Source organism: Gracilinanus agilis, chromosome 3 (assembly GCF_016433145.1).
Source record: "Gracilinanus agilis isolate LMUSP501 chromosome 3, AgileGrace, whole genome shotgun sequence".
Taxonomy (NCBI): Eukaryota; Metazoa; Chordata; class Mammalia; order Didelphimorphia; family Didelphidae; genus Gracilinanus; species Gracilinanus agilis.
Genome location: NC_058132.1, coordinates 500,881,989 through 500,952,446, shown reverse-complemented (window position 1 = coordinate 500,952,446; position 70,458 = coordinate 500,881,989). Strand labels below are relative to the sequence as shown.

General features: G+C 35.0%; 1 protein-coding gene across 1 annotated transcript; it reads right to left on the bottom strand.

Annotated features, from left to right (window-relative positions):
- Positions 1-10,419: 10,419 nt before the first annotated feature.
- LOC123239771 (sulfotransferase 1C1-like) lies at positions 10,420-33,502 on the bottom strand. The gene is made up of 7 exons (XM_044667064.1): positions 33,334-33,502; positions 31,325-31,453; positions 29,580-29,677; positions 20,385-20,511; positions 17,792-17,886; positions 11,226-11,406; positions 10,420-10,532 (listed from the first exon to the last, which is right to left on the bottom strand). Exons 1-7 carry the CDS (start codon positions 33,500-33,502, stop codon positions 10,420-10,422), a joined length of 912 nt encoding a protein of 303 aa, XP_044522999.1.
- Between the last annotated feature and the right edge of the window lie 36,956 nt (positions 33,503-70,458).

Here is a 70,458-nt window from a genome sequence, read left to right as displayed (position 1 = left end):
ATTAACATCTTCCTTCCTCCTGAAGTTCTACTTCCTACTGGAATTTCTCTTACATGTTCCCTTGCTATTTAATTTTCTTTTATGTATTATTTTCTGCTTTGGAATGCAAATACATTTAGGGCAGAGGAGGACTCTTCTTCCTAGTTATATTTGTATTACTATTGTTTTGTGCAATGCCTAATAAAGGGTAAACACACATGTATTAAATGGAAGATAATCTGAGAAGTAAGACTTTAATAGCTTCCTGGGTATAATATCTACCTTATCCACTATACTTAAAATATCTTGTGCTTTCCAACTGATCTGTAGCAGAACTGTCTCTTATATGTTTTCTTGCCCCCATCCCCAATCTTTCTACCTCCACTTAGGACATGAGCTTCTAGAGAGCAAGAATTGATGCAGAGTGAAAGGAGCATAACCAGGAGAACATTGTACACAGAGACTGATATGTTATGGCACAATTGAATATAATAGACTTTTCTACCAGCAGCAATGCAATGACACAGGACAATTCTGAGGGACTTATGAGAAAGACCACTATCCTCATCCAGAGAAAGAATTGTGGGAGCAGAAATGCAGAAGAAAATGATCAATCACATGGTTCGATGGGGGTATGATTGGGGTTTTGGCATTCAAAGATCACTATTGCAAATATGAATAATACATAAATAGATTTTAAACAATGATACATGTATAACCTAGTAGAATTGCTTTTCAGCTCTGGGAGGGGGGAGGGAAAAAGAGAGGCAAAAATCATGAATCATGTAACCATGGAAAGATATTCTAAATAAAGAAATAATATATATAAAAACAAACAAACAAAAAACCCTCTTAAATTGTCTCCCCAGGATCTATTTTTAAGGTCAGTTATTTTATCAATGAGGTGTTTCATATTTTCTGTAATTTTTTCATTCTTTTGATTTTGTTTTATAGATTCTTGCTGCCTTATGAATTCTTCAATTCTAGTTTTTAAAGACTGGATTTCATCCCTGACTTTTTGATCCTCCTTTTCCCTTTGATCTGTTTTCCTTTGTAAGTCATTGTTTTTATCTTTTACTTTCTTTGCCTCATTTTTGAGCTAGTCAATTCTGGATTTTAAAATACTATTTTCTTGTTTTAATTCATGTGCCTCTGACTCCAGATGACCTATTTTGCTTTTTAATTTCTTCCCTCAATTTTCTTCAACCTCTTGTATTTGTATTTTGAATTCTTTTCTGAGTTCTTCCAGAGCCCAAGTCCAATTTGCTGGAGTTTCTGAGGTTTTGCTTGTTGTTCCTTGGACCTCTTCTGTTCCATTTGTTCTTTGTTCATTACCTGAATAGAAGCTCTTGATCATAATTTCTTTTTTCTTCTTCTGTTGTTCACTCATATATTTTTTTCTTTCCCCCTCCTCATGGGTTGTATTCTTGTCCTCTGTTTGCTTTATCTATGAATTTGAGCTTTTCTGACCCAAAGGGGCTTCTTCTCTGCTCTGTTGGTAAACTGGATTAGGCCTGTTGAGCTGACCTGTTGTATTAATGTGCCCTAAGGCCAAATATCCCCCAGTTACTGGCAGAGGCTGAAGGTGAAGGTGAAGGAGTGGAGGCTGAAGGTAGTTACAGTTTGGCCTTCCCCTCTGCTTCTCTCTGCCAGCTGCCTCCCTGCCAGTTGCCTGGCCAGAGCCCTGAGCTTCCTGTGGTGGTACCAAGATACTCCATCATGGTTGCAGCTCAGCCCGAGTCCTATCGTGGGTCACAATGTAGTAGATGGAGAAGGGGTATTGGATCTTTCCCTTATATCTAAGAATTCCACTTTATCTGCATACCTTTCAGGGTGAATCAAGTAGGAGAGATCTGTGGTTCTGTCTTGTGTTGAGTTTGGTTTTCTGTCCATTTTGAAGCACTTATTTCTGCTTTTGGTGTGGAAGGAAAGTCACAGAGGATTCAGCTTCTGTTGCTTCTAAGCTGCCATCTTGACTTTTCCCTCTCTAAGGGACTCATTAAGGTCAAAATGTTTGTATTTCTACATGGAAATAGGATATCTGTAATTCTCAAACATTATTCTTAGTAGTAGAGCATATAGAATGAATATACTTAGAAAGAGGTTGGGGAAATAAGCCAATTATGATGGTATGATAAGTTAAAAAATCAAGGAGTGAAAAAGAGTATTATACTGAGAGAAAAGGGAAGAGAGAGATATAATGGGGTAAACTATATAACACAAAGAGATATGAAAAATTATTATGCAGAGGGAAGGATAAGGATGGTGATGGGCAATGCTTAAACTTTACTCTCATCATAACTGGTTCAGAGAGGGAAAAACAAATATCCTCATTGGATTATAGAATTCTATTTTACCCTACAGAGAAGTATAAGAAGAATAAGACAAGGGAAGGGAAAGTAGGGGATGTGATAAAAAGAAAAACACTGGTAGGAGGAATGGAATGAAAGGGAATAGAGCAGGATCGAAACAGGAAAATAAAATGAGAGTGCAAAACACAGTTTTTAATCATAACTCAGAATGTGAATGGGATGAACTCAGCTATAAAATGGAAGTGGATGTCAGAGTGGATTAAAAAACAGAATCCTACCATATGGTGTTTACAAGAAACACATTTGAGGCAAGGTGACACACACACAGATTAAAGGCAAAGGACTGGAGGAGAATTTATTATGTATCATTAAAGTAAAAAAAGTGGGAGTAGCAATTATGATATCAGATAAAGCTAAAGTAAAAATCGATTTGATTAAAAGAGATAAGGAAGCTAAAAGGTACTGTAAACAATGAAGTAATATCAATTCTAAACATTTATGTACCAAATGGCATAGCATCCAGGCTTTTAAATGGAAACTAAAGGAGCTTAAGGAGGAAATAGATAATAAAACCATACTAGTGGGGAACCTCAATTTTCCCATATCAGAACTAGATAAATTGAAACAAAAAATAAATAAGAAAAAAGTAAGAGAAGTGAATGACATGTTAGAAAAATAAGAATTAATAGATATCTGGAGAAAAATGAATAGGGATAAAAAGGAATAGACCTTCTTTTCAGCAGCACATGGTACATATAAAAAAACCAACCATGTACTGGGGCATGCAAACATTGCAAACAAATTCAAAAGAGAAGAAATGAAAAATACAACTTTTTCAGATCATAATATGATAAAAATCATATTTAATAAGGGTTCATGGAAAGGCAAATTTAAAATTATTTGGAAACTAAACAATCTAATTCTTCAAAACTTGTGAGTCAAAAACAAATCCTACTGATTTCATTGAAGAGAATGTCAGTGAGGAAAAAAAGCATCAAAATCTATGGAATACAGTCAAAGCAGTGCTTAGGGGAAAATTTATATCCCTGAGTGCCTATATCAAAAAAATAGAGAGGGAAGAGATCAAAGAATTGAGATTGCACTTAAAAAATTAGAAAGAGAATGAATTAAAAAATCTCCATATAAAAACTAAATTGGAAATCCTAAAAACAAAGGATAAATTGATACAATTGAAATTAAAAGAACTATTGAACTAATAAATAAGACTAGGAGCTGGTTTCTTTGAAAAAAAAAAACCAAATAAAATAGATAATGTAGTAGTTAATCTAATTGAAAAAGAAAGAAGAGAATCAAATTAACAGTATCAAAAATGAAAAGGGTGATATCACCTCTAATGAAGAGGATATTAGGGCCATCATTAAGAGCTATTTTGCCCAATTAGATGACAAAAAATATGACCATCTAGGTGAAATGGGCAAATGTTTACAAAAATATAAATTGCCCAGATTAATAAAAAAGGAAATAGAATACTTAAATAATCTCATCTCTGAAAAAGAAATTGAACAAGCCGTTAAGGAACTCTCTAAGAAAAAATCCTCAGGGCCAGAAGGATTCCCAAGTAAATTTTATCAGACATTATAAGAACAACTAATTCCAATGCTACACAATGTATTTTACAAAATAAGCAAAGAAGGAGTCTTACCAAATTCTTTTTATACACAAATATGGAACTGATTCCTAAGCCAGGAAGACCAAAAACAGAGAAAGAAAACTATAGACCAATCTCCTTAATTAATGTAGATGAAAAATCTTAAATAAAATACTAGCAAAAGCACTCTAGCAAGTTATCACAAGAATTATTTGCTATGACCAGATCCATCATTACATTTTTCTTCATGGGCAGTTTCATAAGAATGGCAAGGATTGCCTATAATGAAGACAAAGAAGTCTTGGAGTGAAATATTTGGGCTAAAGAGTAATTGTGAACTTTTGGAGAGCAGGAATTACTTTTGCCTTGTTGGTATGCCTGGTTTTTAGTACAGCATCTGGCACATAGGAGGTTATTAATAAATGCTTATTGGCTTGACTTTCAGGGAAGTTGAAAGATTTCCAAGCAAAAATATTTAACCATTTCTCATTTGTGTTTATTTAGAAAGAATGGTTATGGAAGATAAGTCATGCTTATGAGATACTTGACATACATGTGAAGCAGTTGTACTGTGGGACAAAATAAGATGCATTTGTGAAAGAAAAGAGTCAGAAACTCCCTTTGCTACAAATTATTCCCTCTGTGTAAGTGAAGCATAATAATGACTAATACAAGGTTACCAGAGATTATACTTCGTCATGTTGATCCTACGGAGAAAAGAATGGTTTATGTCTTTCAGTACCATTCACTTTTTTGAAATAATATCTCTCAATGAAAGCTGAGTTATTTTCTCTGGTATCATAAAGTGTGAATCTTCTGAAGGTGTGATGATTGATACGAAGTTAAAAAACACCTTTCATTTTCATATTATCATTATCTTAAAAAGTTATTTTTACTATCATGCAAAACACATTTCCATATTGGTCATTGTTGTAAGAGCACACCTCATAGAAAATTGAAACCCTCAAATAAAAGCATAAATACACTGATGTGAAAGACAGTATGCTTTGATCCACATCCATTCAACTCCAATAGCTCTTTCTCTGGAGGTGGATAGCATTCCCATCATAAGTTCTTCAGGATGGTCCCAGATCATTGCACTGCTAAGAGTAGCCAAATTTTCACAGTTGATTATCATACAGTATTGTTGATACTGTGTACAATATGCTCCCAGTTCTGCTTATTTTGCTCTATATTGGTTCTTATAGATCTTTACAGCTTTTTCTAAAATTATCATTAATTTTTGACTAATCAGGTTTTTTTCATTTACAGAGGGAACTTCCAATGAGGAAATCTCCATTAAAGAAGATTAACATCTATTCTATCACATCTACTTTTACAGGGTTGTTTAGGTCCTTTAATTAAATGCCTTGGGTGTGGAGGCTGTACATGATAAAAATTTCTTTGCTGTGTGATCAGTCTTTTATACATTTGTTCAACATTTTGGGGTAGTTACTATTCACCAGTGTGATTGTTCCATGAATATTATGTGAAGCCAGTAGTTATCTCTCACCTGACTGCATTACTTTGGAACCTCTCTTACTTCTCTAGCATGATCCAGGAAGCTCATAATTGAGATAACTTTCCTCATCCTCTAATATCCCATCAATTTTGGCTATCCATCTCTTCACTACCCTATGCCACTCTGAGTGGAGAGTGGAACCATCAGGGTTAAACCTGCACTCGAGCGGAGAGCCCAATTTAGACATCCCCTCATCAACCACTTAATTTTGGGACTTCTCTGAATGACTTTTCCACCATATTACTGAATTAGGTATCTTCTCTCTTTCACCCACTCTGCCCCTACTTTCCCTCTTTTGTGTTTTATTTCTCCTCATTGTGTAAATGGAATTAGCTCACCCTCATTCATTCTTTAGACTTCAACCACCAGGAATAATGTCACCCCACCCAACTTAGAATTAAGTGGGGAGGGAGAGGTCTGTGACTCCACATGTGATAGTAAGTGAAAAATCAGAAACAAGTGACTGCCCCCTGGGCAGTCCAAAACAGGGTTGAGGCTGCCATTTGTCCACGTGAAAGTGGAGGTGGATGCAGGAAGTGATGAAAGCTGCTATCTTTTAAATATGATGGTAACTTCCTGTGAAGGGCTTTTGACACTTTGAACTTGGCATTGGAGGAGCTCAGGTTAGACCTCAAACTGCTTCCCTTTTAATTGTCATGTGAGTAAATTAGGCTGACTCTCTTTCTTTTCCCTTGGTGTTTCTGGAGGCTGTAGCCTCCAGGAGGCATCTTTGCTTAGAGGCTAGAAGCCTTGTTTAATTAACCTCTGTGCCCCCTCTGCTGGGGCCTCTGAATCCCTACCTGGTTTGGGCCTCTGGTCCGGGGCAGAGTTTCTCTCTCTCATTTTCCCTACCTTCAACATTCCTAATTGTAAATAAAACCAACATAAAAGTCATCTTGACTTGGGCCTCTTATTTGGAATTGAGTAATCGATTTCTGGTGACCAAACGTTAAATATCAAGTACAACCATAATAATTCCCATTTCCCCTCTTACATTATGTAATAAGGAACTTCTGGGAAAAGTTGGAGGATATTTTGAGTGACAGGAATGTCAGTTGAAGACCTTGGAATGTGCCCAGGGTGGCATGAGCCAGGGTCAGGAGATAGTTGGAACCACCCTATAAATACCCAGGGACAACAGCAAACTGGGTCTCTCATTCTTGAGGATTCTTGGGAGGAGAGTGGATTGGAGGGAGGGTAGGCCTTGACCTACAATCAAGCATCCATATCTGGTTGCCATAGAAAATCAATTACCTACTAATTAATAGAGCTGAGAGAAACATCACCATAATCAACAAGAAGAATATCACTAATCTTCCCTATGGCTTTGTGCCACAGCCAGGTTAAGCCAGGGATTGAGAAAGGGAGAAGAAAGCTCCAGCCTATTACCAAATCTATCATCCATTTCATTCAGTTCAGCTTTGATTATTTAGATTTAGCTTACTACTTCCAAACTCTTTATCCTATTTCCTTGTTCCTAAACCTATAGATAGCAAATATACCCTGTTCAACAAAAGAAGATTGGCGTTCCTTTCCTAATTGGTGAATCATCTATAGCTGATTAGGGAAAGGATTTGTAAACCACAGTCAGAATAGTGTTAATCCAGTGAGCATATCTATACCAGCCCAAACCAATCCTTTACCATCAAAAAAGTCAGGGCTAGAGGGGTTGTTAAACACACTTACAACTCCCATTAGGTTCCTGATTTGGGTGCTGTTTTGGGCTGAGGCTTGGCTAAGCTGATCTCCATAAGCTTGGGGTCACTGACACATTGGGTAACCACCTGGCAAACACTTCACCCAATAGCCCATATTCATCCAGTGCCTACTTGGCAGACTTAGTCAACAGAGCCTGTCAGGTCAAGTGAGACTTAGCAGCCTTCTGATTACCAACCTGCTTCCAGTCATTTCCTGCACAACAGTTATCTATTACTGTTTATAGATTGATTAAACCTTTGAGAAGACCAAAGAAAATCCTGGTCTTTGGTTTGGACTCTCTGTTAAGGCTCAGAGTCCTAACTTGATTCTTGTTGAGACTCAACCAGCTAGCCTTTGTTATTTTTATAACTTAAAGGTGAAGTTAAGACTTATGAGGATAAGAGTGGTAGTTTTATTTAGAATATTATAAATTTGGGTTAGTCAGATCAGGGAGGATTAGTGTAGCCTATGAAACACAGGAGAAGCAGTTCCCTGTGGAACCAGGGAGTTTTATTTGGGTGGAGTTAGAATCCCTTAGAATTAGAAATCCTTTTATCCTTATATATTTTAAATAAATAGTTTATTTGTCTATAACAAGAGTCTCTTTAGTGTTCCTTGTGCCTGGCCCTGAACGGAAGTTCATCTATGAGCTTCACCTTACTTTATCACTGAAGATACTTTCGATTACATTTATCAAAAATATCTGAAAGAGTTTGAACCTATATTTGTTTTTGTTTTTATTGAAACATAGTTTTTGCCCTTTTATTTTATGCTCATAATAATTGTTTTTACACTAGGCATCACATGATGCTCCCAAACCCTTCCTTTCCACCTCTCCCTGCAGAAACTGAATGTTCTTCCAAGAAATCACTAATGTAGGAATTTTGTGAGAAATTTGGTTACATGGTTATACATTGACGTAATGAATTATCACCTATAGAAAACTCTGTTTAGAGCCATTGAGGTCATCTAAATCCATTGTTTCTATCCTGTGAATCATCAACTTCCATTGTGAGTGATCTAATCCCTCTGCTTAATTCAACCCACTATAAGTATCTACCTGAAATCAATAAACTTTGCCACTGATCAGCAAGAGGCCTTTAAGTCTGTCTGTAAGTCTGTCTGTGACAGGAATGATAACCTCATTCCTCTTATCCTGTTCTGTGACCCACAAATAATTTGACTAGTTGGTATAAAAGGGAAATTTAGGGTTTTGGTTGACTAAATATTAAAAGTTTTGGTCACCAAGGAATTGATTCAATACCTAATGAAAAACCTCAAGTCAAAATGACTTTTATGGTAGTTTATTTACAATTGAGAAGAGAGAGTAAAAGTAAGAAAATGAGAGGATAGGGTAAGATAGCTAACCTAACACACTAAGTAATTTGCTCCAGTTCCTGTCTCAACTCAGGCAGGGTTAATTAGTCCTCAGCCAGAGAAGGCGCAGCCTTGAGATGAGGGCTAAGGGCCAAGGGCTGAGGTCCAGGGATGAATGAAGAAAAAGCTTCAGTTACAAAGCCTCTCTTGAAAGGAGAGTTCCTTCAGAGAAATCCATTAGGAGTTGGTATTTACACTCACCACGTGTAGTTCTAAGGGAGAGATTCAAGAACAGTCTCACCAAGGTCTCAGGTCTCAGGTCTAGCAGTGTCTCTACTTGAGCTCCAGCTCCAGGAAATGAACAAGAACTGAACTACAAGAAGTTGTCACTCCCTTTTAAAAGCACTTCTTTTGTGTCACTTCTTGTGTCACCTTCTTAGTTTATGTGTCCAATCACAACAAATGCTTTGCTTAGGACTTCCCAGGGGGCAGTCAGTCAATTCTGATTCATCAACCACTCTTGCACACGTGGGTTACAGACCTCCCCCACTCCAGTGTAAGTGGGGTGTTTACATTTTTGATGATTAAATCTAAAAACGGGCAGGGTAAGTTTAATCTCTTATCACATTCATCTCTACAAATGGCAACCAAGATGTGGTGATTCTCAGTTGGCATCATCCACAGGTGACTGGTAAGAGGAACTCTCTCCTTTCTGTTTGGCAGGAAGCATTTAGTGGCAGGGAAGGCATCTTATAGACAGGAGTAAAAACATGGGACTAACTAGAAAAACTCAATTTTCCAAAGCCAACAAGTCCTGCATTAGTTAAATCAAGCTCTTTCTAAAGCTCAGGTACATAGGATAGATATTTATTTCCCCATTGCCCTTTTGATCTTACCAACAGTTTATACTCCCATTGCAGTAATTTATCAAACGAACAATTTCTCCAGCAACGTGGCATGCGTGGGAATTAGTCAGACAAATATTAGATCAACTTTGTAGTAATAATCAGGAACTTGTATCATTATTAGACAAATCTCCACGAATTTACCCTTATTTTCTCACCCCATTTCTTTTCCCTCTTTTCTCTGCTGCTGTCTCAAAAGCTCCTAAATTTTGCAGAAGAAAAGTATGTATGTTGATTAGGAAGTAAACTTAGGAAGCTTTCAGAGTCTGTTGGAGCATGAAAAGTAATTTAGAACTGGTGGAGTTGGCTTTCATTTTATGTACTATTTGCTTAACATAACTTACTTTCTACACACATAATGCTACATTTAAATGCAAAATTGACCTTATACATTATGATATATAACTTTATTACTAAACTTAATTGTTATTTTTTTATTCTTTACTTAATTATCATAAATTTCTTTATTGAATTTTGGCTGTTTTGCCACACTTTCCTTGATTTCACTTAGAGGCTGTTTCAATAAAAACTTTTCCATGGAAGTTTGTTTCTTCCTCCCTTTCAGAATATTTAGATAATGTGTAAAACAAGTGTCATCACAGAGCTCCAACCCGTGATCTGCTGCAATTTTTTCTGGGTGTGTCTTTTCAATAAACTGTTAATTTTTTTCTAAGTTCTCAACATTTTCTTAATCTCATTTGTACTGATTACTTCCCATGGGTGGAAGTTTGTGATTCAAATACCTACTCATAACTTAAAGTAAAAAATTCCAATTGTGACTGCTCCTATCTCAAATTGCTTGTGACTTAAGGTGCGCTTGTATCAAGGTACTACTGTATACCTAAATGTATCTTCTGGTTGGATTTTAAACTCATTAAAGTGGAAATTGTTTTATTTTTGTCTTTGTATAGCCAGTCTTTAATAAAAGTTTACTGATTCATTAATTAATGCAAGATTTGAGTGCTGGTAGAAAAAAGCAGGACAGGAAAGGACTTTTATATGATTTACATATGGCCATGAGGTTTAATTGGAAAAAAAGCAGGTAAAATTTTAGGTGAGTCTCCATTATTTTCCTGTTCATATCTCTGTACGAAAAATCAAAGTGGTTCCTTCCATCTTCTTCTTGTAGTCTTCATCAAATTTCTCATTCTGGGCAACAGTAAAATGGTTCTTCCAGTCCCCTGTTATTCCTGAAACAGAGCAAAACCACATATTTAATCCAGAAAAGGAGGATTTTAAAAAATGGGCATATATTATTAGAATCATTTAATAAATAGGAGATAGCAGATGTTTTGCTTTTTAAGTAATACATAGGGATGTAACTGACTTGATTTATATGAATTACAATAATAACTTAAACTGGGCCATCTAAGTAGGCCACTCAATCAGTGGATCGAGATTCAGGAGTAGAGATGGGAGGTCCTCGGTCAAAATCTGACCTCAGACACTTTGTAGCTGCATGACTCTGGGCAAGCCACTTAACCCCTATTGCCTAGCCTTTGCCACTCTTCTGCCTGGGTGTCAATATACAATTCTGAATCTAAGATAGAAGGTAAGGCTTTTATTAAAAAAAAAAAGCTTAAACTTGCATAAAATTTTATAGTTCGCAAACTGCATTTAATTTAGCTTATCTTATTTCATCTTTGAAATCTATTATTTAGGCAGGTTTGGAAAAATCATCTCCTTTTAATGGCTTAGCAAGCTGATTCTCAAAGACTTATGAGTCTTATGTCAATTATAGGTAGAATTAGTCTTCAGGTCTATTTCCACTGCTCTTCTATTGCGTTAGGCTTTTATTCCACAATAATCAGTGTTAAGGGAATAATTTTTAGACAAGTTACAACTAAGGGTTTGACTTCTAACAGAACATGAACTTCATGTACCTTTCCTCATGAATGGGGAAATGGAATGATCCATTATACTTGTAGGCAGGGTGGTATAGTTTGCCATGGGATTTTGCTTCATGATGTCAAAAGAGGTGTGATGGATGATCTTATTGAGGATTTCCTCTGATATGTCCTTCTCCATGAATTTCAAAATCTTTAAGATTTCTTTCTTTGGGTTCTATGTGAAGAAAAGCCATTAAAAATATAAAATAAGTAGGGCTTTCTAACAGGCACAGTGTCCTACCATATCTGTAAATATGGCTTGATCATAGATTTAGAGTCAGAAAAGTCCTTATAGGTTATTTTACCAATCCAAGGTCAGTCAATTAACATTAAAAATGGGCTTTTGTTTTTATCAGTCAAAATTCACATTCTCACCTCTTCCTCCCACACTAAACTAAGAAGCCAAACAAAACTCATTGTAAACATGTATAGTCAATCAAAACAAATTTCTACATTGGTCATGTCAAAATTTGTTTCATTCTATATTATAGATTTTTCACCTCTGCATCAGGAAGTGGGTAGTGTGTTCCATTGTTAGTCCTCTGGAATCCTGGCTAGCTATTACACTAAAAGTTCATCACAAGAATATTCTATCCTATTGATAAATTGTTAATATGCTCCTCATTTTAGGGTTAACTTCTTAGATTGCCATTCTCTTTTTGTTCAAAATAGTTATACATATTTTTGTACATTCTTAGAGGCTATTTTGCCAACGACCAATATCTACCTAACTTATCCCTCCTTCTAATTATCTCTTCCTCTTCTCCCCATTTTCTTCTTCCTCCTTTGCCTATTTCACATTGAATGAAATGTATTTCTGTACTAAACTGAGTGTGTTTGTCCTTCCTTCTTCTGACTCATTTCATTCAAAGTGAGGTTCAAATGTTGATTACTCTTCTCTACCTTGTCCTCCTTGTTTATAGATGTCTACTTGAGCACTCTGATTATGTGAGATAATTTTTTCCACAGTCCCCAGTGTAATCTTCTTCCCTTCTCTTTCCATTGTTTTCTTCAGGTCATCAGAGCATAATAGAACCATTGACAGGCCTTGTCTAATTTAACACTTTAAATGAATACTGATGATGAAAGAGTTCAAAGGAAACACATATATTGTTTACCCATATTTGGTTATATGTGGTTTTACCATTTAATCCTTTATGATTGTTCATTTATTTTTACCTTTTTATGTGTATGCCTGGAGACCCTTCTGGGAAAAGAGCTGGCTTTTTTTGTGACAGAGAAATCATAGGGCCAGAGGTCAAAACTTGAGACCTCATTTTGAAAAACACCCATCCTTTTCTAGTTTTCTGTCTCTCCCCATTCTTCCCCTTGCAGGAGATCCTCAATATTTCTGGTGAAGAATTTCCATTGCTCCTTCCACAATTGAGGCATCAGACACAGGATTTCCTGAGCTAGGACTTCTGGACTCTGGAGCCCTTTGGCCTCTTGGATACCTTCTGCTTCCTGTGTGAGCTAGCTTGCTAGCTTGTGTAAGGTACAGTGTTGAATGGATTGACATACTTATGATTAACATAGTAACTCACTTGTGATTAATATGATAACACTTAAAATTCTTATAAAAATGCACAAACTTTAAATTTTAACTCAGTTATTATTATGGGATTGCATTCCTAATCTGGTTATATACACAGATTTTTGCCTGGGACTAAATTCTTACTATAAATTATAAAATGTTACATTTCTAAAAATCACACTCTAAGCATTGATTATGTTATTAATGATTAATTTTCTGGTTACATGTGTTTTTTCATGTTTGTATTTGGATTTTAAATTTCTCTGCAGCTCTGGCATTTTCAACAGGAATGCTTGGAAGAATTTTTCATTAAAGACTCATTTTTTCCCCTTTGTAGCACTATACTCAGAATGAAGAATGGATAGGAAGGGCTTCTTACAGAAGGTGGGATTTTAGCTAAATCTGGAAAGAAGCTCATGAAGCCAGGAGGTACAGATGAGAAAGAAAGACATCCCAGGTGTAGGACATAGCTGAGCTAGACAAATGCCTAGCTGAATCTTTCTGGATTTCTCCATCAGGGTTTATGTCATTCATGTTTTAGAGATGATTGGAGGAGTTTTGTAGAAGCAAAAAGGAAAGGAATAATTATTTATAACATATAGAATGTGCCAGGTACTGTATTAAGTACTTTTTTTTTGTTTAAAGAAATATTATATGTACTCCTTCCTACCACTCTGAAGTAGTAGGCTTTCTGCCACTTTTGTTTCACTTTCCAATCAATACATACTTATTAAATCCTTACCTTGTGTCAAGTACTCTTCTCCAGGGTCCTCTCTAGACTCTTCAGACTTTTCTTCCATGCCATAGAAATCTCCACACATAGATATTTCATGTCACCTCTGGACTTCTCCCAAGGGAAGTATTCTCTAATTTGGGGACCTATTCTTCTGATTGGTTGGGTCTTTCCAGAATCTCCATTTTAAGAAAATGGCCACCAATGTCTTCCTTTCCAGGTTCTACCCTTGAATCTCTTTCTCTATCACTTTATCATGTCTTGAGCTTTTCAGTTTCCTTTTATGGATTGTTTTCCCTCATTAAACTTGAGCCCCTTAAGGACAGGGACCATTTTTTTGCTAATATTATATTCTCAGTATTTAGCATAGTGACTAGCACAGAGTAAATTCTTAATACATGCTTGTTGACTTGCTACGGGTACAAGAAAAGGCAAAAAATGTTTCTTTCCCTCAAAGGATATAAATTCTAATGGAAGAGAAAGAATGGAAATAAGTCTATGTGTCCCATATATATAGAGATAAGATGGAAAGTAATATTAGATAACCTAGCAGACACTAGTTGTAGGGGGGATGGGAAAGATTTATTGCTGATGATTGGATGTGACTCAGTGCTGAGTACATAGAGGAGAATACTTTGTAAGAAGACTGAAAAGGTAAGAAGGGGTAAGATCATAAAGGACTTTAAATGGCAAAGAGATGACAATGTTCAATCCTAGAGGTAATAGTCACTGGAATTTAAAGTATAGGGGCATTACATTGGTATCATCACTCGTTTAGCCGAGTGGAGGATATATTAAAGCTAGTGGGTCAACAAACATTTATTAAGCAACTATTATGTGCCAGGTGAGGTGTTAAAGGATCCTCAAATATCACCACCAAAAGTCAGTTTATAAAGGAAAAAACCTAGGTGATTCAGTAGATTGAGAGCCATGCCTAGAGACAGGAGGTTCTGGTTTCAAATTTGACTTCAGATATGTCTAAGCTTTGTGAACGTGGGCAAATTACTTAACCCTCATTACCCAGCCTGTATCACTCTCCTGCCTTAGAACCAATAAATAGTATTGATTCTAAGATGAAAGGTGAGGAGTTTAAAAGAGAAAGGAAATATGCAGTAAACATATTTGTGCTAATATGTGGTCATGAGTATGTATGCCCAAGATCCCTCTTCAGAAGGTAGTTAACATCCGAATAACTCAATGGATGAATAAACACTTATTGAGCACTTGTCCAGGATGCTTTGGTAGATGTGCATATGAAGATGTATAAGACATTTTACTGGTCTCAAGTCACTTGAAATCAAATTGGGGAAAAAGGATATTTATAGAAAACAAAGAAAATGAGGACACAGCATCTTGAGGCAGAGTGTGATGCTTCAGGGGTTCAGAGGGAGCTAAACAGTGAGCCAGGGTCATCTCAGAATATGGGGCATGAGAGTTTGAGCAGATCTCTGAAGGCAGAGAAAATTGTCAAGAGTAGCAAAGGGAGGGGAGTCAGTAAAGCACAGAAACAGAGAAACAGATGGGTTTTTCAGGGATATTAAGTAGACTAGTTTAGCTAGAGGTATGGATTGGTTCATAGGAAAAATGAGATGTAATATAGGAAATGTAGTTTGGCTCAGAAATGTATGGGGGATCCTGAATGCCAAGGTAAAGGATTAGTTTGTAAAATAGCCTTCTAAATCCTACAGCTGTTCCAGTCACTTAAAATGATATTAATGGAGGCTTAGCCATTTAAAGGCAGCTAGGTGGCTCAGTGGAGAGAGCTCTGGTCTTGGATTTAGGAAGTACTGAGTTCAAATTTAGCTTCAGAAACTTCCTAGCTGTGTGAATATGGACAAGTCACTTAACCTCTGTTTGCCATTGGAGAAGGAAATAGCAAACCATTCCATTATCTCTGGGAAGAAAGCCTGATGGGCAGAAGTCCATTCCACAAAGAGTTGGACACAAATAAAATGACTAAACAACAAAAGCATACTCTGTGTTTTCGTCTCCTTGTCCCTATAGGTTTGAAAATCTGTTTGCTCTTATGATACACATAAAGTAATTTAATACATTATTTCTTGTTAATATTATTTACTTGATGTAATTAAAGGCTTGGTTTGGTGCCTGGTTATTTTGGGAGTGTTGGCTCCTGGCAAATATTTGTATGTCATTGGGCAGCTAGATGACCCAGTGAATAGATGCCAGGCCTGGAGTCAAGGAGACTAATCTTACTCAGATCAAATCTGGCCTCAGATACTTAATAGCTGTGTAAACTGGCCAAATGGCCTAACCCTACTTGTCTCAGTTTCCCTACCTGTAAAATAACCTGGAGAAGGAAACGGCAAACTACTTAAGTATCATTGACAAGAAAACTCCAAAATAGAGTTACAAAAAGTTGGATACAACTGAACAACGACAAAAATATTTGCATCCTTCTAGGAAAACTTCCTACCTAACTCTCCTGAATTTTCTGCTTCTTGATCCATTTCTATGTCTTTGTTTTGTAATTATTAGTGTTCATTTTCTTTATATCATTTAATCTCAGTAAAATGTAAACCCTGTTGGAGGAGGGATTTTTTTTTTTACTTTGAGTTGCTAGAGTCCCACATAATTCCAGCCACTTAATAAACTCTTTAAAAAAACCCTTCTGACCACCCTTACCAATCTTCCACCTATGAGACAATACACCAAAGTACAAGGGTTTAAAAAAAACCCTTCTGAAATGACTTGCCTTCTGTCTTAGAATCAGGATTAAGTATCAGTTCCCAGGAAGAAGAGTGGTATGGACAAGGCAATTGTGTTTAAGTGACATGCTCAGGGTCACAAACCTAAGGTCAGATTTGAACCCAGTACTTCCTGTTTCCAGGCTTAGGTCTCTTCCACTGAGTCACTTTGCTGTAGGTCTTTTTAAAATAGGTTTTTAATAAATGCAAAGACTGAATGATAGAGTGTCATTGTGGTTTTGGAAGACTTGCATGTTTGAAGTATAGACTGTTCTGTCTAGGTAAACAGGTTGGTATATATATATCAGCCCTAATGGAGCTAAAACCACTGGATTTATGGCTGAGATCAAACCCATCCAAGTATACCTAAACAAAGAAGCCTGAATCAGGTGACTGAATTTAATTCAATCCAACAAGCATTTATTGTGCCTGGTTCAGGGACACCAAAGTCAAATAAGAAAATAATCCCTGACTTCAAAGAGCTTCATGGGCATCATCTCTATCTGAAAAACTTCTTCCTTACCACTTATACCACTAGGATTTTTGGCCCTTTCCAACTGTTCTGCAAGTGAATTGTCTTTAACATGTTGTCTTCCCCACTCTTCCTCTCCAATTGGAATGGCAGCTCCCTGAAAGCAAGGCTTTGCTTGCATTTATTTATTTATTTCTGTTTGCATTCCCAGAGCTTAGCATAGTGCCTGGAACTCAGTAAATTCTTAATTATTTTCCTTTCATTCATTCAAAATTTGGAGAGAATTGAATAATACAGGATATAGGACAAGGTGACTATAAGAAACACGAGGTAACTTCGTAACTGAGTAGTAGACCAACAAAAATTTAACAGTGGGAAACATTTGGTTAACTCACAGTTAAAGAAAAAAGGAATTGATAAGAGAATGAGGTAAAAGTGATAGAAAGAAAACATTCAACCTATGAGTATTTGGTGAGAAATCTTAAGTATACCAGTCAGAATCCTAAGAGTGTATTATTGATGGAAGTTTTCTTTTCCAGGAAGACAATGCCATGAAAATAATTGTTTAAATTTAAAAGTAATCAATTTACCTTTAGGAAGAAAAAGAATAGTAATTTTTTGGAAAGGCTTTTGTTGGAAAAAGGATTACACTGATTCTGTTTGGTCTTAGAAGGTAGAAGTTAGATCAGTGGGTAGAAATTGAGGAGATATATAGCCCTGATTTAGGCAAAGTCTTCCAAACAAATGGAGCTGCCTAGGTAGTGGTGAGTTCTTCCTCTTTAGCAGTTTTTAAGAATATGTTAGATGAGGGGGAAGCTGGGTAGCTCAGTGAATTGAGAGCCTCAGACACTTCCCAGATGTGTGACCCTGGGAAAGTCACTTGACCCCCATTGCCTAGCCCTTACTACTCTTATTCCTTGGAGCCAATACTCAGTATTGATTCTAAGAAGGAATTTAAATGTTTAAAAAAGAAAAAAAAAAGAATGTTAGATGAGCACTTGTCAAAGACATTGCAATTGGATCCTTGATCTTTCTGACCTTTGAGGTTCCTTTGAATCCTGTAATTTTCTGATTCTCCCATCAAGGCTGGTTTGGTACATTTAAGCTGTTACCCACCTCTTTCATGTCTTCATAGAACAGGTAAAGAATTCGGTGTTTGTCTTTTGCATCCCACCATCCTTTAACATGATCATACCAGGAACCCCAGAGCACTGGCGGTGAAAGGAAGGAAAATGAAATAGAATAGTTAGCATCAGTTTTGGCAGTTGTGGAATGGTGACTCAAATTCTACAAACTTAAGGAGTAAGTTCTCAATCGTTTTTGTTGACTTTACTGACTACTTATAAAAGGAAATCGTCACCAGGAAAGGCGAGATGAGAACATTCAACAAATTCCACTAGGAAGCTATCACAAAGATCACAGTAGAGATCATTCTTTGTAACAGAAATGACAATACATATGGAAGTAATTGGGTATGTCTATTCTTACATTGTTCAGTTTTTCCATTGTGTTTGATTCTTTTTTACCCTAGTTGGGGTTTTCTTGACAAATATACTAGAATGGTTTGCTTTTTCCTTCCCCACTTCCTTTTACAGAAGAGAAACTGAGGAAAACAAGGTTAAGTCTATTGGCCAGGGTCACATGATAGTAAATGTCTGAGGCCAGAATTAATCAGGTCTTTCTGATTTCAGACCTAGTGCTCTATCCATTGGACCACCTAGTTGTTCCTTATTCATAGATAATATATACATATGTAACATGTGTGTACATACTATATGTTTTTTATCTGTATATATGTACATGTATTTGTGTTCTTTTATACTTAACAAGAGAGGTAACATCACATTATAGATCGAGAGCCATCATCAGAGTCAAAAAACTATTTGAGTCTTGCATCTGACACATGCCTGAGTAAGTTTTGAACTTTGTTGCTCTGGGCAGCTCTCTAAGACAGTAACTGTTATAAAGATGCTTGTCTATATTGGTAGAAGGAATTTCCTTGCAGAAAATTTCCTATATCAGTGAAATCATTGGTCCTATCTGAATATACATGTATACACACATTTTAGTACTTCATCAAAAATTTCAGGAAATCTATACTTTCAAGCACTAACTGTATTAAAGCTCTCTGTTCTCCAGGAAAACTTCATTGGTTCCATCCATCAGCAATATGCACCAATAAATATACACTCCATTCAGTTCAATCCTCAATTTGTGATTTTGTCTGAATTCCTATTTTCTAAGGTAATTATGAATCATAACTAATTTACCATTTGTTCCCATTTTGTGTTCCTTTTGCTTATGTCATCCTGTAAGTCTTCCACATAGGGTTTACCCAGTGCAGTAGGGTTTCTTCTAGATCTCTTGACACATGGGCTGTCCAACAGCTCTCCTTCACCTTTGTTACATGCCTCGAAGGTGAAGTTAGGCTTACAAGGACTATACCAACAGGGTTAAAGCTCTGGCAAGATCTACCATGCTGCAAAGTCTTCAAGTGTGATTCCTGCTTTCAGACAACCAGCAATAGGTTGAGGATTTCCACCCCTCTGCTTCTACACTTCTTTAGGTAAATAACTTTGAGGAGGTTGGATATAATTTTATCTATGAAGATGCAGCATTTTGTGCCATAGCAAGAAGAGAGAAAGAAGGGCACTGAATGGGATTTCATCAGTGTTTTTCTGGTCTTATATCCCTGAAAAAAGTTCTCAACCCCTACCTCCTTAACTCAAATAGTGAAGCAGTACAGTAGTTTACCAAGATAAATACTCTAGAGGTAAGAAGTTAGAATTATAGAACTTAATAAAAGTAAAATAGTACTTAAACTGTACATTCAGCATCAGTACACAATTATTAAGAGTTCACATATTTTACTGGATCTCTAGCATCTTCATGTTTTTATTCCTGGTTTTTTTGGTCAAAAATTGGTTGAGAACTCTTGTTTACATACCAAAATAAAGGTGAAAAGAGTCAATAAAAATACCTTCATTAAAATTATTAAAATATTCAATTCCTTGAATCATCCTGGGAATGGTGGAAAATATTAATTCATCACTAATTACCCATATAGAGAACTCTCTACCTGTCTGTCAGTATTCGTATTCATTCTTACTTTTGTGTACTTGACCATATTATTTCTTCTCATAGAAGTATAAAGACAGATACGGTGATACAATGGAAAGATGGATGAGTGTAGTTTTTACTTTAGGAAGAACTTTCAAAATCATTGAGATAATAAATCCATTGGAGCATGTACTCACAGGGGTTGAGCACAAGCTGTTTACATTATGCCAGACTAATATCTTCTTTGTTATTTTATCCTTCCAACAACTGTGAGTTAGGTATAACAAATATGATCCTAGTTTTATAGATGAAGACATTGAGGTTCAGTGAGGTTAAATGATTTGATTAGGCCATATAGTTGTTACTAGTTTTAGTAGAAGAATTATGAGTTACATAACTATGAAAATACTAGCTTTTTATATTTTAGGCAATGTTCTGTGTACAGTAAGTTCTCAGTCATTGTTCTTGACCAGCAAATTGTTTTGGAAAAGAATTTGTAAGTAATTTTGATTCTACTCTCATAATTTGTAGCGTCAGATTTTTGAAGAAATCTAATTTTATTAATGACAACCGCCCAATTAGAAAATTTGGTTAGTGCTAATGCCAGGTGATCAGTGAATCAAGTGGCCACAGATCTGATTACACTCACCTCTTCCATTCATGAAAGCCTCTATGTACTCCTCAAAGGTACCTGGGTCAGGTACATATTTATTCATTCTTGAGAAATGGTAATAAGATACCAGGCAATCTTTTGCATTTCTTGCCATGTAGATTATCTGCAGTGGATTCAGATGTAGGTAAAACCAATGAAATGCAGTAAAAAAGAAAAAAAGAGAACAATATTTATGCTTTTAATTAGGAATTATTAAAAATACCCATTTTAAAATTCAATTTTATTTTATTTCAGTTCTGAATTCTCTGCCCTCCTCATTGAGAAAATAAGAAAAACAAACCCAATTACAAACACTTAGGGATTAGCAAAATAACATTAACTGTGCCCAAAAAAGTCTCATTTTTTACGCTGAGTTCATGATCTCTCTTATCTGGAGGCAGGTGTCATGTTAAATTATGAATCTTCTGGAATTATGGTCATTTTGCTGATTAGCATTAAATCTTAAAAGTTATTTCATGAATTATTCTTCTAGTTCTGCACACTTCTTTGTATATCTATTCATACAAATCTTCCTTAATTTCTCTGAAATCATTCTCATAATAATTTCTTACAGGGGGCAGCTGGGTGACTCAGTCCAAGAGATGGAAAGACCCAGTTTCAAATCTGGCCTCAGACACTTCCTAGCTGTGTCACTCAGGGCAAGTTACTAAACTCCCATTGCCTGGCCCTTCCCGCTCTTTTGCCTTGGAACCAATACACAGATTTGATTCTAAAATGGAAGATAAGGATTTTAAAAAATAATTTCTTACAGTACGATAGTATTCTGTAACATTCCTATATCTGTTTTACCATATTCCTCCTCCCTTATTTCCTCAGTATTCCTCTTCCACCAATTTCACGGGCTTATGGTTGTAACTCAGTTTTAATTTTCATTTCTCTAAATATTAGTGATTTAGAATTTTTTTGGTGTAGTATTGATAGCTTATATTTCTTTCTCCGAAGAGTTCCTATTCAACTTCCTATTCCTTTGACTATTAATTGGTAAATGACTTTTATTTTTATAAATTTGCCTCAATTTCTTATATGTAGCATATAAATAAGACTTTTATCAGAGAAACTTTCTATTAATATTTCCCTCCAAATTTCCTATTCACTTCAAAATTTGCCTGCATTAGTATTGTTTGTACAACATTAAAAAATATGTAACCAAAATTGTTCATTTTTAATTCCTGTGAACCTTTCTTTTGCTTTTCTGGTCATAAACTCTTTTTGCTAACCAAAGATATGACAGGCATCTGTGCTCCTCTAATTTGCTCATAATGCCAACATTTGTGTCAAAACCGTATACCCATTTGGAGCTTCTATCTTGTTTGGTTTGAGATACTGGTTCATATCTAGTTTCTGATAGATTACTTTCCATTTTTCCTAATAGATTTGTCAAATAGTGAGTTCTTTGATATCTGGGATTTTTATGTTTATCAAACAATCCTATGTTCATTTGTACCTATGTACATACATACATGCACACAAATTTATGTCTCTATATTGATATACATACATATACATAAATATTTATGTCTCTCTATGGATGTACATGCATGTATACATGTATTTACACACACATACTCTTAATATGTTCCACTCTTTAGTCTTACTGTTTCTTGCTTAGTGTCAAATTATCTTAATGATTATTGATTTACAGTATACTTTGAATTTGAGTTCTGGTACCACCAGGTCCCCTTCTTTCCCACATTTTAAAATTAACTGTCTCAATATTCTTGACCTTTTGTATTCCCTCCTGATGAATTTTATTATTGTTTTTTTTCTCTAGTTCTATAAAGTATTTATTTAGTGGTTTTATTAGCATGGTAGTGAATAAGAGCATTAATTTAATTAGTGTTGTTATTGTTATATTGATTTACACTTAGCAATTATTTTTTGGTTATTAGATTTATCTTTATTTTTGTAACAAGTATTTTGTAACTGTGTTCATATACTTTCTATGTGTCTTAGCAGTTAGATTTCTGAGTATTTTACATTATCTGTATTTATTTTAAGTGGATTTTTTCTTCTGTTTTTTTCCTGTTGAGTTTTATTGACAATAAACTGAAATGTTAATGATTTCTGTGGATTTATTTTATACCCTGAAATTATGCTGAATTTGATAGTTGTTTCAATTATTGAATAGTAATGGTGATTTGGAATTGGGAATCGGGAAACTAAGTTGCGAATTATAGCTTACACCTCAATTTTCAGATCTTCCTCCATCTGCTGTTTTTCTTCTTGTCTTTTTTAGTATAGATCTTCCCATAACCCCCTCTCATTTATATAATGTGCATCTGTTTGTCTTTTTTTATACAATGTGGATTAGTGAAAATCACACTAGGTTTTATCTAAGAGTGGCTACTTACTACTTATGATCTCAGTAAGTCACTTCATCTTTCTCTCAGCTTGAGAGAGATCCAAGGATTAAACTAGATGATTTATTAAAGGTACAATATATGATGAGTCAATTTTAATCTTGAAACTATAAACACATATAGTTCTAGCTGTTTACATCATACTCACTGGTAGCTAACAATAATAGCTGATATTTATGGATATTATTTCATTCAATTCTTATAATAACATTATGAATTAAATACATGAAATATTAGCAGTATTATTATCCCCAATTTACTGATGAAAAAGCTGAGAATCACAGAACTTTTGTGCATTTCTTTTGATAATACAGTAAACTAGTATTGTTATTTGTATCCAGGTCTCTTCTGATTCTATGTCCAATATGCTTTCAACTTCTTTAAATTAGAAGGGTAACCACTGTTAAATGGTTAAAGGATATCAAGAAGCAGTTCTCAAGGTAACAATTTGAAACTCCTAAAGGCCATATGTGGAAATATTTTAAATAATGAATACTGAGATGAATGCAAATTGAAGCAATCTGAGATTCCTTTTCATATCCATCAGAATGGTGAGGTTAGCAAAAAAGTGACAATTGTTGGAGGGGTTGTGGGAAGAGACATATTATAATGTACTGTTGAAGGAACTGTGAGTAACTACCTCAATTTTGGAAGAAATTGAAACTATTCCCCAGGGTTACTAACAATGTGTCCCTTGTGATATTGCAGTACCATTACTAGGCTATACTACTTCAAGGAAATTGATATGATGATATAATGAATAAGAAAAAGGTCTCATTTATGAAAAAATATTGATAACAGTTCTTTTTTGGTGAACAGGTACTAGAAACTAACAGCATGTCCATCAGTTGAGGAATGGTTGAACAAAGTAAGTATGAATGCTATTGGATAATAATAATCCTTAAGAAATGATGATATGGATAGTCAAGAAAGATCATGTTTCCAGAGGATCAGTGATGAACATTATTGCCTATTTCCTGTCACATAGTTGATGGCCTAATAATGCAGAATGAGATAAACATTTTTGAATGTAGCCAATATGAGAATTTGTTTTCCTTGACTATACATATTTGTTATAAGGGTTGTATTTTATTTTTTCATTTTCATAAAGAATGAGGACTAGAGGAAGTAGAGAGAAAAAAATCTGCTTGATATTTGAATAAAATTTAAAAAATTAAATTAAACAAACACATCTTAATAATGTAATTTTGAAGAAGTTATTACAATTGTTCACTAAGGCATATTGTTGTATTGAATTTCTGGGACAAGATGGACACCACCTTTGAGTGACAAGACCAGCAGTTGAAGACCTTCGAATGTACCCAGATGTCGTGAGCCAGAACAAAAGTCAGTTGGAGCCAACCCTATAAATACCCACCAGGCACAGCACAAGTTGTCTCAGTCTGGAGCAGAACTTGGGAGTTGGGAGGTTGAGGGAGGGTAGGCCTGTACCTGCAACCCAACTTGCCTCACTGAGAGAGCTAGAGAGCAATTACCATAATTGTCAATAAAGCTGAGAGGGAACAGTGATACTGTCATTCAAAGATCATCAATAGTTTTCTCTAATCTTTGACTTGCTTTCAGCCAAGTCAGGCCAGAGTTAGTGAGAGGTTGAAGAATCTCCAGTCTCAACTTGATCTAGCAATCTCCAGTAGTTTGATTGTTAGCTTAGAACATTAGCAATAAGGTTTCCAAATTCTCTATCCTTCCCCTGGTTCCTAACCCCATTAATTAGAATCAAATATAGTGTTTATTACAAAGTACCTTTCCTGAGTGGCCAATATATCTAAGCCCTTGGGAAGGAGAATCAATCACACAGTCAGATCTTCACTGTTACTCAAACAGTGCGCTAATAGCCCTTATCAATATCTATTCCAACCCCAGGCTGAGGAACTAGAGAGGTTAACTACATATATAACTTCTCAGGGGTTCCCTGTCTGGGCAATTGTTAGAAGGGGATAGCTGATGGGCTCAGTTTAGCAAGCCTGTCAGGAGAGGAAAGGCATAGCCTTTTGCCAGCAGTAGCTGCACAGAAGCCATGGGTGAGAGTGCTCTTTCTCTCCCATCAAATTCAGTCCACAACCTTTCAAACATTATAGCCTTTATCATCCTCCTTTTTATTACAGTTTTTGGTGAAGCCATAAGGGACAAAAATCTAAATGGTGCATAGGAACCATGGGATTTTCCAGGGTTATCATGTCAACCTTATCCCTATTTCTCTACTCTATAACTTAGGGCATATTTAGGCTATGGTTCTATGTTATACCGGAATACTGCATAAAGCTTCTGACCATATATGATGCCTACAAGTATCTGGTATTCATTATGGCTGATTTTGTCTCATACCTGCCAGCAATCTTAGCCATGATCATAACAACTATCCAAGGGATTTGGGGGCTTAAGAAAGCAGTACAGCTATAATTTGGATCTAAGAAACACACAAATGAAGACCTGTTACAAGTAATGAAGGAAAATTTGAGGCTAATGGTTAAGATTAACAAAAAGATATGAGAGGGGCAAACTTTAGATGCTCATACCATACTGCAATTAGAAGTGATAGAAAAGGCATACAAACCAATAACCACTGACACAAACAAACTTATGACAACTGATAGCTCTTCCCAAATGGAAAAAGACAAATAGGCAAACACCCAAACTTAGGCAGGAGCAGTAGGTCCTACCACAGTGTCCCGGTACCCAATCATTGACCAAGCACATTGATGCAGATAGGCAACTGGTAAAGATGAAGATATATAGAACTGTCACTGCACAAGATCTAGAAGAATTGAGAAGGAGATTTCCAAAATATTTCCTCCCCCCATTCAAGTCAGTAAAAGAGCTAAAAAGAACATTCAATTTATTTAATCCCAAGTATATGGAAGTTGAATTTCTTTTGGCTGAATTTTATACTCCCTTAGAAAAGGCTAGATTTTTGGAAGAGACTAGGATGAATGAAGACGTTGCTTCTTGTCTGAGAGACATTGAAGACAATGACCTTACCAATAGTGCTAACATGAGAAAACAACTTAAATTCAGGGCAGACCTCCCTGAAGCAGCAAAAATACATGCTAAGTGACCAAATGCATGGAACAAATTTGAGAAGTTGAGGTTGGCAGAGGATGAACACCCAAGTCTTTTTCTGGACTGTTTGATTGAGGGAGTCGAGAATTTTTTGGGGTACCAAATAGCTGAATCAGTACCCCACATTAGAAGGCAATTTGTAAAGGGGACCATCATACCCATTCAAAATTATTTCAAGCAAAATTGCCCTTAATGGGAATCCCTGACACTGGAAGAGTTGTGACAGCATCTACATACATCCACAAATCTAGAAACAAAGAGCTGAGAGCAAAATTTGAGGCAGTCAGAGAAAGATAGGACAATCACTGAGCTAAAAAGGTAGCTAAAGGAGATGGGAAAAGACAAGGAAAGGGAAGAGATAAAAAAATTTAGCATTACAGGCTACAAGGAATCAAACATATAGGCAAACAGACTCTTATTCAATCCCAAAGAAATCATATAATAAAGTACCAAGATGCTTCCTTTGCCACAAGCAGGGTCACCTGATCTGTCAATGTAGGTTCAAGAAATAAATTGATTTCTCTAATGACAGAGCAAGCAAAGAGTCTAGGAGAACATTTTACAATAGCAAATGGGGGAAACAAATCACAACAAAAACAAGAAGACAATGAACACAAATGTTGTAACCATGAGTGCAAAGCCAACTCAAAAACACCTTCACCTGGGGAGATGGAGAGCTACCTCAAGTTGGAAGCAAGATTCAGACATACATGAAGCCAGGAAACTAATTCATCTAGTTTAAAGATAGTTTGAGAAAAGAGCACAATGAGCTCAATGAGAATAGAGGGAAGATAGAGGATGAGGCTTTAGTCTTGAGGTTAGGCAACACCAATAATGATAATCAATATACATTATTGGAAGATATAAACAGAAAAAGCACTGCTGAGGCACTACAAATGCATGAAGAGATAGCTCAATTGAAGAGAGAAATCTTTAGGGATGAGCACACTCTTATGGGGAACACTGAGTCAGCACATGCTCTAGTACAAAATGGAGATGTGGGACATGAAGGCGAGGGTCTAGTCAGAAGAAGTATAGGCTTAAAACTAGCCAGCCTGGTTGATATACCTATGTTGGGAAAATACTTTATTTCAGATAGAAATCCAGAGACTATTCTGAATAAAGGGAAACACAGAGGGGGACAATGGCAAAAGAGAAAAGCCATATGCATCCAACCCCAGAGAACAGCATTCTGCCAGAGAGGAGAGTGAAACAGTTTCACCATCAACCCCACTTAACATACAATGTAGCCAAAGACAACCTCTATCACAAATGGCAGACTTGCCAGCCTCCCTAATCAATGATGGCAACATTATATCCACTCTTAACCCCATGGCTTGTGATTTCAAACCAAAAATCCAAGCAGAGAAATAGTATGAACTCAAACTGCTTTCAAATGAGGTTTTTCTTAAACTGAACCCCAGCAGCAAGCCTGAGAATTCTGAGGGACTCAGAGAACAAGCTAAGCTCACTTGGGATACAAATTACCAATAAAAATGCCCAAAGTTAGAGTAGAGACACCCTGGCATAGTGGAAGGGCAAAATATCAAAACAAATTCTCACCCTGAAACTGTAAAAGGGATCTCTCCTAAGCTTCTAGCTGTGGAAGCAAAAGATCAGGTTCTAATAGACTTTCAAGGGCAGACATCTTTCCCAAGAAGAGAAGTCCTTCAAAATTCTAAGTAAGGCACAGTTACCAAGGAGACACATGAGCTGGGGGGAGGGAAAGAGTCAGAATGCTCAGACAACCTGTCCAAGGAGGCAGCCATGACAAATGAGGTAGACATCTTGGATTATCATATATCACCTAATGTACTGACATTGGAATCTGAAACCACTGATTCCAAGCCACAAAAAAAATCCCAAACCAATCACTTCCTTTGTACAACAGCTCCACTACTGATCCAATAATCAATACTGAGATTTGGGAAAATCCTACAGGGTTTAATTGATATAGGAGTAGAGATCAGCATATTGTAACATCTGCCAAGGGATTGTGAGATGCAAGGGAAAGTACAAGTGAAAGGAGTCACCGGAATCACTCAATTAGCACCAAAATTCAAACCCAAAATGGTGAAATTGGGACCCATTGAATTTGATCACTCATTCCTGTTATTACCATCGTGCTCAAACAATCTGATAGGAAGGGACATCCTATGCAAATTAGCAGCCACCGTATACCTGTGAACTGAATGGTGAACTCTATTTGCATCTTCCTAAAAGATCCTTAAAGTATTATCCCATCCTATGCTTAGACAGGATAACAAAGGAATCAAGTTTACTAAAGATAGAACAAGATAACATCTATAAGATTCCTGATACACTCCCAGATGACATCTGGGCTATTAAATCTACCAACATAGGGAGCATCCTGTCAACCAAACCTGTAAAAATCAAAGTCAAAGGGGGAATACCACCCAGGATTCCACAGTTCAAATTTAGCAAAGAGGCAGTGGCTAGTATCAGACCAATAATCCAAAGTCTCCTAGATCAAGGAATACTAGTCCATGGCTTTTCAGAATTCAATACTCCCATCATGCCAATAAAGAAGGCAGAGCTAGATGCCGAAGGAAACACCCAGTGGAGAATGGTTCAAGACCTGAGGGCTCTCAACAACTATGTAGAACATGTTCATGCAGTAGTATAAAATTCTCAGGTGAGGAAATTCCCTCTATCTTTGCAGGCTACCACTTTCTCTTATAACTTACAGTTTTAGAGAATTGTCTGATGTACTAAGAGGTCAAGTTACTTGTGGAGGGTCTCAAACCTTATTTATGTCTGAGGCAGGATTTGAATTCTGGTCTTCTGGACTTTGAAGCTGATTTTCTAATGATTACACTAAGAATAGTGGTAAGGGTATATACCCTAAAGAGATAATAGATAAAAAGACTTGTACAAAAATATTTATAGTCACACTTTTTGTGGTAGCAAAAAACTGGAAAATGAGGGTATGCCCTTCAATTGGGGAATGGCTGAACAAATTGTGGTATATGCTGGTGATGGAATACTATTGTGCTCAAAGGAATAATAAACTGGGAGAATTCCATGTGAACTGGAAAGACCTCCAGGAATTGATGCAGAGTGAAAGGAGCAGAGCCAGAACAACATTGTACACAGAGATCAATACACTGTGGTAAAATCAGATGTAACGACTTCTGTACTAGCAGCAACACAATGACCCAGGACAATTCTGAGGGATTTATGGAAAAGAATGCTACCCACATTCAGAGGAAGAACTACAGGAGTGGAAACCCAGAAGAAAAACAACTGCTTGAACACATGGGTTGATGTGGACATGATTGGGGATGTAGACTAGAAACAACTACACCAATGCAACTATCAATAATATAGAAATAGGTCTTGATAGATGACACATATTAAAACCAGTGGAAATGCAGGTCAGCTATGAGGGGGTTAAGGGGGGTGAAGGGGAAAGTAAAAACATGAATCATGTAACCATGAAAAATTGTTCTAAAAAAATAAAAAAAATTGGAAAAAAAGTGGTAAGGGATAGGCAATGGGGGTTAAGTGACTTGCCCAGGTTCACATGGCCAGGAAGTGTCTGAAATTAGATTTGAAACCAGGAACTCTCCTTCTGTGTCTGGCTCTCAATACCCTGGGCTACCTAGCTGTCCCCTAGATGCTTCTTTAAAAAAAAGAATTTCTTGCTTTTCTCTAGAATACAAGTTATTGCTTCATAAGTGAGATTTGAACTTCTGGGTGATCTTACCTTTGAATTTTCTTTCCAAAAGGAAGGTGGTACCATCTGGACAGGTAGATGTGTTTTCAGTGTTCTTGGAGAAGGCATTTTCATAGCTAAATCAAAACCTGGAAAATAATGAATTGCCTTTTGAAAGTCATTCAGATTCCCTCTGCTAGTTTTTATGTTACTGTTGCATAGACATTTCAAAGAAATTTTACTGTACATAAAATCATAGTTTTTGACTATCTTGCCCTTCTTTCTGAATATTAATAGTAGCAATAATAACTAGCATTTATATAATGCATTAAGGTTTTCAAAGCACTTTACCTATATTAACTCATGTGATCTGAAGATGATTTATTGTCTGTAGTGGTACTGATAATTCTCCAGGGAAACATATGAAATGTGACTCTTTACATATCATTTGAGAAGTGCTTGACTAACCATTTTGTTTATACATGCCTGCTATAGGGAATAAAGAGAGGGTATCAGAAGAGAAGAGTCCTGTATTTTTAGAGGAAGGAGGCTGTTTGTTGGAGCTCAGTAGCTCTAGCCTATGATATGAGTGCATTGCTTTAGCCTTGGGTACCCCAGTTGTTCAGTGGTTTTGAAACTGACCAGAAATCCATATGACTGCAGGATTTATGAATTTAATGACAATTACTTGAAATTAATTTCTGTTATAATTGCTAAGAAATCCACATCTGTTAGCATGAAATCTGAAAGGAGAAACTTATTTAATCAATGTAGGTAGTAGGTAACTAATGAGGATCTTTAGGCTAGTTCAAGACCTCTTACTTCCAATGAGGGAAAACTTTTTTTTAAACTAGGAATCTTGGGTGGGTCATATATGGCCTATAGAGAGCATGCTGGATGAGATGATTTTGGCTTTTATATTTAAGATACACTCTATTTTCTAAACCTATACTGACATATATCTACATATGCACATAGACATATATGCAAGCTTACAACGACATACAAATGTACATACACAAATGAATGCATATATGTATCACTCTCCAGGTGATCCATTAAGTAGAAGTTGTAGGGCATAAACAGTATGGAGTACAGTAGGAAGACCATTGTTTTTTGAATCATTATCATTATTCTTTCATCCCACCTGTTTGCCATATTATCAATGAAATGGTAATAGCAAATGCACTCCACATTCATAAAAGGATGTCCCAGGACTTCCAGAACTAGTGTATAACTTTGAGTTACTTTCTTGTAGTAAAAATCTGTGATTATCAGTAAAGCCAGGGATAAGTAAAGAATTTCAACAGAACAGATATGGGTTGTTTCATTTATAGATTGCAAGTGTCAGGCAAATACTTTCTTCTCTTTTTATATCCTCCTTTTTGTAATGACGGGGGAGGGGTAAGATAAAAGAGAAGAAAAATGTAAGAGGATTGGACATTTAACAATCAGAACTCTGAACACAAATGGAACAAACACACCTGCAAAAAGTAAAATAGCCCATTAATGGCTTAAATAAACACCTTATCTTCTTAGAATTAGTACTAAGTATCAATCATAAGGCAGAAGAGTGGTAAAGGTTAGGCAATTGGGGTTAAGTGATTTGTCCAGGATCAAATAGCAATTAATGGCTTGTTAGAGAGTATATTTCTAATCTATGGTAAAGAAGAAGACTATACTGACCACAGGCATATGTTTTTAAGATAGGAGACTAAACTAGTTGTGGAAAGAGTTATCCTTTAGAAGAAGCTAAAGGGTTCAGGACCAATCAGATTTTAGTTGAGCAAACTTACCAGAATGAAAGGGTGGAGGCATAATCCACTCAATAAAAGGCTGCCTATCAAAGGTGTTAGCTCGTTGGCACTTCTCTACATTCCCATCATTTTGTATCATATCCACAATCTCTTGTGTCCATGTTGTACCTGAGAGAATTTAGAATGACCACTATTTAGTTTACATAATTAAAATATATTTTAATCCTACATAATTCATTTATTAATTCAACAAATGAAAACACTTGGTATTTATAAGGCATTATCTGAGATGTTGTGAAATTAAAGATTTAGTCAATTCATTCAATAAGTTATTTTCAAGAATGCTTTATGTCTTAAACACTGTGGTTGGTTCTGGGAGAGGTGCAATATTTTAGTAAGGGGCTCATAGTCTACTTCATAAAAGGATGTCCCAGGACTTCCAGAACTAGTGTATAACTTTGAGTTACTTTCTTGTAGTAAAAATCTGTGATTATCAGTAAAGCCAGGGATAAGTAAAGAATTTCAACAGAACAGATATGGGTTGTTTCATTTATAGATTGCAAGTGTCAGGCAATTAAAAAAAAGACAAATAATAGACAAATAATAGAAAGTACTGAAAAGTACTTTAGAAAACTTCAAAATAAATTTATTTGTGAGGTCTGAAAGGAGATGGCCATTGCCAGCTTGTTGGGAGAGGAGGCCAGGTTTGTTAAGGGAATGCTTCATAGCAATATTGGAGATGGATTTTAAAGAATGGGTAAAAATTAAATATTTAAAGAGGTGAACATGCATATTTCATGTATGTGAATAAATACTTTAAACAAATTCAGAGAAGTAAGAAATTATATGGCACATTTGGTGAAAAGATTGTTGGAGCATTGACAGTTGGAAGACACGAAGTAAGCAATCCGGAACTTCAAGGTGCTTAGGGGAATATCTTGCATCCAAATTCTTTCTAATCAGACAACTTTCATCTAGTTCAGACCTTCCTCAGCTCCCAACTAGAATATTTTAAAGGTCACCAATTTGGGCTCCTTTCCTAAAATCTCTCTGTAATAAGATATGTTTTCCCCATTGCTGCCAAAATAATTTTGTGTTAGCAGTTATCTGACCATGTGATTCTCCTACTCGCTGAGCTCCAGTGGCTTCCTGTATTGCCTCTTGGATAAAATATAGACTCTTTGTTTGGCCTTTAAACCCTACAGAGCTTGAACCCAATCTAATTTCCTTCTAATTGGACAGTAAACCCTCACTGGTACTGTATGAGCCAAACAAAATGGCATCCTTTCAGTTCTTTACATGTGATATTCCATCATGCTATACATGCCCTCCTAAAATCTACATCATTGAGGATCTCCCTGCCTTTAGCATTTAGCTCAAGCTCAGTCTTGTTCATAATGTCCTTTCTTACCCACTAAGTGCTAGTGTCTCCCCTCTCAAATGTGAAAGGTCAGATACTACAGTGCAAGCATAACAGTATCCAGACAGCCATAAAGGGGCAAACAACCCTTACTAATTCCTCCTAAACATAACTCATTAGGAGTAGGGGTTATAGAAGATTGTATCAAAATTAGACTGATGTTGGACACTTTATTTTATTCCAGTTCATTCTGGAAAATATAACACAATTTTCTTACACTAGAGCACTGGGTTAATGTCAATTCCAGAGTTTAATTTAGGCAAAATTGGAAATATGATCCTTCTGCCTTCTCCTTTTTCATCTTAACCTCCACTCCCTTTCTCATATTGTTCCTTGGGGCAAAATTATTTCTCTCTTTCTATCCTTCTATTTAATAACTGTCCTATTCCCTTAATTAAGAAATGCTTGATTAGACTTCTTAATGTATATTAGAAGGAAACAAACTCTTTGGTTTGGTGGAGGTGAGCAAAGTTAGTAGGCTACTATTTGACATTTTGTTAGGGACTTGTTCTGCAGTGAAAAATGAAAATGAATTTGAATATGAACATGAAAATCAATTAGAAGGTGGCTCCCCTTTGCCATGACAAAGCAAGATTTATCTCTATTACTTTGATTTCTATATACTTACCTGATTTTGCATAAGTTGCAATAAGCAGGTCATCAGACTTGGCTTGAAAGTTCCAAACCTTGTCCCAGTTATCATATATCCATTTATTCATGAGAACCCCATTAATTTCTTTGTTTTCTGGTCTTGTAGATTCTTTTAGGTTGAGATCATTCATCTTCTCAAGAGACATTGTATGATGGTACTGTACTTGCTACCTACTTAAAGAAAATGTGCTCCTTGGTCACTTTTTCATAGTAAGTTGTAAAAATCCCTTACTTACTGTTTCTGTTTTAAAAAAATTAATTTGTTCATTACATTAAAATTCCCATGTGTCTCCTATGCTCCTTTATCTCCCCACAGTAGAGAAGGCATCATTAAACTAAAAGATACACATATATATAAAACTGACTTGCTTGTTTCTTTTCATTAGTTCTTTCTCAGGAGGTAGATATATACAAATAATATTTCTTTTTCTGTACATAATTTTCCCTTGGTTCTGCTTTATGAAGAGTGAAATAAGCAAAAATTAGTAAGTTAGACAGTTTTTGGCCTCAAGGAGCTTATATTTAAGTGTATGAAGATATTATAAATAACAGAATTGTGGTCTGGCAGGAGTTTTTTGGACAAGAAATTCATAGGACTAGTAATTGGAGTCAAAGGGCAACTGACCAACACATCTTGTGAAAAGGAACTCTTTCCCCCAGAGGCCTGAGAGGCATACTGGCTTAATGGAATGAAAATTGATTAGAATAGTTTTAATTCTTGTTCTTCTACTATTTATTTGTTTGGCAAATAACTTCTCTCTGAATCTTAGTTCTCACTTTTGTAAAAAGGGTAAGTTAAATTACATAGTCTTTAATATTTTTTCCGACCATATGATTTATGATCTTATGAATGAATACTCCCTCTTATCTGTAATGAATATGGGACTGTAGCTAGTAATAATAATATAAGAAGGAGGACCTAGCAATAGAGAAGATGGTGTAGGCCAGTACCAGGGGTGGTCTTGAAAGAGAATATAAATGAATCAAAGATTAAGCCCTAGGCTAGCAGAAAGATAGGCGAAACTCTCCTTTGCTAGGCACCACGCTCCTTTAAGGTGAATGTTCTACAGCTCCTGTCCTGATGAAGAAGTGACTTCCTATTGGTGTTTCTAGAAGTGTGACAGGAAGGGAGATGTGACACTTCCTGTCCATAGTAATGGAGTTTATCTCTGCTGTAGCACTTAGAATGTTCAAGCAGCTAATCCTATTGGGCTTTAGATCAGTGGTTCCCAAACTTTTTTGACCTACTGCCCCCCTTCCAGAAAAAATATTACTTAGCGCCCCTGGAAATTAATTTTTAAAAAAATTTTAATAGCAATTAATAGGAAAGATATATGTATTAATGTTTCTACCTTTTTCATAAAATATAGTAAAGAAAGGTGTTAATTAGGAACATTGAACTTTGAAATTATGAAATTATTTATTAACGCAGAATAGAATGTAATACAAAAAAAGTTAAAACATTTTAAAATCATCTTAATGAGAAGGATGAACCTGGTGTGTTGCTACCAATTTAGTAATCCTGGGCTATATTTTTGTCAGCAGTAATTTTAAGTCACTGTGATTTACTATTTGCAATTGTTTTCTTTTTTTTTTTGTTGTTGTTAATAAATTGGTTACCGCACTGAATCCACATTCCACTAAATATGATGAAGGAAATTCAATTAAGAACTTTTGAATTACAGCCCATATTTCAGAATAAGCCACAGGGATCTCCTTTTGCAGCCAGAATTGTTGGTATGCACCAAACGCACCTGTGGCCATCACTGCCCCCCCCTGGATTGCTGCAGCACTCGCCAGGGGGTGGTGGCACCCATTTTGGGAATCACTGCTTTAGAAGAAGGTAAGCAAACAACTAGTTCTTGGATTAAAGCTAAAGGTTTATTGAATAATCAAGTTTAGGTAAAAGGAATTGGAGAGAGGTTTAGGTAAAACTAAGAACTAGCTAACAGCTACCTTCTTAAATCTAAGTTTAAGATGTTGAAGGACTTCCTGGTATGGTCTTCAGCTGACCTGGGTCAGAAAATAAAGTGGTTTCTTTTGTTGGAAATAAAACTAATCTTTGATAAAGGAATAGTTGGTGAATCAGATGATGTTTCTATTTGGCTTGCAGTGATACTTTGATCCTACCTAGCCTAAAAATATTAATTCCCACGTTCTCACTCCTGCCTCCCAGGGCCCCAGAAGACCCAAGTGGTAGAAGGACAAATGAGAAGTCAAGTAGCCAGGGGTCTGCAACTGTAAGAGTTCACACAAGCTCTTATATAGCCTGGCTCCAACTGCCAGGTGCCACTTGCCCCACTGGCTCATGCCAGGTTCTATATTCTAACTAGAGCAAATTGCCAACTTGCCCCATGAAAATATGGCAGTATGATTTTCTATATTACATATCAGATAGTTATTGACCCCTTGGTGGAGCTCAGAGAACTTTAGAATTCAGTAATTACTTTCAAAGAGGCCTATGCTACAGTAAGTAGAAATCTGGTCTTAGAAACTATGGAACAAGTCTTGTCTAAGGCTTACATTGACTGTGTAACACTGGGCAAGTCACTTAACCTCTCAAAGATCTTGGTAACTCTCTTAAGACTATGAGTCATTGGTAAGATGCCTACCTGCATTGGTGGAAGGGAATGTCCTCTTTGGGAGTTCCCTATAGCAACATCATAATTTCAATGTCATACTATTTAAGTATAAAGAACTGCCTTTGAACTTTAAGACTCTCTTAGCTCAGTGGTTCTTACCCAGGGTCTGTGAAATTTTTTTAATTTGAATATTCTGAAAACTACATTTCAATGTAATTGATTTCCTCCATAATCCTATGCATTCTATTTGCATTTCAAAATATAATTCAAGAAGGGGTCCATAGGCATCTCCTGTCTCCCAAAGGAGTCTGTGACATAAGACAGTTAAGAACTCCTGATCTATAGGATGACATCTCAGTTATTCTCTTTGTCAAGAAGTGAAATTATAGCCCTCACTTTTAATCACTTTCATAAAATATTTATTTCTATATAAGTGACTTTAATTTACAAACTTTGGTGGATCATTGGTCACTAGGAGGAATACTGGAGATTACACAAAACTGAATTAGGATTTTATGATAATTTGAATTGTCCAAACACATTAGGCTAAAAATGCTAAACTTATTTACATAATATCATGAAAAACTGAGTTAAGCAGAGGTTCTTAAATTGAGTTCTATAAAATTATTTAGAAATATATGCTACGGGGTAGCTTGTTTGCTCAGTGGATTGAGAGTCAGACCTAGAGATGAGAGGTCCTAGGTTCAAATCTGGCCTCCGACACTTCCTAGCTGTGTGACCCTGGGCAAGTCACTTAATCTCCATTGCCTAGCCCTTACCACTTTTATGCCTTGGAAAATATTGATTCTAAAGCAGAAGGTAAGAGTTTAAAAAATACATATGTTAAAAAATACATATGTTATGGTAATTGTATTTCATAAGTAATTTTCCTTTGTAGTACAATGTATTTTATTTAATGGATTTAAAAATATTATTCTGAGGAGGGATTGATATGTTGCACTGGACTCCTAAAGTGATTCATGACCACAAAAATGTTAAGAACAAATGGGTTAGATGAACTTCTGTGTCCCTTTTGAGACTGTAACATTCTGTATTTCCTAATTTCACAATAAAGCAAACATGATTTGATAGTCAAATGAGACAATGAATGTAGACTGATTTATAAACCTTAAGAACTGTATCAATGTTTGGCATTATTGTTGTTATAAAAATTGTTCCCATTTGTTCTATTAATTTCATTAAATTAATATGATTACTATCATTCCTTTCTTTTTCTTTTTTTCAATATAGTTTAGATGAAATAGTCTGGGGACATATCACTGTCCATATACATATATATGTATCTATAGACACATATATAAAAGTTATTTTATATTAAATTAAATTAAAATTTAACTTAATTTAATATTTAAAATAACTATTTTATAATTTAATTAAATGTAAATTTATTTAATTATATTAATTATATTAAAAATTAAATTAAATTTAAATTATTTTATATTTATATTTAATGGGTATATATAGTAACTGCTTTTTGCAACTGAATAAGAATATTAGGATGTCAGATTGTTTTTGGTAGAGTCAAAGAATTGGGGTGTCTATTATTATTATTATTATTATTATTATTATATTAACAGGCAATATCAACCCAAACTGTTCAGGCTTCTGAGTGAGGTTGTGCTATGTAGAATTCAACAGAAGTCATAAAGCCAAATAGATAGATTCTATTATATAGTCACAGAATATTTAAAAATTCATATATTCATAGATGAATGGAATATATGAAGCCATTTAATCCAAATCCCTTATTTTTAATTGAGAGAAATGCGACTTGGGGATTTAAATGACTTGCCTAAGGTCATATAGACAGTAAATGTAAAAAATGGAATTTAAACCTAGGACTTCTTACACTTTCCAAAAGGGAGGTAGTATGAGTCTGAAAAGAGAAATAAAGCAAAATCGTCAAATATATTACTAGAGAAATTCTTCTTCCTCTCCACAAGGTACTTGTTAAAAAAAGGCAAAAAAAAAAAATAAAATAATAAGCATCTCTACATTGGGCAGAAAAAGGTGATATTCTTCTATATTGGGCAGTTTGACCAGGAGTGAAGGGTTAAGGGAACCTTCCATGAAATGCTTTTCTGAGGGCCCCAAAATTTAGAAGACCCTAAAATTCTACTCAAAGAATTTCAGCACATAGGCTTTTTCTTGTAATTATTCAATAACTACTGAAAATCTTGGGGATAGATTTAGGAGGAATAACCTTCCATTTGCAATTTAAGAAAGTTTTTTTCTTCTTGAGATGGAAGAAATTCAGCTCCATATTCTTTTTTAAAATTATTTAAAATTTTTTTTATTTTATTATTTTTTTAAACCCTTACCTTCTGTCTTGGATTCAATACTGTGTATTGACTCTAAGGCAGAAGAGTGGTAAGGGTAGGCAATGGGGGTCAAGTGACTTTTCCAGGGTCACACAGCTGAGAAGTGTCTGAGGCCAGATTTGAACCTAGGACCATCTCTAGGCCGGGCTCTCAATCCACTGAGCTGCCCCCAGCTCCATATTCTTTTAAGTGACCTGCCTTGTTTTCATACACTGGCCTCCCAATAAGAAAAAAAATATGCAATATACATACAATACTCACAGACTGGAGGGATATCTCTTTTGGGTTCTCTTCCTTTCCCTTTCAGATTTCCAGATTTCTTTGTTTTTCTTCTTGTAGAGGCTTTGAATTTGGGGATTTCAGTGCTTGGAGAGTAGTTTTGAAGTCAGAAAATTTTTCTTTATTGAAATCACAGGTATTCTGGTATTGGCACAGTGATGTGTGAATCAAGAGAGTTCTAAGAACTACTTTGATTTCAATCCTCATGCCCTTAATATAGGATCTGCGAAAGGCAGAAGAAGGATCAGAGTACACTGAAATTCCCTCTGCTCATACCAAAAGAAGGAGGAAGTGAATATAATAACCAATGAAAGATATCTTAATAAGATAAGTTCATTTTATGCATTGTGGTCAAAATGATGTAAACTCAGCACTGTTTAGCTGCTTAAGGAGCTTTTGCTAGTCAGGTCAGTTTTCTCACAGTCTTTCCAGAGCATTCCTAACTCTGTCCTTGAACATGTTTCTCTGTCTCTGTCTCTGTCTCTGTCTCTGTCTCTGTCTCTGTCTCTCTCTCTCACACTCTCTCTCTCTCTCTCTCTCTCTCTCTCTCTCTCTCTCTCTTTCTTTCTCTCTCTCTCTCTTTCTCTCTCTTTGTGATTCCATTTGAAGTTTTCTTGACAAAGATACTGGAGTTGTTTGCCATTTCCTTCTCTAGCTTATTCTACAGGTGGGGAAACTGAGGAAAACAGGGTTAAGGGACTTGCCCAGGATTACATAGTTGTTAAATGCCTGCAACTGGTTTTGAATTTAGAAAGATGAGTCATTGGGGAGTAATTTTGAAGTCAGAAATCTGATTTCAGGCCAGGCATTCTATCCACTGCGTCATCCACTTGTCCATATGGCTTAATATTCGAACGAAGCAGCAAAGCTATATAGAAAAGTGATTTATTATTTTGCTTGTACCAGTTATGGTAGAAAGAGTATTAGAGTTAAGAGAGATTTTGAAATCTACCTTTAATATCTAACTATGCCTTTGGCAAATGTGAATGTGAAACTCCCTATTCCCTTTTGTCATTATAATAGATTTAGCCTTTATGATTATTTTCATAACACAATCTTTAGTATTGAGTCAATAGTCAAATAATATAGTTTGTTTTATATGAATTATAAGCATTAGCTAAGAAAAATACAGCATAGGGTGGTACCATATCTTGCTGACAGACATTTTGACCTAAAGCTTGAAACCCCAAAGCTTCTACTAAGCCCACCACACCTTGCTCTGTGTATGCCAAGACATTCAGTGGGGAGATGGAGGGCTGCTCTTGGATGCAAATATCAGTCACCAACTGCTGACTCCTAGTATTGCACAATAATTGTCAGCAAAAACCAATTGGACCCTGACCCACTATTGCAGAGGCCTTCAAAGGTCAGCCATAGTAATAGACATAGGCTACCAGCCATAGTGATTTTTTTTTCTTTCCAGCTTATTCAACACTTGTGGTCAGTGGATTTTTGCATACATTCTATTTTAATTTTGATTGTATTTTCTCTCATTATGTCATCATATTTCTTGGCATAAAAGAGGCTATCGCCTAAGGCTCCAGATCTTTGGTCTTGGCTTTGACCATAGTCTGGCTTTATTGTGAGACCAGCTCTCTCCCAATAAACCTATTATTAGCTTGGAGACTGTATTGGTGTGATAATTTCACCACACAAATCACTTAAACTTTTTGGGGTTCAGTTTACTTATGTGTAAATTAGGAATCATAATACCTCTAGTTCCTGTCTCAGAGAGTTGTTATGAGAATCAGGGGTTGGCAAAGAGCTCTGTGAAAGTTAAAGTAAATATAAAATAAAAACATTAGTTAGTATGATTACTATTTGTCTTCCCAAGTCAAGAAGTTGCCTGATCAGTGGACAGTTTTTCAAGTCAGAGGACACAGGGAAAGACATAGATTACCTAGATTTCAATTTCCTTACTATAAAACAAGCCTGTAAGACCAAATGTCAAATAAGTACCTTTCAGCTAAGATCTGGGATTGATTCCTAGTTGTTCAAATCATTAGCTGTATGACCTTGGGTAATTCACTAATTTCTCTGATCCTTAGTTTCTTTATCTATAAAATTAAGTTAATGTATTATTTGCCTTATATATAGACTATTGGGGAGAAAAAGATGAAATATATGTGAAAGGGCTTTGTAAACTATAAAGCACTAAAACATATAAGGTCTTATTATTAATGTTGCCAATATTTTCATATTCATGTGTTTATTTCAAAATGTCAAAGCCCAGTGGCTTCAGTTCTCAATAAATCCTTGATGATTAGGGGCAGCTAGGTAGGACAACTATGTCTACAAGGCTGTCTCTACTAACCCAAACCTCTTTTTTCAAAATAGAGTTAAAGTTGGGGGCAGCTAAGTGGCTCAGTGAATTGAGAGCCAGATTCAGAGATGGGAGATCCTGGGTTCAAATCTAGCCTTAGACACTTCCTATCTATTTGAACTTGGGCAAGTCATTTAAATTCATTTGCCTTGCCCTTACCACTCTTCTGCCTTTGAACCGTATGCAGTATTGATTCCAAGATGGAAGGTTAAGGGTTTTAAAAATATACTTGGCTATTGATGACTCTTTTTAGTATAATGTATATTATATTTAGTATAGTTTTTAGTATAATGAAAATTAACTCTGTTTTCTAATGTTATGTTAGACTTTCCTCACTAGTATGAATATGGAGGAAATAAAATGAAGCTTATGTTTCAACAGTTTGAAATTTATACATCCTAATATTAGGAGGAATGACTTAGGATCACAAGCAAGATAGTGACTCAGGTATTGAACTCTTTGGGAAAATATCAAAAATGACCTTGAGGGGCAGCTGGGTACCTCAGTGGATTGAGAATCATACCTAGAGACGGGAGGTCCTAGGTTCAAATCTGGCCTCAGACACTTCCCAGCTGTGTGACCCTGGGCAAGTCACTTGACCCCCATTGCCCACCCTTACCACTCTTCCACCTAAAAGCCAATACACAGAAGTTAAGGGTTTAAAAAAAATATTGAGGTTAGATAAGAAACAAAAGCAAATCCTTTGATACAACCCTTGTGACTCATTGGATTCTGCCCTATAGTTGTGAAAAGAAGCACCCTCCTTATTTCCAGTGGCCCAGTGGAGAGCATCCCTGGAATGGCAGAATCTGAGTGGAGGAGGGGTGAGTTCTATCACCCCAATTCCTTATAATTGGCCAATTGGTGTTGCTAACTGGGACATTATCAAGAAGCTGAGGAAACTCCATAACTGCCTTAGAGAAGAAGTCCACGAATTTTTTATTCTTTTTTTTGAGGTAAAATGAGGTATAATAAAAGAATCATGAATGTGAGAATTAATGATGGAGTTCCTGGTGTTGAATCCTGGCTCTATAAACCTTTTAACTTTTGGGTAGGTTTATGTGGTAACCAGAAATGTTAATGTGATCTTGGGCTGCATTAAAGAAAATCCTTATCTTATCCCTCAAAAGAACAAGTAGCACTAGATGAGCCTTAATATTCAAGAATACAAACATACATGCATCCTTTCTCATGCTTAGGAAAACTTACTAGGGTTCGCTCACATATTACATAAAAACAGCAAGGTGCTGGACAAAAACCCTAGACATTCTTAAGTAAAACTCTGAGTTTATGTATAGTGGCTTGTTATTGAAATGCACCAAAGGCATAAAATAAACATCAACCTCAAAAATAAAAATAAATTAAATTAAACACTATTTAAAAAACAAACAAATAATTAAGAATTCCAAACTATAAATTAAAAAAGTGGGAGTAGATGTAACCAAGGATAAACATTCAATATGGATAAAATAACATGACAATACTTTAAATTAATATAATAAAATGGATAATGGAAACTTTTAAAGGAACTTAAGGAGGAAATAAGCAAAAATATGATAGATAATTAAATGAAAAGTATTATCTCAATGGAAAAAACACAAAAGGAAGTAGAAAGATTATTCCTCAAATCATCTAGCTTAAAAAAATTGAATTTGCATGTGGAAACAATATATTTGGTGAACAAAACATGGCAAAAGACCTTAAGAATAATTGGATGTCATGAAAACTATGATGACAAAATAACATGATTACTATTTCAAGGAATAGAGCAGGGAAAGCACAGAAAATTATGGAAAAGTTCTGCAGGTTGTAAATTTTAAAAAATCACAGGACCCCAATATTAATAAAAATTAAATTTTGCTCCCTTTATTTGGAACTATGCCCAAAGGATCCTAAAACTGTACATAGCTTTTGATCCATTAATACCATTACTAGGCTTGTACCCCAAAAAGATCAAAAAGGAGAAAAAGAACTTATTTGCACAAAAATATTTAATGTAGATCTTTTTGTGGTAACAAAGAATTAGAATCTGAGGGATTATCCACCAAATGGTGAATGACCAAAGTAGTTGTGGTACATGATTGTGATGGAATCCTTTGTGCTATAAGAAATGCAAGTAGGATGATTTTGGAAAAATCTGGAAAGACTTACATGAATTGATGCAAAATGAAGGGAGCAAAACCAGAAGAATACTGTTCACAGGGACAGCAACATTTTTTTTTTCATGAACAATTGGGAATGACCTGGTTATTCTTGACAATGCAGTGATCCAAGATAATCCCAGAGACTCATGATGAAAAAATGCCATCTGCCCTCCAAGAAAGAACTCATGGAGTCCGACTGCAGAAGGAAATATACTACATTTCACTTTCTTTCTACTCCTTTTTATTGCTTTCATTTTATAACGCTTTCACAAAATGATTAATGTGGAAACATATTTTGTATGATCATACATGTGAAATTCATGTTAGATTGCTTGCTGGTTCTGAGAAAAGGGAGGAATTGTAGAGAATGAGGGAGGATTGGAAGGAGGGAGAGAATTTGGAACTCAAAACTTAAGAGGAATATAAAAATGTTTTTTCCATGTAATTGTGGAAAAATAAAATGTTGTTAGAATAAATTTCTCTCTTGAAATAATTACTGATATCAATACTATGGTGACAAGAAGATAAAATTTCAAGCAATTAAGAAGAAAGTATTTCTTAACAAAAATCATTATTTATAGATAGAACTTTTTTATAGTCCTACTACCATCATAATAACAATAATTCTCATTTTTAGGTAGAATATTAAGTTTTACAAAATATGTCTACATTAGAAGGGACATTTCTTAAAGTTGGCAATTATCTAGTTTTTGTTTCAGTTCCTTTAGTACTTAACATAGTTCTTTTCAAGAAGCAAGCACATAATAAATATGTGCTTATTGAACTTAATTGAAAAGAGAAATATACATTATTAATGACATGAGAAAGCATTCGTTTGCTTTGGTAATTAGAGAAGTGTAAATTAAAAAAAACTACCAGCTAATAATTATACATATGTATATATGTTCATTTCCTTTCACCTAATGATTCCATTATTGGAAGCTTTCAGGAAGAAAAAACATTTTGTACAAAAATTCCTTTAAAAATTTAAAAATAGGAAAATGACCCTACTTTCCAATGAATAGAAAGTGTTTCAACAATTTGTGATATGTGAATTAAGTATAATATTTTTATGCCCTGAAAATTGACAAATATTCACATGAAGATATGTGGAACTAAAAAAACAACTTACAGTGAAACAAGGTAAAGAAACTTGAACCAAATGAAGAATATATGTATTGACTAAAACTATGTAAGTAAACAAAGTAAGTGCAGTAAAAAAAAAAATCAGACCACCAGAAAGCAGAGTGGTAATGGAAGGGGAACATAAGCAAAGACTTGATGGAAGAAAAAATAATGCTAATAATGTACTCTGGGTTTTAGGCTTAAATTTGCCCAAAAGACTAGGTGAATGAGAGACAGAGAGAGAGAGAGAGAGAGAGAGAGAGAGAGAGAGAGAGAGAGAGGGAGACACGGGGGAGACAAAGAGAAAGTCAGAGACAGAGAAACAGAGATAGAAACACAGAGAGAGAGAGACAGACAGACAGACAGACAGAGACAGGAAGAGAGCAATTCAAAGTATCCTCTGTGTTCTCCAATATAACTATCTGCCAATTTTTGGTAACACTTAAAGAAATCTTGAACTAGAAACAGATGTTATATATTTTAAAATAACATTTCACAATAGTTATCACTATGTTTCTTCCAGGATCACTTCCCCCCAAGGTCCCCTGTATGTGAGTAGTATCTTTAATTTCTAAAGACAAGAGGTGCTAGTCATATTAATCACTTCATGGAGTCTTGAAGCATTTTAGAAAAGAGTTAAGCTTGGTTTAAATTGTTCTCATTTCCTAAGGGAAAAGTCTAGAAATAGTTTTAGGCTGGAGGAATAGTATTCCTTAATGTTTCTAGAGAAAGTAAAAAAATAATTTAAAAATGTTTCCAAATGTCATTTTTATACTGTATTACTTTTTTTAAACCTTTACCTTCCCTCTTGGAGTCAATACTGTGCATTGGCTCAAAGGCAGAAGAGTGGTAAGGGCTAGGCAATGGGGGTTAAGTGACTTGCCCAGGATCACACAGCTGGGAAGTGTCTGAGGCCATATTTGAACCTAGGACCTCACATCTCTAGGTCTGGTTCTCAATCTATTGAGTCACCCAGCTGCCCCTTGTATTACTTTTTCATGAGAGCTTATTGCTAATCTGTATATATTTGTTGAATTCATGAATATTGCTAAGGAGGAGAAAGAAAATGGCCTTGTCCCTTGATCTAGTTTTGTTCTTGTACTTTACCCCCTCATTTAATTTTCATGGGACACCAAAAGAGAATTGCAAGCTTGAGGTCTGCAAACTGTCAAAGACAACCAAAGATGGAAAGTTAGTGTTGGAGGGGGAGTGGAAAGACAGACAAACTGATACCCTGTTGGAACTATGAAACTGGTTCAATCATTCTGGAAATCAATTTGAAATTGTGGTAAAGAAGGGACTAAGATGTCTGATATCCCATAGCTAGATATATACATCAGAATGGTAAAAACTAATCCCATTTGCACCAAAATATTTATAGTAGCCACTTTTTATAGTAGGAAAAGTTGAAATTAAGCAGACGGCCCATTGGAAAATGGTCAAATAAATTGTGGTATGTAAGTATAATATAATATCATTCCACTCTAAGAAACTATGAATATAAAGAAATGGAAAAGAATGGGAAGACATAAATTGATGCAGAGTGAAAAAAGCAGGATCAGGAAAACAGTATACATAATGACTTCAGTAATGTAAATGAAAACAAAAAATATGTTCAAGGATCTTGGCCCTGAAGAGTAAAAATCTCTAGAATGCTCCTTTTTAATAATGGCTAGCAAAATTTAAATAGCATTTTAAAATTTACAAAATATTTCATAAATAGTGTCTCATTTGATTCTCACAACAACCCTATGAGCTATTATTATCCCCATTTTAGATAAGCAAATAGACACAAAAAACAGGTTAAGTGAATCATCTAGAAGCACATTGCAAGTAAGTGTCTGGGTCTGGATTGGAACTCAGTTTTTTGCCAACAGTTCCAGAGTGCCACCAAAATTTTTTTTCATATTGTAATGTTTGCATTTGTTGGTTAAGTTCTCAATAAAAGAGTTAAAAATTAAAAGAAGAAGGAATAAGAAAACATATCTCCCTTTCTTCAAAGGAAAGGGGGTGTTCACCACACATTGTGGTGTGATAGAACTCTTTGAAGACAATAGGTACCAAATGTGCTGCCCTTGGGCCATGTTGCTGCCTTGATGCTCTGGAGTAGAGTCTTAAGTTAGAATAAAATGTAATTGGGAAATATATATATATATATGTATATATACATATACATATATGTATATGTAAAACCCTTATATTCTGTCTCAGAATTAATACTAGGTATTGGTTCAAAGACAGAAGAGTGATGAGGATTAGACAATTGAGGTTAAGTAACTTGGCCCAAAGTCACACACAGCTAGGAAGTGTCTGAGGTCACATTTGAACCCAGGACCTCCTGTTTCTAGGCCTGGCTTTCTATTCTCTGAGCCACCTAATTGCCCCTGTCAGAAGATATTAAACAAAATCAATACAAATATAATAGATAAAGTAATATGTGGCTGGGATGATTTTTATTTTTAATTTAATTGACTTGTTTCTATTTCAATTCAGCACTACTGGTGTACACTGTCAGATTTAATTGATATATTGGTTAGTTTTTGGAACTGTCCTCATCCCTAATTTCTTTTCTATTCTTCATTATAAGAAACAAACCCTCTGGGTTGTGGGGTGAGAATTTTTTTGAAATTTAAAGTGATCTAAAAATAAAAGACCACCTCAGTGCAACTATCAATAATATGGAAATAGGTCTTGATTGATGACACATGTAAAAACCAGTGGAAATGCGCATCAGCTACAGGGGGGGTGGGGTGGGTGGAGAGGAGAGTAAGAACATGAATCATGCAACCATGGAAAAATTTTCTAATAATAAATTAAATAAATACTGTTAAAAAAAAAAGAATACATCCTGAAAAAAATCACCTTAACTTACTGGACTTGAAAGAGTATTAGTATAGTTTTAGCATAAGTAAACTTTATGTATCAGAGAAAGAAATGGCAATTCATTCCAGTATGTTTGCCAAAAAACCCCATGGATAGTAATTGGGTCATGAAGTGTTGGACACCACTGAACAACAAGGGAAAAAATGTTGCATGGTTGTACTATATCCAGCTCAAACTTGCTTATAAAAGTGGATTGTTAAATGTTCATTGTGAATATTCCAACTTCTTAAGTCAGCAAAAACTACAAATCAGGACTTGATTTATTATTCTATCTGTTGTAAACATAAAAATGATGGGAGAAAATGTTGATAATGGCAATTAAACTTTAAAGTATATTCTTGGAACACCATTTGGAGAGTCAATTGTTAAATATTTGCCAGCATTCCCATATGACTAATTAAATATAAGGGCATTGATAACTTGGAAGAAAAAAAAAGATACTAACAAAATTAAAAAAAAAACTTTCAGAAAAAATTGCTTCCTTTTCCCCATGCAAAGTCCAGATCTATGCATAGTTCTAACTTTATAAACAAAGCATGGTGTGAACAATAGAAAAAATAGAAAAAATTTGGAAGTTGGAAGATGTTTTAGTTCTACTTCTGCCAAGAGATAGAAATCAGCTTGAGTCTTAGCTTTGTTATGATCTCTTAGATGTGTTTTTATGTTATGATTTTTGTTATGATCTCTTAGATCTTGATGTAAAGTGTCCTTTTCTGTTAAACAGAAACAATCCTTTCTCTATTTGTCTCATGGGACTTCTAAACTAATCTATGTGAAAGCACTTTGTAAACTCTAAAGCATTTTGGTTTCACCACTACTCCATTTCTAATCCTGTGGATACCCATGACAAAGGGTGCCAAGAAGGAGGAAGTCAGTTGCTTTTCCTCCTCAGCCTGGCACATTGCATTCACAGGCTACTTATGTGTACTGGACCTCCTGTAAGAATCAGTAAACAGCTCTATAATCTCCTTATAAATGCACACTTTTCAGCTTATTTGCACCAGAGATTGAGTCCTAGAAAGGGCATCATGTAACTGAAGGGGTTTTGGGTTCCTTGCAGGTGTTAAAGGGATCTAACACCAGCTGGTTCCATTGGCAAAGGACCAACAAATAAGTTAACTTCTCTCATAGAATGTAGGATCTCTAATAATGCCAGAGAAACTCTTTTATATCCATTTGAAAAATGACTAATAGGGAAAATGAAAAAGCAAGTGCTTCCTGTCATTCCTTGTGAAAAGGCTGACTGGAGCAAATGCATTTTTTAGTTCAATAACATTTCAGAGGTATTTTCTCATGGGGAGTGCAAATATTAAGACCCCCATTTTGCTAAGGAGAAAACTGAGGCACAGAGAGGTGATTGGCTCAAAATCACAGAGCTAATAGGTGGTAGAACAGAGATCTGAATACAGAACTCTGATTCCAAATTCATTATTCTTTCTCTAATACGAAACTGCATACCTAAGAGCTGTATAGACATAAATTTCCACTTGAGTTTGACTTACTACTATTATTGAAAGCCTCATTTATGTTTCATAACACTTTATAACAAAGTAAACCTAACCTAGTAGACTGTGTTAATTTAGACCATACAGCTCACAGAGTATTGGTAGGATCATACCAGTTTGACAAATTTTAAATTTCCAGTAATTAAAAAAATAAACCACTTGAAGATATCTCTCTAACTTCTTTTTCTGGAAATAAAAGGGAAACTTAAGAGGGGAATGCACATAATTGCAGTCCTTTTTATTTTCTTGTCTTTCTATAGTATTTTGGTTGGTGATCTCATCAGATCCTATGGTTTCAGTTATTACTTTATGCTGCTCATTCTGAGATCTGCCTGTTGAGTCCTATTCTTTCTCCTAACCTCCATGCCTGTGTGTCCAACTGCTAAACTGGATGTTCTGGAGACATCTTAAACTCAATATATCCCAAAATTCACTTCTCCACCCAAACAATCCCCCTTCTCTTTATTGATTTATCTATATTTTTTCTTGTATGTATTTTGTTTGTTCAGAGTTGTTTGTGTGCTGTTTCCTCCATTTGACTGAAAATTCCTTGAGAGAAGGAATTGTCTTTTCCATTTCTTTGTATCCCCAGCATTTTACACAGTACCTGGAACATAGTAGATACTTAAAACAAACCAAACAACAAAAGCAACCAACCTTATCTTTCATCTTAGAATTAATACTATGTATTAGTTGTAAGGAAGAAGAGTGATGAGGACTAGGCAATGGAGGTTATTTGACTTGCTCAGGTTTACACATCAATGAAGTAACTGAAACCAGATTTGAATATAACAGTAGATTCTTTTTTTTATTCAAAGATCTTTTATTTTCCTAATTACATGTAACAGTAATTATCAACATATGTTTTTCAAAATTAAAACATCCAAATTGTCTCCTTCCCTGCCCCTCCTCAGAGATGGTAAATAATTTGACCTGTGTTATATATCTATTATCATGTAAAACATACTTTTATATTGGTCATTGTTGTAAAAAGAATACTCATATAACACCAAAATCCCAAATAAGTCCACATAAAATCATAAAAAAAACTAATGTGAAGGCTAGTATTTTTTATCTGTAGCTGACTCCAACAGTTCTTTCTCTGGAGGTGGATAACATTCTTTGTCATAAGTCCTTCAGAATTGTCTCGGATCATTGAATTGCTGAGAGTAGCTAAGTCTTTCACAGTTGATCTTCATACAATATTACAGTTACTATGTACAATGTTCTTTCAGTTCTTCTTATTTCACTCTGCATCAGTTCATGTAGGTATTTCAAGCTTTTTCTGAAATCATCCCACTTACCATTTCTTATAGCACAATAGTATTCCTCACCAACATGCACCACATTTTGCTCAGCCTTTACTCAATTGATAGACATTCCCTCAATTGCCAATTCTTTGCCACCTCAAAAAGAGCTACAATAAGTATTTTTGAACAAGTAGGTCCTTTCTACCTTTTTTTATAATCTATTTGTTATATAGACCCAGTATTGTAATAATAGGGTCAAAGGGTATGCACATTTTTATAGCCCTTTGGCATAATTCAAAACTGCCTTCAAGAATGGCTGAATCAGTGCACAACTCTATGAACAATGCAGTAATATCCCAATTTTGCCATATCCCCTCCAACATTTATCACTTTCCTTTTTTGTCATATTGGCCAACCCGATAGATGTGAGATGGTACTTCAGAATTATTTTAATTTGCATTTCTCTAATGAAGAGTGATTTAGACCATTTTTTCATATGATTATTGACAGCTTTGATTTCTTCATCTAAAAATTGCTTTCATATCCTTTGACCATTTGTCAATTGAAAAATGACTTGTATTCTTATAAATTTGACTTAGTTCTCTATAGATTTGAGAAATGAGACCTTTACTAGAGAAATTTGTTATAAATTTTTTCCCCTTAGTTTGTGGTTTCCCTTCTAATTTTGGTTGCATTTGTTTTGTATGTACAAAACCTTTAAAATTTAATATGACCAAAATTATTCATTATGCAGTAGATTCTTAATAAATTCTTACTGACTGACTTGCTAATTGTTAGCTTCCATCTTTGCTACTTTAATGGATCTTTGATCTCATTAACTTTATTGCTGCCTCCAGTAGTACAGATGTTTTTTTATCCTTTGATATTCTTGTCCACATGGTCCTAGAAATCCTAGGGATTACACCCAAAGTAGTGAGGAACTTTTCTTGAGATTTAGTGGATCACAATGGAATATATGATCTATCCACTGGTTATCTTTTCATCTCATTACCTGACAGTTTCACTTTTTCCCCTGTCACATTCTTTATGCCATGTTTCCTGGTGTATTTGCCAGTTACTGAGTAATTCTTAGCAGAAAACTTACCAGTTCTTCATTTGTAATATGTTTACACCTTCTTATACGCAAAATGTACCTCTCCAATACTCTTTAGGTGACCCACAGATTTAATTTTTTGAACATTCTATTATTCTCCCGCAAGAATAGAAAATGAGGGCAGCAAATATTTAAAGGTTTTAGATGTTTCATTTTGGAGTGTCTTAGTAAATGTTTAACAACTGTCTCTCTGCATCTCCCCAATGTATATTTAATACACTTTAAGTTAATTGGCATTGCTCTCATTTTCCCGTAACTTGAATTTGCACAACTGAGAAAACAATAAACCAAGCCCTTATATGTTGCATTTGCTCATTTCCAAAGTCTAAATACATACACTGAAGATTTAATAATTTGTTTTCTTCATGAGTCAGTTTGAGCTAGTTCAAACATTCTCTTGCCTCACACCAATACACAAATTTTATTATTTTTCATACATTCTACATTTGTGAATTTATCTACTTGTTAAAGGCCCTGGAGTCAGGAGGACTTGAGTTCAAATCCAACCTCAGACAATAGCTATTTGATCTTGGCCAAGTCACTGTTTGCCTCAGTTTTCTCATCTGTAAAATGAACTGGAGGAGATTGTGGCAAAGCACTTGTCCAGGATTTTTGCCTAGAAAACTTGAAATGGGGTCACAAAGGGTCAGACTAATTGTCTAAACAACTATTTGCTAACATTTGTTTGTAACACGAAAATTCATACACATGACACTTTTAGCCATTTGCAGACATTCTCAGATACGTGAAAAAGCTTCAAAAAATTTGAATCACCTGAAATAAATGTTCTCAGCTGAAGTCATTCAATTCATTCATTCAATAAATAGTAAGTACCTACTATATGGCAGGTACTGTTCTAAGCACTGGGGATAGAAAAAGAGGCAAAAGACAGTCCCTGCAACCAAAGAGTTTGCAATCTATTGGAGGACAAACACACACACACACACACACACACACACACACACAGTCAGCTATGTACAGAATAAGTACATAATTAAAAGAGGAAAATAATGGAATTAAAAGAGATTGGGGAACGTTTTCTGTAGAAGGTAGGATATTTTGGGGGACTTAAAAGAAGCTAAGAACATGACTAGTGGGAGTGCATGCATTCTAGGTATGGGGGACCACCAGAGAAAATACCTAGAGTCAAGAGATGGAGTGTTTTGTTCTTTGAATGAAATGATGCTCTGCCTTTTTATTTCAGCTCTCCTTTAATGAACAATTGACTTTTTTCAAGATCTGTTTGGTTCCACTTTTTTTTTTTTTGCATTTTTATTCTTTTTGTTGGTGATTTTACTATTTAAAATGGTTTCCAAGCATAGTGCTTGAGCACTGTCTAATACTTCTAAGTAGTGGAAGGCTCTGATGTGTTTTAGAGAGAAACATATCTCTATTAGTTAAGCTTCATTTCAGGCATGAATTATAGTGCTATCAACTACAAGTTCAATATCAACAATAGGCTATATCCCAAAAAAAGGAAATTCATTGATCTCTATGTGAAGTCACTTGGAAACAGCTAGAGTAAATATTGTGACTAGATGCTCATAGAAACCTAATCTTATATTTCCCTTAGGAGCAATAATTCGATGTTTGCTATTTTAGTGTGTGTGGTGACTTCTTAGAACATAATCGCCTCACATAATGAGAATTAATTATATAGTGAATACATTTATCAAGATGAGAATTGGGATATGATGGATGTGGTAAGCAATAAATAACAATATAGAAAATGAAACTGTATTTGACAGATGGGTGACAACTATGGAAATGTTGCAATAAATTTGTGATGAGAGCCTGAGGCACAAAGGGTCTGAGCTTATCTACCTATTAATAAGGCTGGTGGTTGCCAACAATAAGCATCAATGATAGGGCTTTAAAAGAATGCATGCCCTTTGATCCAGCAATACCACTACTAGATTTGTACCCCAAAGAAATAATAAAAAAGGGTTGTTCAAAAATATTGATAGCCATGCTTTTTGTGGTGGCAAAAAAAATTGGAAAATGAGGGAATATCCCTCAATTGGGGAATGGGGAATGGCTGAATAAATTGTGGTATATGATGGTGATAGAATGCTATTGTTCTATAAGGAATGATGAACTGGAGGATTTCTATATGAACTGGAAAGAACTGATGCAGAGTGAAATGATCAGAACCAACAGAACATTGTGCACAGAAACTGAAACATCATGGCATGATCAAATATAATTGACTTTGCTACTAGTAGCAACACAATGATCCAGCACAATCCCAAGGGACTTATGAGAAAGAACACTGTCCACATGGAGAGAAAGAACTGTGGGAGTAGAAACAAGTGGAAAAACATATGATTTATCACTTGTTTATATGGTCTATAGGTTTATATATCTTGAATCCCTAAAAACTATATTTCCCAAACTTCCTTTCTATATTACCTACAATGTTTTTCCATTTGTTTATGTTTGTGTGGTCACATTTGTATAAATTCTGAGGTTCCACCTCATTCTTTTTCTTTTGCTCTTGGGAGCAGGCTGGTTAGTAACCTTTTAGTTTTCTTTGTTAGTTTATTATTAAATTTTTTTATTAAATATAGTATCTTAGTTATTGAATATTAATTTTAATCTCCACATTATGGTTTACCATAACAGGATTGAATTCTCAAATAATTTTTTAAGATAGATTTTCAGTACAGTTAGTAAGTTTGCCTGGAGCCTGCAGACTCCATTCACCCAGCTTGAGAGCTTCTCTCCTTGTTCCTGCCTACTTTCACCCCATTGAGGCCACTGCTACTCTGCCATCTCCCTGTACTCTGCCTGCTGCTGTGCTAATTATTAAGCCTGACCTATACCTGCCCAGCCTCCAACAGGCTGAGACCAGACCCCACAACCCCCTCTTTAGCTGCCATCCTGCCTCCCATTTGCTCTTATAATCTAGTCCCTTTTCCATCTCTCATAGTGGGGCAAACTTTCGGTAGTTCTGGCTACTGATTGGGTTAGTGCATAATTACTTAAATCACTTTAATTAGGTCCCAATTCAAGGACCTGCTATAGGTTTATTTTTTCCTTTACTTAGATTTTTTTTAGATATAAGGCTTTACTATTTTATATTTCATCCACAAGTTATTTTTCTCTTTTATTTGGACTTATTGATGTCTTTAATTTCTTTTGCAAATTGGTTCAAATACCTCCTAACTCAGCCATGCATCCCTGTGTTATTATCCAACTCAGGGGGTATATGTTATTGTTGTGAACTTTGATTTGAATTTGAGCAATTTTAGGATAAGAAGATTGTTACCTCCCAGAATCCAGATAACAAACCTGTTTGGAGAAGGCACTATGAAGATGCCTGCAGAAACCACACACTGCATTAAAAAGATCAAGAATTGTACTTTGGGATATGAATTTGAACTATTTGGAGCTAGAAAGCATTTGTTTTGAATGTATACTTTTATGCCAAAGGGGATTGCCACCAAATTGGCTTTTTTAATGTAGAAATCATTGATTTTTGTTTTTTTTTCTTTTATCTACAAATTATTGCAATTTATAAGTTAATTATGTATTAAATGATCCATTGGAGAGATTGGTCTCCCAACGGATCATAGGGGGGAATGTATATTTAGAAATATCTTGAATTCCTAAAAATTACATTTCCAAAACTTCATTTCTGTATCAGCTACAATGCTTTTCCTTTTGTTTATATTTGCGTGTTCATATTTGTATAAGTTCTGAGGCTCTGCCTTGTTCTTTTTCTTTTGCTCTTGGGAGTGGGCTGGTTATTAACCTTTTAGCTATTTTTACTTAGTTTTCTTTGTTAGTTTATTATTAGTTAAAATCTATTAAATATCATATCTTAGTTATTGGATATTAATTTTAATCTCCACAATGAGTATATCATTTTGGGTTTTTATTTTAAAAGATATTACAAAACAAACAATATGGAAATAGGTATCAAGTAGTAATACATGCATAACCCAGTGGAATTGTTTGTCAGCTCTGGGAGGAGGGGAGTGAAGACAGGAGGGATAGAAAATCGATCATGTAACTATGGAAAAATATTTGAAAAAAAATACCAAAGGTCAATGGTCCCACAGTAACTAAAGAACACTGATGCAGTTATAATGGTTCTTATAATAATTATGTTATGTCCAGAAATGTGCTTTCTCTCCCCAACCTTAGATTGTGATTGGTTCTTAATTACACCATCTGACTACATGACCACAAATCTTCACCCATCATGGTTACTAGAAAACCCAGATTAAATCAAAATCCTCTTATAAGAACCAACCCCACAGTGACTTCCCAGACCAGGGACTTTCCAGAATTCATCCTCTTATGAAGGGGGGAGGAAGTTGGCAAAGAATTAATCTTTTCCACAGAAAATTCTCTGGAGACATTACTTGTCAACCACTCCCTAAATGAGTCGAATCCAATATTAAGAAAACATCTTTTAACCAGGTTCAATTATCCTTCATCTATCTTTCTCATCTCTCTCTACTGGTATCTTGCTTTGCTCATTTATTGTGGGATCCAATTAGATCTATGCAATAAACTCTAAGCCTTAAAATTTGGTTACAATGGTTTTTTTTAACCAAACTCTTAACTATAAATCAACAATCAATTTCAAAGGAATAATTTCTGAATGAACTATGTACACTAAGATAATGAATTTGTTAATGTTAAAAATAATACTAATATAGGGAAATGAGCTCTTATATACATTTAAATTGACTCCAGTGTAATTTGTTAAAACAAGTTATTGATTTCCAAAATTGGAAAGTAGAAGAAAAGAACAAACACTGACACAGACTATAATAATTTCATAAAGAAATTTTACCAAGGTAAATGAATGATCCACAACTTGGAGTCTGAAAGAGTAGTTTGACTGGTGAGACACCATCAGAAACTCTAATCAATAATATTAAATTCTCTTTATGACCCAAATATGACCAAAAATATGAACAAAAAATTGGGTGATGATACCTAAACTAGGAAGAACAAAAACAGAAGAAGAAAACTATAAAGCAATTTCCTTAATGAATACTGATAGAAAAATATTAAACAAAATGCTACCATTGTACATTTTTACAATGTCAGATTTATACTAAAAATGCAGGGCTGATTTAATAGTAAAAAATTTTATTGACTGTATCAATGGCAAAACCAAAACAAATTATATGATTATCTCAATAGATGCAGAAAAGGCTTTGGACAAAATGCAACACACATTTCTGCTAAAAACATTCTCTAGAGTTTTTAGACAAAGAAATTAATGGAGCATTCCTTAACATGATAAGTAGTATCTATCTAAAATCCTCATCTAGCATTTTAAATGTGGAGAAGCTAGAAGCCATCTCAATAAGGTTAGAGATGAAACAAGGATGCCCATTATCATCACTATTATTTAATATCATATTAGAAATGCTAATCATAGAAACTGGAGAAGAAAAAGAAATTGAATTAGAATAGGCAGTGAGGAAACTAAACTATCACTCTTCACAGATAATATGATGATATACTTAGAAATCCTAGAGAATCAATTGAAAATCTAATTGAAATAATTAACAACTTTAACAAAGGTATAGGATATAGAAATGAACCTACAGAAATCATCATCATTTCCATATATTACGTACAAAGTCCATCAGCAAGAGATAGAAAGTGTTATAAGAAAAGTTATGTTGCAAAGGACAGAAGCATGGGCCAGCAGAGGGCAGGATTCTGGAATTATCTGGGGAAGAGCTGAATGGTTGGGCAGAGACAGTTGGGCCTTAGGGTTTTCTCTCTAGGTTTGACCTAAGGAGACTGGCTATTTTCCTGTGGCTTTCTTCCTGCCTTATCTTCCCATCTGACCTGTGGCTCTGTTTTTGTGCTTTCCTGTGGCTGTTTGACATCTGCTGAGTTCCTGTGCTGATCCTGAGACATCTGGCAGCTGATTGTGAGACCTGGGCTAGGTCCTTTTCGATCTTGGTCCATTTTTGGGCCCTGTCAGACTTACACCGACCCTTTCCTTCAAATCGTCAATGGGGAGGGCTTGGTTTTAGTTTAGATAAGTATAGGAATTTGGGTTTAGATAGTGAAGTGAGGAGTAAAATAGGAAACTCACTCTGAAGAAATCTCTACACTTTGTGTAGAGATATATAGATTTGGGGGTTTTAGGTAGTTGGCATTATAGATTGAGTTTATTCAATTCCCTTCTAACCTTTTCCTTGTTAATTAAACTCACTTTTATTTAACATCTTATTGGTTTGTGTGAGTCATCTCAGTGTTTGTCTCTGCCTGGACTGGGCTTGGTTGGCCTTCCCAAAACAGGTTAATTTTCTGTTACTGGCCCTAAGTTGTCATCACAACCCATCCTCTAAACCCACCAATATTTCAAAAGTGAAAATGCATTTTAAACAACTCTAGACAATATCAAATACATTAGGGTCCACCTGCCAAGACATACCCAGGAACCATATGAACACTATTATAAAACTCTTCTCTCACAAATAAAATCAGATCTAAACAATTTGAAAAATACCAATTACTCATGTATATGTCTGACATATACCGACATTATAACAAAATTTATGATTTTGCCTAAATATATTCAGTCATAAGAATCAAACTACCAACATTTATTTCAGAGTTAGAAAAAATAATAACAAAATTCATTTGTAAAAACAAAAGGTCAAGAATATCAAGAAAATTAATGAAAAAAAAATTGTCAGGGAAGGTGACTTAGTCATACCAGATCTCAAACTGTATTATTAAGCAGTTTTCATCAAAAAAATTTGACACTGGCTAAGAAATGGTGTTGTGGATCAATGGAATAAATTAGGTGTCCAATACACAGTGGTAATGATCATGGTAATCTAGTGTTTTATAAATACAAAGATCCAAGTTTTGGGGCCAAGAACTCACTATTTGACAAAAAAACTGCTGGGAAAACTGGAAAATGGTATGGTGTAAACTAGGTGCAGACCCACATCTGATACTATGTATCAAGATAAAGTCAAAGGGTGTACATAAAGGTTGCTATTATAAGCAAATTAGAGGAGCATGAAAGAATTTAACTGTCAGGTCCATGAGTAAATGAAGAATTTGTAACCAAACGAGATAGAAAATATTATGGGATATAAAATGGATAATTTTGATTATATTAAATTAAAAAGGGTTTGCACAAACAAAACCTATGTAACAAAGATTAAAGGGAAAATAGGAAACTGACAAATTTTTTTACAGAAAATGTCTACCAAAGTCTTTATCTCTCAAATATGAAGATAAATGAGTCAAATTTATAAGAATGAAAGTCATTCTATAAGTAATAAATGGTCAAAAGTTATGACCAGGTTTTCAGGTGAAGAAATCAAAGTTATTGATAGTCATATGAAAACATTCTCTGAATCATTGTTGTAGAGAGATTCAAATGAAAACAACTCTTCACTATCATCTCAAAATTATCAGTTAATATGACAGAAAAGTAAAAAAAAATTGGAAGGGATGTGGGAAAATTAGTATACTAATGCACTTTTGGAGGAGTTTTGAAGTGATCCAACTATTTTGGAGAGTAGTTTTTGGTTATGTTGAAAGGGCTATAAAACTGTGCATACCCTCTGACTGTGCAATAACACTACTAGGTCTATATCCCAGAGATCAAAGATTGGGGAAAAAACCTATTTGTACCAAAAATATTTATAGAAATTTTTTTTTGTGGTGGCAAAGAATTAGAAATTGAGAGGATGCTCATCAATTGAGGAATGGCTGAAAAAATTGTGGGAAATGATTGTAATGGAATACTGTTATGGTTTGGGAAATGATGACGATTTCAGAAAAAAACCTAGAAAGACTAATATGAACTGATGCAAAATGAAGGGAGCAGAACTAGGAGAACATTGAACACAGTAGCAGCAAATGTGTATGATGATCAATTGTAAATGACTTACCTTTTATTCAGAAATACAATGATGTATCCATTGACAGAGAAAGAACTGATGGAGTCTGAAAACAGATTGAAGTATTAGTCTTTTCACCTTATTTTTCATTAATTTTTTAAATGTAATGATTTGTTTTCTTTCACTACATGTCTTTCATGATAGAATATATATAATCTATATCAAGTTGCTTACTGTCTCAGGGAGGAGGGAACAAAAAGAGGGAGAGAATTTGGAACTCAAAATGTGAGTAAATGAGCATTAAAACTTGTTTCTACTTTTAATTACGGAAAAAACAAAATATTACTGAAAACAAGAGAAATTGAGCAAACCAGGCAATAAACTTTTTGTTCCTAGTCTTTAGAGGAAGATTATTGAAAGTTATTGTTAGTAGTTACTGCTAGACAAAAGTAACCCAACCTTCCCTTAGGGAAGATAATATAGACCTACATAAGTTTATACAGAATAAATAGGAAGGGAAACATGAGCAATTAGGGAGGGATAAGGAGCAGGAACTTAGTCCAGGAAGACCTTCAGTGTTGACTGAAACCAATGGTTTTGTTCATCTGAGTGTTTTTTTCAAAGACTTGCCTTAGCTTTTCATCTCTTTCTTTTATCTTATTTACTTGCTGTGCCATCCTGAGAAATCACTGTGAATGAATAGGGTTAGTACTTATTTCGACTATATACAGTGCTGTTCAGAGGGTCAAATGAGACAATATGCTTTAGAGAACTTTATAAATGATAAATTCCTATGTGAATTTAATGTTAATTATAATTATCTTGGGCATGATAGCCTGAATGTTTGTTACATTTCAAATTTCCCCAAAGTTCTCTAGTACCCTGAAGGGAATGTGAGTGGCTAGGCTCTCTGTCACTGATGCCAGTCTCTACTGATGGTGTTCTTTCATTTTGTAGGAGTGGGTTTTGTGTTCCTAGTTCTGTTTTGTCATTTGATGAGATTAGGTATTACAAAGGAATACTTATTCAAAGCTATCAATTCAAATATACAAATATATTTCTCAACATTAATCCTTCTGTCTCCACCTTTCCTAATAATATCTGTTTCTGGAGATGGGGAGGGTTCATACTTCTACAGGGCCATCCCAGCTCAATGTCCAAACCTCCCATTGGGCTGGAGTCACAGTTTTCCTGGCTTCCCAGAGCTTCCCTGCTATGTTGTTTAGCTGCAACATGACTCCTGAAATCTTAGTTCCAAGTTCAACATGACTAGATTTTTCTGATGTGGTTGACCACCTTCACTTAAACCTAAAAAGGTCAAATGAAAAATTATTTAGAAGATAAAAATTACTCAGAATATATAATTATTTATATGAAATATTTAGATAATCTGCATTCTACCCATCTTTAAAGAATACAAAGTACTTTTTTGTTTGTATCATTTCAATAATTTTGCTCATGTATTTGTATTTAAACAGATCTTAGATAATTTCTCAGAAGTGAGTGGTAAAAGAGAAATTAAGGGAAGAGTACTCTGAGGTCATTTATGCAGTCATTCAATACCTATTTATTAAGTGCCTACTATGTTCTGGAAACTAGGCCAACTACTAGGGAGATAAAAAAGGCAAAAAGACAGTCCTTGTCTTCAGGGAGCTTACAATTTAATGGAGGAGGCAACATTGAAATGTATATTTATAAAACAAGCTATGTACAGGATAAATAAGAAATAATTCTTTTCAGGTCCCATAGTTTGCCATGAGCTTCCTCTGTAGACCCCATAAAACATTTGGTTTTGTTACTCTGTTCTGCATTCATCATTTAATATTATGTGTTAAAACTATCTTTTCTTATTTCTTTCTCTTACTAGAATGAACATTTTTTGAGGGAAGGGGATTGTGTCTTATCTCAACATTTTATCTTTATTAGCACCTAGTCCAGTATTGCTTAATTAAAGCTTGTTATTCAATTAATAATATGTTTATTTTATAATGATCTGCTGTGGAATTGAACTATTTGTTCTCTGTGGGATACTTATCTAATTACCTGAGCCAACATTATTTGATCATCTGAATCATGTGTCAATATTATCATTATTGCTACAAATTAAATTAGAGGACATAAGGAAGTTGTTATTCAAATTTTCCTCCACAATTTAGAGAAGAATTTTAATTAGCAAAGATATACAGAAAACATGGTCTAAGTGTTGGGGAAAGTCAGTAGGAGGTTGTGAAATAAGATTAAAGAACAGCTAGTGCTTCATTTTGTCTGGAATATAGAGTGTATAATGATTTTCAGCAGGAACATACAAGTTATTTGGAAAGGAAAATAAAACATTTGCCAGAATTAATTCATTATGTGTCCAAAAGCAATAGAATTTCAATAAATTTTATGCCAAACTTTCAGTTAAATTCTATGTAAATGTTTCATGTGTGTCTTTTCTTATAAATAATATATTATTGTCTGATGTTTTCTAATGCATTCTACTATCTTCCATTTTTGTGGGTGATTTCATCCTATTTATATTGACTGTTATGATTGTGATGTTTGTTTTTCACTCTGGAATATGCTGTAATACTTTTCCCTCTCATTATCCAATATTCATTCTCACTACTTTACAAATGAACAGAGAAAGAAAAGCAATGAAGATCAACAGTAACAAGTTTTAGGGCTGATCCTATCCCTCTCCTGCATCTGACACTTATTAGTTGTGTGACCTTCAGAAAGTCCCCTAACCTCTTCATCCTAGTTTCCTCATATTTAAAACATTCCCACAGACCCAGTAACCTTTAAGGTGACCACCCTTTCAAGCTCTAAATTTTTGATTCTATGATTTGATCTTTGGAAGTTGTGATTATATAGATATTCATCTTTGTGTCACTATAACCATCTTCTTTGTACATAAGGCACTCAATAAATGTTTGTTGAAATGAGTTAAATCTCTTTTCTAGTTCTTTTGTGTATAGTCATAGAAAAAAAAGGAAACAGTTTCTACATTTAGTTTTATGAGATTCATCTTTTGGGTGATTTGTTATCAATTGTTCCCCCCTATGTATTTTCCCTCTATCTTTCCTGGCCAAATAGCAAAAGCTAATAGAATCTATGGTCTGATGATAATATGTTATTTTGGGAACAGAGTTCAGTATTTTAAATAACATGTTTTATGTTTATAGTTTCCTTTACATACACCATCTGATTTTTGTCTTGAAATATCACTGTGCAGTTTTTAAGGAAACTCATTAAAAATTTGCATTATAAAATGCAAGTCAGCTAATTCAAAGACCTGCTTTCTCAGACCCTCTGGTTCCCTGAACACCTCCACCCAGGAAGTAACTTTGGGAGTGGATGACAACAGCAATTTCCTGTAAAGAGACTATTTAACTGGAGAAAAACAGCTTTTGAGTACACAGGAACTGAAATACATATCCACAAGCAAATAGCCAAAGGATATTATGCAAATGATGCATTTAATATGCCATGATTTGTCATTTTGTCTGGGGAAAGGAAAAATATCTTTTAGATTTATTCATACAATCAGCCAAAAGATCAGTCTTTCAGTGCAAAGGTAATAGAAGACAGCAGGGAGAAGAGGGAAGGGAGTGAATGATATAAATAAACCCAGGCTATGGAGAAGAAAAGAACCATAGTCAGATACAATTTCTCTTCAAATGCAGAAAAAGTGGCTATTAAATATATCTTTTGTTGACAATACAAAATTATAATCAATAAACAGCATTTGAAGAAGGATCCAAACTAAAGAGACTAAATAATATCACCCTAAAGAATAAGCCATATTAATAAGAGATCACTTCATCAGGAAAACAACTGTAAAAATGAAGCAACAGAAAAAATTTTGGATCATAGTTAAGGTAATCATTAGGGGAAATTCATATAGAAAACATTTTTATAAAAAAGAAATAACAAATGAATAAATGACAGCCTAAAGAATTACATACTCCTTTGAGACAAATATAGTTATGATTCATAAAACAAGGAGAGATAAAACATAAAAACTATAGATCAATATATTTTATATTAATCTAAAGTGTTAAACAGCATGTTTATAATATGCAAAGAAGAAACAAATGATTATTTTATAGATAATTGGATAATTTACATAAAGGACCCTAGAGAATAAATTAAAATTAATTGAAAAAATATATGACTCATTAAAGTCTTTAAATACAAAACAAACCCTCAGAAATATTAGCTTTTCTGCTTATTACTAGCAAAAGCTAGCATGAAAATAGAAAAGTAAATTTCATTTTACATTAACTATAAAATGTTTAAAATATATTAGTCTACTTTCCAAGACAGACACAGAAATTACATGAATTTAACAAAAAAATAGTTATAAATTACTTATGCTGGATTCCATTTACATAGTAAAAATGAGAATATTTCTTAAATTAATTTACATGTTCACTACAATACCAATACCAATTTATTATTTGCTAGAATTGCCTATTAATAGCCTTTGACCAAGTAGCCTTTGGAGAATGGTTCATCTTATAAATTTGAGTAATTTCTCTATATAACGTTTGTACAATGTTTTTATATCATTTAATCAAAAGTATCCACCTCAGGCATTCTTGCCATTCCTACCTCTTGTTTGGACACTAGCTTTTTCATTTATCTATAATTCTTGCATATAACCTCTCCCATTCTCCTCTAATTTGTTTTTCTGCCTAAGACATGTACCTATTTGAGTCTTAATATGTAATGTGAAATGTTTTGCACAAAGAAAACCAAAACAACAAGAATTATAAGAGAAACAGATAAGTGAAAAAAATTTGTAGCAAGTTTCTCTGACAGAGATTTCTTTTCTAAGACATATAGAGAAATTATTCGAATTTATAAGAATATGTAATTCCCTAATGGGAGTTGATATGATATGAAAAGGCTGTTTTCAAAGGAAGAAATACAAGCTAACAACAGTGATCTTAAAATGCTCTAAATTACTCATAATTAGAGAAATTCTAATGAAAACAACTCTGAATTGCTCTCTCACACCCATTGAATTTGCAAAAGTTTAGAAAAAAGATCTGTAAACAGATCTAATCATTCTAGAAAACAATTTAGATCTGTGACAAATCTATTAAATTATGCATAAACTTTGTACCAGAGATATCACTATTAAGTCAATACTGTAGTATAGAGAGAGGGGGTCATATAGTTTTTTCTAGCTTTGGCTGAGTTCTAAAGCAGTTAGGGGTTTGGAATCTTGAGGGAAAAGTCAGTTGGTTTGGGTCTCTGGTGGACAGAGGACTGAGATCAGCTGAGGGCTTCCTTTCCTATCTGTAGAATTGAAATTTAGCCTAGCTTTGAAATATTTATTTAAGAAATTGTTATTTTGGATAAACCCTTTATATCTTCCTTCCCAATATTATTTCCTACCTTCCCTCCCTTACCTTATATATCTGTGGAGTTAATAAGGAGAGTAATTAGAGAGGAGTTCAAATTCGTGAAGGGTTAACTATAATTGACAATATTAGATATAAAGAAACTAGTCAGTCATCATTTATTCCCTTTAGATATCAAGAGCATTTTGTAAGCTGAGTTAAAGGCAGGTCCTTACTCAGACTCCATCTCTGCCTCCCTCCCCCCACCTGAGGTTCCTGAGTCAACTGTTAGGGCTTCCTTTTGATCCACTTTCCTGACACATCAACCTTTAAAGACAATAAACCCTTTTGTGTTTTAACAGACTTATTAGTATAATTGGTCAGTTAGTTATTAAGAGAGGGAAGAAGAGGGAAAGAACCAACATACTCTGGGATTGAAGGGAAGCCTGGGTATCCATCTTGGAGGAAGGTGTAACTTCAAAACAAGTCCCTTCCTGTGAAATTACCTAAACCCTGTTTGTTAATTTCAGTTTAGTCTATTTCCCTCAGCCTGTGTTTGAGTCTAAGTCCCAGTCTGTAAAGCCTGCTGTTTTGTCTGTTTAGTTTAATTTCTCCTCTCCCTGAAGATCTCTGTTTCCCTTCTGTGTTATACTCCTGACTTCAGTCCTATTATATCCTGAATCTCCTTAATCCCAGCCTACCTGTAACCTAGATTACTCACTTAGCAAGTCTCTGACAACCTCCTTCCAAAATTCCCTTATCCCACACACCTTTCCTCAAATTATCCCCATTACAATACTCCAAATAGATAAAAAAGAAGAAAAGGATCCAAAAGGTTCTCCTCCTCTTCCTCCTCCTCCTCCTCCTCCTCCTCCTCCTCCTCCTCCTCCTCCTCTTCCTCCTCCTCCTTCTTCTTCTACTTCTTCTTCTTCTTCTCCTTCTTCTTCTTGTTCTTGTTCTTCTCCTGAATCATATAAGGTTTTGATCATCTGTAATGCTCCACCTAAAAATATAATGAATAGACACAACAGCGACAGAATCAACAATAGGACCATATGCTCTTGAAACCATATGTTAGTAATCTTAAAGAAATAAATTCCTGAGACTTTTCTCTTCACATGTCTCTCTTATCCAAACAACAGCTAAGAAGGAATCAGAAAGAGCCCTGGCCAGGTAATATATTTTGAATTTATTCTTAGTTCTTACTTAGTAGCCAATAAATGGTCAATTCACCAGCATGGTTAACCATATCCAGCCTCTGACACTTACTGGATGAACTTGACCGAATCGACCTTCTTGGGCTTCTGTTTTTATTCATAAAATTATGATAGCGCCTGTCTACTTTCCTCTCAGGATCTCAATGTCCTAATATTATTACTTATGGCTAAGGAGCCAAAAGGCCAAGTTGCTAGTAGGGGCATCTAAATGGACACTTAAATTGCCAAAAATGATAGTAGTTTGAGGACAGAGAGAAAGAATATAAGCCTGGTGCTAGAATCATTATTGATGAAGGAGAGAGTATCCTTGAGTTCCACAGATGACATTATTAAAGATCTTGATAGGGCTACATAATTAAATGTTTTAAACTTTGAAGGAGGAAATATTTGTGAGTGATGGTGATAGAACAGTGGAGAACAAAGTTTCTGGAATTTTTCGGCTCTGTGAGTAATTAGGCACAAGATGAGGATCGGACAGCATTAGTAGGAGACATAGTATCCCTAGGGTAGAGGATTTTAAGAGTTTTTGGTAACTTGGGGTAATTTGGGAGTCTGGTAAAGCCTATGTACCCTTGGTCCCAATAATGTTTTTAAATTAAATTACACAGGATATACAAATAACTCTAATTTTGCACACACACACACACACACATCATCATCATCATCATCATCATCATTATCACCATCATCATCATCATCTTCATCATCAAGGTCATGTATCTCAGGTTAAAAAAAATTCTCAAAGGCAAAGATAAGATAGATTTCAGACAGCTGTAGGAGGTGGAAGGAGTGTATGAGTTCAAGGTTCAGAGGAGTTTAGTCATGGAGTAGTGTTTTCATAGGATACAGAATTAGGAGAAGGCAGAGGAGGATTGGGGCTGAGGACAGATAAAGATGAGATAGATAGAAAAAGGGAATGGACAGGGATGAAGAGATTTTTTTAAACTTATATATGTAACACATGTGTGAAGGAGTAAGATTTGGGGAACTGGAGACTGGAAGTTCCCAAATAATTCCTACCCTTTAGAATCATTCAGTTCTTGTCAGCAGAAACTGGCAAATACTTTTGGAATGAGGATATCAACTTCAGGCAGCAAGTCAACAGCAGCAGACCATCCTGATTTATTAGCTTGACAAAGCTAAATTGGAAAACTCAATTGTATGAAATGTTACATCAATTCCTCTTCAATAGTTAATTACCTTGGCAACATCTCTTCTGGGCTTTCATATCCATTATGAGACTGATGTCCATAAATTTTACATCAATACCTGGTTTGGACTTTTCTTGGAGTATATTAGATTCTAACAAGTCTATTCTGCATTTTGTTTGGTTTTGGTATAATATCAATCTGTATAGAGTGAAAATGGGTGTATTATTCTCGATTTATTTTTGGTTAGCAGTAGAAACTCCCAGCAGGGTTAAGTTTAAGTCAACAGCTTAGTTACATACCGTTTTGCTCTCTCCCTTTTCTCTTCCCCTTCCCTGCCTTTCACATAAACCTTCAATTATTACTCTTTTGCACAGTTGAAAATTATGGTATTAGTTTCCTATAAATTGGGGAATTCACTTGTATCTTGGGTCTCTGATTTAAGAGCAATGTCCTTGTCCTATGTGTGATGAGCAATAAAGCCTTATCAATATGCATGTTATCCTGGCCTCTCTGATTATTTGAGTGATATTATATAAGTACCTGGAAATATGAGGCCTGAAGCTGGATAAGTGTGGAAAGTCCCTAAGTGTAACACACAAGTTGTGGTAGTGAAACACAAAGGACTCCACAGGACTGTATTTGTGATTAATTTGCTCCACCCAACTTTAGTATAACAGTGTCCCAAGGCAGGCAGTCAAGTGAAGAATCTGTGGTTAAGAACACACAGCTGTTTCTAACTGCCTGTCCTTGGCTGAAAATGGATAATGTTGCCTGACTGTGATTTGAGCCATTACAGTTGAAAGGAATCGCCTTCTTCCCTCAAATATTCAAGGATATTTTTCGCTAATCTCTGCAGTAATGATAACATCCACTTTAGGTGAGTTTAAAGATTTAATAACAACAGGTTTAGGGAAAGGAGCAGGGAAGGATGGGAAGAGGGTATAGGAGATCCTTGGCCTAAGCTAATGATGACTAGATGATATGTGATTTGAAGGCATCCAGGATATTCAAGCTAGTTGGTTGTTAATGGTTTGTTTGCCAGTTCCAGCCTGGCAGAGCCAGCTGGCTTCGTCCTGAACCATGTTATTTGCTGGTGAATGATGTTACTTCTTCTTGATGAGTAAATTGGATCAGAATGTTCTGTATAGGATATCACAGGATCTGAGACTATAGAAGAGGTCAGTGCTGGTTACTGGTATCTTAAGTTGACTTTCTCAGCCTACTCCAAAGCCCACCAACCAACCCACCAAGCCCTCTCAAAATTAAGAAACTTTCTCAGTCCAAATCCTCCTTTTTATAGTTTTCCCATCAACTGAATTTGCACCTGCCAGGTCTTGTCAAGCTCAGCTCATTCTAAGTTCCAAACTGCCAACTGTCAATCATTTTGCTTTTCATAATACATTGCAAAATGTTATAACAGTGATTAAAGGGGGTGCAATATATCAAGATCCCCTCAAATTCCCACTCCAGACAAATCATTGAACAGACTGAATGCAAAGTAACACGTGAAATCATTTTCTGACCATCTGATATTGAATTGTATGTATGAAATGGCAAGTCTGAGAAAGGAAAACCCAAAAAGGAAAGTATGATGTTTGTTAGAATCACTAGGGATTCTAACTTCTTTGGAAGCCTTGATGTCCTGGCAAAAGCACTATTTGGAATTGGGGGACCTATTTCTATACCCCATTTCAACTAATTGGTAGTTTTTAATCAATCCAGCCATTTAGTAATCAATTTAGTTTTCCCAGAAAGTTACCAAACTGTGAATTCCTTTTGACTCATGTATACCACTACTAGACCTATACCACAATGAAATCAGAGAAAGAAAAATAAAGTACAAAAATAAAGTAGCTCTTTTTGTGAGAGCTAAAACCTGGAAATCAAGGAAGATGTCCCCTTATTGTGAAATGACTGAACAAGTTATAGTGTTGCAATACAATAGAATATTATTTTGCCATTAAAATATGGAATAGATAATATTAATGGTGAATGGGAGGACATTTATAAATTGATGCAGAGAGAAGGTAGCATAACTAAGAACAATTTATATATTTACAACATTATAAAAACAATTTTGAAAGATTTTAGGACTCTAATCAATACAATGATGAATCAGGAATCCAAAAGAATGAAGATGAAACACATTATTCATATCCTGACTGAGATATTCTGAATTTAAAATGCAGAAAGATATGTACCTTTTTTATATTGCCAAATAGAATGAGATTCTTGGAGGCAAGGAGTGTTTTTGCCTTTCTTTGTATGGTATCTTCAGTGCCTAGCACTGTCTTGGCACATAGGAAGCACTTAATAAGTGTTCTTTGAATGGGTGAATGGCATTCATTGAATTTAACTTGAACCAGAGATGATGACGGCTCTCTTATGGAACCATTAGAAAATGATTGTAGCAGAAAGAATTCTGAACTTGCATTCAAAATATTCAAGACAAGCTAAAATCCTGGTTCTGACTTTTTCTCATAGCTGCATGTCTTTGCTTAGTTATTTAATCACCTTGATGCCAAGTTTTCACTCTTACTTTTAAATATAATAATATTTGTATTTCGTAAGACTTTTTTTTTTTTTTTTTTTTTTTTTTTTGCAGAGGAAGTGCTTCAGGAACTCTAAGGTACTAAACATGTGGGTTAATTGACATTGTTCCAGGATCTGGATCACTGAGTACCTAAAGATAAAAACTTTTCCCTCAAGGATCTTAATTCTTTTGAGGAAAACACCATGCTCACATTTAGGTACATAAAAGATATTCAAAGGAAATACAAGGCAAGTTTTAGGGGAGAAAAAAAATAGTTGGGGCAGTACCAAGAAAGACTTCATGTAGGAGGTCACATTCCAGCTAGATTTTAAAGGGAACTAAGAATTTGATGAGACAGATATTAGGAACATGTGCATTTCAGGTATGGAAGACATTGCTAATGTCAGTGGGCATTACATATAGAAGACAGAATGTCATGTGTGTAGGATTATAAATAAGGTAGTTGTTTGTACTATAAAGTGACTGCATGAAGGAAAATAATATGTAATAAGTATAGAGAAGTAGACATAAAGATAACATATGCAATGACTAAAATGATGTAAATGGAAAGAAAAAAATAATACAACTGAAGAGAGGAGAAAATATAGCTCCTTACTTTACAGTGATAGGGGGTTATGGGTATGGGAAATTGTATATACTGCTGCATTTGGTCAGTATATTAGTTTTGCTGAGTTGTTCCCCTACCCTTTTTTTCTGATGCTTTTCTCTAGAGATGACTCTGTGGGTAGAGGTAGTGGAAGGACTATATATGGTCATAAGGTAATGCATCATAAAAACAAAGAGTTTTGTAAAAAACAAAAAACAAAAAACCACCAACTACCATCACCACCATGACAGCAGGCTGGGACCAGATTGTTAAAGGCTTTTGCATGTCAAACAGTAGAGTTTCTATTTTATTCTTGTGGTAAACTAGAGTTTTTGGAATAGGGGATAGATGTAATCAGAATTGTGTTTTAGGAATATCACTCATTCACTGTTTTATCACTTCAGTTTTTACTGAAGTAACACAATTTAGCAAGGAACCATCAACATAATTGATAAATAAAGTCTTGAGTTCATTATATGCTCCATATCCCTTAATGAATTTTCTAGGAACTATATATATATATATATATATATATATATATATATATTTTTTTTTTTTTTTGGCATGGGTCCTTCTTGGCCAAATGAACCAACCTCCAGAAACCATGCGTAGGATTGACGCATGGAGTCTTGGATCAGTCAACACCTTGAAGGCTCTTAGAGGCCTCATGAAAGTGTCTCATATTAGATTTACCATTAATTTTTCAATATCACTAACCTGTTTCGTTTCATATAAGGAGTGAGAAACATATACTTTCAGAATGAATATTTGATATATACAACAGAAACTAAGATGAATTTAAGACAAATAAAGGAATGGTTACTGAAGGATAATAAAGGACAAAACAAGTAGCAATTT

Bases quoted from the DNA above. Each gene is read 5' to 3' on its own strand.
- LOC123239771 (XM_044667064.1), bottom strand. From the start codon at position 33,502: ATGTCTCTTGAGAAGATGAATGATCTCAACCTAAAAGAATCTACAAGA. The intron at 17,887-20,384 runs GTGAGTGTAATC...TTTCACCGCCAG, and splicing joins GGCTTTCATGAATGGAAGAG to TGCTCTGGGGTTCCTGGTAT. The intron at 10,533-11,225 runs GTACATGAAGTT...GCTCTGTTTCAG, and splicing joins TTCCCCATTCATGAGGAAAG to GAATAACAGGGGACTGGAAG.